Here is a 72,089-nt window from a genome sequence, read left to right on the forward strand (position 1 = left end):
TGAGACGCGACATACTAATCTAGCGTCACTTTTCACGCACACTTTGCGTAATATAACCTAATCATGCTTAGGTAATCAGAAAATTTAAAAGAGACTTGAGATGCGACATACTTATCTAGCGTTACTTTTCTCGCACACTTTAGGTAATATAACCTAACTATTCAGGGGTAATCGGAACGACGAGTTAAAGAAACTTGAGATGCGACATACTAATCTCGCATCACTTTTCACGAACTCTTTGCGCAATATAAGATAACCATAAGTGTAATCGGAACAACGCGTTAAAGAGACTTGAGACGCAACATTTTATGCTATTGTTTCTTTTCACGCACACTTTTATGAATATAACCTAACCATTCTTAGGTAATCGGAATGACGCGTTAAATAGACTTGAGACGCGACATACTAATCTATTGTCATTTTTCACCCACACTTTGTGTAATATGACCCAACCATGCTTAGGTAATTGGAACGACGCGTTAGAGAGACTTGTGAAGCGACATAAGTATGGTAATCGAAACGACGCGTTAAAGTGACTTGAAACGCGCCATACTAATCTAGCGTCACTTTTCACACACTTTGCATAATTTAACCTAACCATGCTTAGGTAATCGGAAGGACGCGTTAAAGAGACTTGTAACGCGACATACTTATCTAGCGTCACTTTTCATGCACACTTTGCATAATATAACCTAACCATGCTTAGGTAATCGGAACGACGCGTTATAGAGACTTGAGGCGCCACATATTAATCTATTGTTACTTTTCAAGGAAATTTTGCGTACTGTAATCTAACTATGCTTAGGTAATCGGAATGACGCGTTAGAGAGACTTGTGACGTGACATAAGCAAGGTAATCGAAACGACGCGTAAAAGAGACTTGAGACGCGTCATACTAATCTACCGTCACTTTTAACGCACAATTTTTCGTAATATAATCTAACCATGCTTAGGTAATCGAACGACGCGTTAAACAAACTTGAGACACGACATACTAATCTAGCGTCACTTTTCACGCACTCTTTGCGTAATATAACTTAACCATGCTTACGTAATCGGAACGACGCGTTAACTAGAAGTTATACGCGACATACTAATCAATTGTCATTTTTCACGCACACTTTGCGTAATATAACCTAACCATGCTTAGTTAATCGGAACGACGAGTCATAGAGACTTGAGACCCGACATATTAATCTATTACTACTTTTCACACAAACTTTGCGTACTATAACCTAACCAAGCTTAGGTAATCAGAACGACGCGTTAGAGAGACTTGTGACGCGAGATAAGCAAGATAATCGAAATGACGCGTTAAAAAGACTTCAGACACGACATACTAATCTAGCGTCACTTTTCACGCACACCTTGCATAATATAACCTAACAATGCTTAGGTAATCGGAATGACGCATTCAAGATACTTGAGACAAGACTTACTAATCTAGCATTACTTTTGTCGCACACTTTGCGTGATATAACCTAACCATTCTTGAATAATCGGAACGACGCGTTAAAGAGACTTGAGACGCGACATACTAATCTAGCGTCCCATTTACGCACTCTTTGTGTAATATTACCTAACCATGCTTAGGTAATCAAAACGACGTGCTAAAGAGACTTGAGACACAACATATTAATTTAGTGTTACTTTTCATGCACACTTTGCGTAATATAACCTAACCATGCTTGGGTAATCGGATCGACCCGTAATAGAGACTCCTGACGCGACATAAGAGGTTACTCAAAACAACGCGTTATCGAGACTTGAGACCCGACATACTAATCTAGCATCACTTTTCAAGCAATCTTTGCATAATATAACCTAACCATACTTAGGTAATCGGAACGACGCGTTAGATAGACTTAACACGCGACATACTAATCTAGTGTCACTTTTCACGCACACTTTGCGTAATATAACCTAACCATGCTTAAAAAATCAAAACGACGTGTTAGAGAGACTTGAGATGCGACATACTAATCTAACATCAGTTTTCACGCACACTTTGCGTAATATAACCTAACCATGCTTAGGTAATCGGAATGACGCGTTAAAGAGACTTGTGACGCGAGATAAGCATGGTAATTGAAACGACGCGTTAAAGAGACTTGAGACAAAACATACTTATCTAACTACTTTTTTTACGCACACTTAGCGTAATATAACCTAACCATGCTTAGGTAATCGGAACGACGCGTTAATGAAACTTGAGACTGGACATAATAATCTAGCGTCACTGAACGCACACTTTGCGCTATATAACCTAACCATGCTTAGGTAATCGGAACGATGCGTTAAGGAGACTTGAGACGCGACATACTAATCTATTAATCCTTTTCACGCACACTTTGCGTACTATAACCTAACTATACTTAGGTAATCGGAACGACGCACTAGAGAGACTTGTGACGCGACATAAGCATGGTAATCGAAACGACGCGTAAAAGAGACTTGAGATGGGACATACTAATCTAGCGTCACTTATAACGCGCACTATGCGTAATATAACCTAACCATGCTTAGGTAATCGTCAAGACGCGTTAATGACTATTGTTACTTTTCACTAACAGTTTGCGTACTATAACCTAACCATGCTTAGGTAATCTGAACGACACGTTAAATAGACTTGAGACGCGACATACTAATCTAGCGTCATTTTTCACAGACGCTTTGCGTAATATAACCTGACCATGCTTAGGTAATCGGAACAACGCGTTAAAGATAACTGAGATGCGACATACTAATCTAGCGTCACTTTTCACGCACACTTTGCGTAATATAACCTAACCGTGCTTAGGTAATCAAAACGACGCGTTAAATAGACCTGATACGCGACATACTAAGCTATTGTCACTTTTCACGCACACTTTGCATACTATAACCTAACCATGCTTAGGTGATCAGAACGACGCCTTAGAGAGACTTCTGACGCGACATAAGCATGGTAATCGAAACGACGTGTCAAAGAGACTTGAGAAGCGACATACTAATCTAGTTTCACTCTTTAACGCACACTTCGCGTAATATAACCTAACCATGCCTAGGTAATCGGAACGGTGTGTCAAAAAGACTTGAGATGCGATATACTAATCAAGCATCACTTTTCATGCTCACTTTGCATAATATAACCTAACCATGCTTAGGTAATCGGGACGACGCGGTAAAGAGACTTGTGACGCGACATACTACTAATCTAGCGTCACTTTTAACACACACTTTGCGTAATGTAACCTAACCATGCATAGGTAACCGAAACGACGCGACATGAACATGGTAATCGAAACGACGGGTTAAATAGACTTGAGACTCGACATACTAATCTAGCGTCACTTTTCAACCACACTTTGCGTAATATAACCTAACCATACTTATGTAATTGGGACGACACATTAAAAAGCCTTGAGACGCGACATACTAATCTAGCGTCACTTTTCATGCACACCTTGCGTAATATAACCTAACCATGCTTAGGTAATTAGAACGACGCGTTAAAGAGACTTGAGAAGCGACATACTAATTTGTAACTTTTCAAGCACATTTTGCATAATATAACCTAAACATGCTCAGGTAATCGGAACAAAGCGTTAGAGAGACTTGTGACGCGACATAAGCATGGTAATCGAAACGATGCGTTAAAGAGACTTGAGACGCGACATAGTAATCTAGCGTCACTTTTCACGCTCACCTTGCGTAATATAGCCTAACTATGCTTAGGTAATCGGAACGACGCGTTAGATAGGCTTAAGACGCGACATACTAATCTAGCGTCACTTATTATGCACACTTTGCATAATATAACCGAACCATGCATAGGTAATCGGAACAACGCATTAAAGAGAATTGAGATGTGGCATACTAATCTACCGTCGCTTTTCACGCACACTTTGCTTAATATAATCTAACCATGCTTAGGTAATCGGAACGATGGGTTAAATAGAATTGAGACATGACATAGTAATCTATCGTCACTTTTTACGAACACTTTGCGTAATATAACCTAACCATGCTTAGGTAATCGAAACGATGCGTTAAAGAGACTTGAGACGCGACATACTAATCTAGCGTCACTTTTCACGCTCACCTTGCGTAATATAGCCTAACAATGCCTAGGTAATCGTAACGGCGCGTTAGATAGACTTAAGACGCGACATTCAAATCTAGTATCACTTTCTATGCACACTTTGCATAATATAACCTAACCATGCTTAGGTAATCGGAACAACGCGTTAAAGAGAATTGAGATGCGGCATGCTTAACTAGCGTTGCTTTTCACGCACACTTTGCTTAATATAACCTAACTATGCTTAGATAATCGGAACGACGGGTTAAACATACTTGAGCCGTGACATACTATTTATTGTCACTTTTCAAGCACACTTTTCATAATATAACCTAATGCTTAGCTAATCGGAACGACGCGTTAAAGAGACTTGAGACGCGACATACTAATCTATTGTTACTTTTCACGTACACTTTGCGTCCTAACCATGCTTAGGTAATCGAAACGACTAGTTTGAGAGAATTGTGACGCGACATAAGCATGGTAATCGAAACAACGCATTAAAGAGACTTATGACGCGACATACTAATCTAGCATCACTTTTAAAGCAAACTTTGCATAATATAATCTAACCATGCTTAGGTAATCGGAACGACCCATTAAAGAGCCTTGAGACGCGACATACTAATCTAGCGTCACTTTTCACGCACACTTTGCGTAATATAACCTAATCATGCTTAGGTAATCAGAAAATTTTAACGAGACTTGAGATGCGACATACTTATCTGGCGTTACTTTTCTCGAACACTTTAGGTAATATAACCTAACTATTCAGGGGTAATCGGAACGACGAGTTAATGAAACTTGAGATGCGACATACTAATCTCGCATCACTTTTCACGAACTCTTTGCGCAATATAACATAACCGTAAGTGTAATCGAAACAACGCGTTAAAGAGACTTGAGACGCAACATTTTATGCTATTGTTTCTTTTCACGCACACTTTTATGAATATAACCTAACCATTCTTAGGTAATCGGAATGACGCGTTAAATAGACTTGAGACACGACATACTAATCTATTGTCATTTTTCACCCACACTTTGTGTAATATGACCCAACCATGCTTAGGTAATCGGAACGACGCGTTAGATAGACTTGTGAAGCGACATAAGTATGGTAATCGAAACGACGCCATACTAATCTAGCGTCACTTTTTACACACTTTGCATAATTTAACCTAACCATGCTTAGGTAATCGGAAGGACGCGTTAAAGAGACTTGTAACGTGACATACTTATCTAGCGTCACTTTTCATGCACACTTTGCATAATATAACCTAACCATGCTTAGGTAATCGGAACGACGCATTATAGAGACTTGAGGCGCGACATATTAATCTATTGTTACTTTTCAGGGAAATTTTGCGTACTGCAACCTAACTATGCTTAGGTAATCAGAATGACGCGTTAGAGAGACTTGTGACGTGACATAAGCAAGGTAATCGAAACGACGCGTAAAAGAGACTTGAGACGCGTCATACTAATCTACCGTCACTTTTAACGCACAATTTTTCGTAATATAATCTAACCATGCTTAGGTAATCGAACGACGCGTTAAACAAACTTGAGACACGACATACTAATCTAGCGTCACTTTTCACGTACGCTTTGCGTAATATAACTTAACCATGCATACGTAATCGGAACGACGCGTTAACTAGAAATGATACGCGACATAAAAATCTATTGTCATTTGTCACGCACACTTTGCGTAATATAACCTAACCATGCTTAGTTAATCGGAACGACGAGTTATAGAGACTTGAGACCCGACATATTAATCTATTACTACTTTCCACACAAAGTTTGCGTACTATAACCTAACCAAGCTTAGGTAATCACAACGACGCGTTAGAAAGACTTGTGACGCGAGATAAGCAAGATAATCGAAACCACGCGTTAAAAAGACTTCAGACACGACATATTAATCTAGCGTCACTTTTCACGCACACCTTGCATAATATAACCTAACAACGCTTAGGTAATCGGAATGATGCATTCAAGAGACTTGAGACGAGACTTACTAATCTAGCATTACTTTTCTCGCACACTTTGCGTAATATAACCTAACCGTTCTTGGGTAATCGGAACGACGCGTTAAAGAGACTTGAGACGCGACATACTAATCTAGCGTCACTTTTACGCACTCTTTGTGTAATATAACCTAACCATGCTTAGGTAATCAAAACGACGTGTTAAAGAGATTTGAGACACAACATATTAATTTAGTGTTACTTTTCACGCACACTTTGCGTAATATAACCTAACCATGCTTGGGTAATCAGATCGACCCGTTAGAGAGACTCCTGACCCGACATAAGAGGTTACTCAAAACAACGCGTTATCGAGACTTGAGACCCGACATACTAATCTAGCATCACCTTTCAAGCAATCTTTGCATAATATAACCTAACCATACTTAGGTAATCGGAACGACGCGTTAGATAGACTTAACACGCGACATACTAATCTATCGTCACTTTTCACGCACACATAGCGTAATATAACCTAACCATGCTTAGAAAATCAGAACGTCGTGTTAGAGAGACTTGAGATGCGACATACTAATCTAACATCAGTTTTCACGCACACTTTGCGTAATATAACCTAACCATGCTTAGGTAATCAGAACGACGTGTTAAAGAGACTTGTGACGCGAGATAAGCATGGTAATTGAAACGACGCGTTAAAGAGACTTGAGACGAAACATACTTATGTAACTACTTTTTTTACGCACACTTAGCGTAATATAGCCTAACCAGGCTTAGGTAATCGGAACGACGCACTAGAGAGACTTGTGACGCGACATAAGCATGGTAATCAAAATGACGCGTAAAAGAGACTTGAGACGGGAAATGCTAATCTAGCGTCACTTATAACGCGCACTTTGCGTAATATTACCTAACCATGCTTAGGTAATCGTCACGACGCGTTAATGAGGCTTGTGACGCGACATAATTATCTATTGTTACTTTTCATTAACACTTTGCGTACTATAACCTAACCATGCTTAGGTAATCTGAACGACACGTTAAATAGACTTGAGACGTGACATACTAATCTAGCGTCATTTTTCACGGACGCTTTGCGTAATATAACCTAACCATGCTTAGGTAATCGGAACAACGCGTTAAAGATAACTGAGATGCGACATACTAATCTTGCGTCACTTTTCATGCACACTTTGCGTAATATAACCAAACCATGCTTAGGTATTCAAAACGACGCGTTAAATAGACTTGATACGCGACATACTAAGCTATTGTCACTTTTCACGCACACTTTGCATACTATAACCTAACCATGCTTAGGTGATCAGAACGACGTGTTAGAGAGACTTCTGACGCGTAATAAGCATGGTAATCGAAACGACGCGTCAAAGACACTTGAGAAGCGACATACTAATCTAGTTTCACGATTTAACGCACACTTCGCGTAATATAACCTAACCATGCCTAGGTAATCGGAACGGTGTGTCAAAAAGACTTGATATGCGATAGACTAATCAAGCATCACTTTTCACGCTCACTTTGCATAATATAACCTAACCAAGCTTAGGTAATCGGGACGACGCGGTAAAGAGACTTGTGATGCGACATACTACTAATCTAGCGTCACTTTTAACACACACTTTGCGTAATGTAACCTAACCATGCTTAGGTAATCGAAACGACGCGTTAAAGAGACTTGTGACCCGACCTACATATCTAGCGTCACTTTTCACGCACACTTTGCAAAATATAACCTAACCATGCTGAGGTAATTTGAACGACGCGTTAAAGAGACTTGTAACACGACATACTAATATAGCGACATTTTTAACGCACACTTAGCGTAATATAACCTATCCATGCTTAGGTAATTGGAACGATGCGTTAAAGAGACTTAAGACGCGAAATTCTAATCTAGCGTCACTTTTAACGCACAATTTGCATAATATAACTGAACCATGCCGAGGTAATTGGAACGACGCATTAAAGAGACTTGAGACGCTGCATACTTATATAGCGTCACAGTTAACGCACACTTTGCGTAATATAACCTAACCATGCATAGGAAATTGGAATGACGCGTTAAAGAGACTTGTGACGTGACATACTTATATAGCGCCCCTTTTCATGCACACCTGGCGTAATATAACCTAAACATGCTTAGGTAATCGGAACAAAGCGTTAAAGAGACTTGAGACGCGACATACTTATATAGCGTCACTTTTAACGCACACTTTGCGTGATATAACCTAACCATGCATAGCTAATTGGAACGACGCGTTTATGAGATTTGTGACACGACATAATTACATAGCGTCCCTTTTCACGCACACTTTTTATAATATAACCTAACCATGCATAGGTAATCGGAATGACGCGTTAAATAGGCTTGAGACGCGACATATTAATTTAGCTTCACTTTTCACGCACTCTTGGCATAATACAACCTAACCATGCTTAGGTAATCCGAACGACGCATTAAAGAGTCTTGAAACGCGACATACTAACCTGGAGTCACTTTTCACGCACACCTTGTGTAATATAACCTAACCATGCTTAGGTAATTCGAAGTACGTGTTAAATAGACTTGAGATGCGACATACTAATCTATTGTCATTTTGCACGCACACTTTGTGTAATATAACCTATCCATGCTTAGGTAATCGGAATAATGCGTTAGAGAGACTTGTGACGCGACATAAGCATGAAAATCGAAACGACGCGTTAAAGAGACTTGAGACGCACCATACTAATCTATTGTTACTTTTCACGCACACTTTGCGTAATATAACCTAACCATGCTTAAGTAATCGGAACGACCCGTTTGAGAGACTTGTGACGCGACAAAAGCATGGTAATCGAAACGACGCGTTAAAGAGACTTGTGACGCGACCTACTTATCTAGCGTCACTTTTCATGCACACTTTGCAAAATATAACCTAACCATGCTGAGGTAATCTGAACGACGCGTTAAAGAGACTTGTAACACGACATACTAATAGAGCGACATTTTTAACGCACACTTGGCGTAATATAATCTAACCATGCTTAGGTAATTGGAACGACGCGTTAAAGAGACTTAAGACGCGAAATTCTAATCTAGCGTCACTTTTAACACACAATTTGCATAATATAACTGAACCATGCCGAGGTAATTATAACGACGCATTAAAGAGACTTGAGACGCGACATACTTATATAGCGTCACTTTTAACGCACACTTAGCGTAATATAACCTAACCATGCATAGGAAATTGGAATGACGCGTTAAAGAGACTTGTGATGTGACATACTTATATAGCGTCCCTTTTCATGCACACCTAGCGTAATATAACCTAACCATGCTTAGGTAATTGGAACAAAGCGTTAAAGAGACTTGAGAAGCGACATACTTATATAGCGTCACTTTTAACGCACACTTTGCGTTATATAACCTAACCATGCATAGCTAATTGGAACGATGCGTTTATGAGACTTGTGACACGACATAATTACATAGCGTCCCTTTTCACGCACACTTTTTATAATATAACCTAACCATGCATAGGTAATCGGAACGACGCGTTAAAGAGGCTTGAGACGCGACATATTAATTTAGCGTCACTTTTCACGCGAACTTGGCATAATACAACCTAACCATGCTTAGGTAATCCGAACGACGCATTAAAGAGTCTTGAAACGCGACATACTAATCTGGCGTCACTTTTCACGCACACCTTGCGTAATATAACCTAACCATGCTTAGGTAATTGGAAAGACGTGTTAAATAGACTTGAGATGCGACATACTAGTCTATTGTCATTTTGCACGCACACTTTGTGTAATATAACCTATCCATGCTTAGGTAATCGGAATAATGCGTTAGAGAGACTTGTGACGAGACATAAGCATGAAAATCGAAACGACGCGTCAAAGAGACTTGAGACGCACCATACTAATCTATTGTTACTTTTCACGCACACTTTGCGTAATATAACCTAACCATGCTTAAGTAATCGGAACGTCCCGTTAGAGAGACTTGTGACGCGACATAAGCATGGTAATCGAAACGACGCTTTAAAGAGACTTGAGACGAAACATACTAATCTAGCGTCATTTTTTACGCACACTTTGTGTAATTTAACCTAACCATGCTTAGGTAATTAGAACGACGCGTTAAATATACATGAGACGCGACATACTAATCTCGCTGCACTTTTCACGTACACTTTGCTGAATATAACCTAAGCATTCTTAGGTAATCGGAACGACGCGTTAAAGAGACTTGAGAAGCGACATACTAATTTGTAAATTTTCAAGTACATTTTGTGTAATATAACCCAAACATGCTCAGGTAATCGGAACAATGCATTAGAGAGACTTGTGACGTGACATAAGCATGGTAATCGAAACGACGCATTAAAGAGACTTATGACGCGACATACTAATCTAGCATCACTTTTAACGCAAACTTTGCATAATATAATCTAACCATGCTTAGGTAATCGGAACGACCCATTAAAGAGCCTTGAGACGCGACATACTAATCTACTGTTACTTTTCATGCACACCTTGCGGAATATAACCTAATCATGCTTAGGTAATAATAAAAACGCCTTAAAGAGACTTGAGACGCGATATACTAAGCTAGCGTTTCTTTTCTCGCACACTTTGCGTAATATAACCTAACTATTCAGGGGTAATCGGAACTACGCGTTAAAGAAACTTGAGACGCGACATACTAATCTAGCATCACTTTTCACGAACTCTTTGCGCAATATAACCTAGCCATAAGGGTAATCGGAACAACGGGTTAAAGAGACATGAGACGCGACATTTTATGCTATTGTTACTTTTCACGCACACTTTTATGAATATAACCTAACCATTCTTAGGTAATCGGAATGACGCGTTAAATAGACTTGATACGCGACATACTAATCAATTGTCATTTTTCACCCGCACTTTGCGTAATATGACCCAACCATGCTTAGGTAATCGGAACGACGCGTTAGAGAGACTTGTGAAGCGACATTAGCATGGTAATAGAAATGACGTGTTAAAGTGACTTGAAACGCGCCATACTAATCTAGCGTCACTTTTTACGCACACTTTGCATAATTTAACCTAACCATGCTTAGGTAATTGGAAGGACGCGTTAAAGAGACTTGTGACGCGACATACTTATCTAGCATCACTTTTCACACACAGTTTGCGTAATATAACCTAACCATGCTTAGGTAATCGGAACGACGTGTTAAAAAGACTTGAGATGCGACTTACTAATCTAGCATCACTTTTCACGCACGCTTTGCGTAATATAAACTAACCATGCTTAGGTAATCGGAACGACGCGTTAACTAGAATTGATACGCGACATACTAATCTATTGTAACTTTTCACGCCCACTTTGCGTAATATAACCTAACCATAGTTACGTAATCGGAATGACTCGTTATAGAGACTTGAGACGCAAAATATTTATCTATTGTTACTTTTCACGCAAACTTTACGTACTATAACCTAGCCGTGCTTAGGTAATCGGAACGACGTGTTAGAGATTTTCGACGCGACATAAGCAAGGTAATCGAAACGACGCATTAATGAGACTTGAGACGCGACATACTAATCTATCGTCACTTTTTACGCAAACTTGGCATAATATGACCTAACCATGCTTAGGTAATTGGAATGTCGCATTAAAGAGCCTTGAGACACGACATACTAATCCAACGTCACTTTTCACGCACACCTTGCATAATATAACCTAACCATGCTTTGGTAATCGGAATGACGCATTAAAGACACTTGAGACGGGACATACTAATATAGCGTTACTTTTCTCGCACACTTTGCGTAGTATAACCTAACCATTCTTGGGTAATCGGAACGACGCGTTATAGAAACTTGTGACGCGACATATTAATCTATTGTTGCTTAACACACAAACTTTGCGTACTATGACCAAACCATGCTTAGGTAATCGGAACGACGTGTTAGAGAGACTTGTGCACGACATATGCAAGGTAACCGAAATGACGCGTTAAAGAGACTTGAGACACGACATACTAATCTAGCGTCACTTTTAACGCAAACTTTGCATAATATAACATAACCTTTCTTAGGTAATCGGAACGACGCATTAAAGAGCCTTGAGATAGGACATATTAATCTAACGTCACTTTTCACGCACATCTTGCAAAATATAACCTAACCATGCTTAGGTAATCGGAACGACGCGTTAAAGAAACTTGAGACGGGACATACTAATCTAGCGTTACTTTTCTCGCACACTTTGCGTAATGTAACCTAACCATTATTGGGCAATCGGAACGACGCGTTAAAGAGACTTGAGACGCAACATACTAATCTAGCGTCACTTTTTACGCACTCTTTGCGTAATATAACATAACCATGCTTAGGTAATCGGAACGACCCGTTAGAGAGACTTGTGACGCGACATAAGCATGGTAATCGAAACGACCTATTAATGAGACTTAAAACGTGACATATTAATTTAGCATCACTTTTCAAGCAAACATTGCATAATTTAACCTAACCATACTTAGTTAATCGAAACGACGCGTTAGATAGACTTAAGACGCGATATACTAATCTATTGTCATTTTTCACGCATACTTTGCGTAATATAACCTACCCATGCTTAGAAAATCAAAACGACGCGTTAAAGAGACTTGAGACGCAACATACTAATCTAGCGTCACTTTTCACGCACACTTTGCGTAATATAACCTAACCATACTTAGGTAATCTGAACAACGCGTTAAAGAGACTTGTGACAAGAGATAAGCATGGTAATTGAAACGACGCGTTAAAGAGACTTGAGATGAAACATACTAATCTAGCTACACTTATTACGCACACTTTGTGTAATATAACCTAGCCATGATTAGATAATCAGAACGACACGCTAAAGAGACTTGCGACTGGACATACTAATCTAGCGTTAGTTTTCACGCACACTTTGCGTTATGTAACCTAACCATGCTTAGGTTATAAGAACAATGCATTAAAGAGACTTGAGACGCGACATACTAATCTAGCGTCACTTTTTACGCACTCTTTGCGTAATATAACCTACACATGCTTAGGTAATCGGAACGACGCGTTAAAGAGACTTGGGACGCGACATTTATTGTTACTTTTCACGTACATTTTGTGTAATATAACCTAACCATGCTTAGGTAATCGGAACGACGCGTTAGAGAGACTTGTGACGCGACATAAGCATGGTAATCGAAACGACGCATTAATGCGACTTATGACGTGACATATTAATTTAGCATCACTTATCATGCAAACATTGCATAATATAACCTAACCATACTTAGTCAATCGGAACGACGCGTTAGATAGACTTAAGACGCGAAATACTAATCTATTGTCATTTTTCACGCATATTTTGCGTAATATAACCTACCCATGCTTAGAAAATCGGAACGACGCGTTACAGAGACTTGAGACGCGACATACTAATCTAGCGTCACTTTTCACTCACACTTTGCGTAATATAACCTAACCATGCTTAGGTAATCGTAACAACGCGTTAAAGGAATTGTGACGTGAGATAAGCATGGTAATTGAAACGACGCGTTAAAGAGACTTGAGACAAAACATAATCATCTAGCTACACTTATTACGCACACTTTGTGTAATATAACCTAACCATGATTAGGTAATCAGAACAACGCGCTAAAGAGACTTGCGACTGGATATACTAATCTAGCGTTAGTTTTCACGCACACTTTGCGTTATGTAACCTAACCATGCTTAGGTTATCAGAACAATGCATTAAAGAGACTTGAGACGCGACATACTAATCTAGCGTCACTTTTTACGCACTCTTTGCGTAATATAATCTAACCATGCTTAGGTAATCGGAACGACGCGTTAAAGAGACTTGGGACGCGGCTTTTATTGTTACTTGTCACGTACATTTTGCGTAATATAGTCTAACCATGCTTAGGTAATCGGAACGACCCGTTAGAGAGACTTGTGACGCGACATAAGCATGGTAATCAAAACGACCTATTAATGAGACTTAAGACGTGACATATTAATTTAGCATCACTTTTCAAGCAAACATTGCATAATTTAACCTAACCATAGTTAGTTAATCGAAACGACGCGTTAGATAGACTTATGACGCGATATACTAATCTATTGTCATTTTTCAAGCATACTTTGCGTAATAAAACCTACCCATGCTTAGAAAATCGGAACGACGCGTTACAGAGACTTGAGACGCAACATACTAATCTAGCGTCACTTTTCACGCACACTTTGCGTAATATAACCTAACCATGCTTAGGTAATCGGAACAATGCGTTAAATAGACTTGATACACGACATACTAATCTATTGACACTTTTCACTCACACTTTGCGTAATATAACCTAACCATGCTTAGGTAATCGGAATGGTGCGTTAGAGAGACTTGTGACGCGACATAAGCATGGTAATCGAAACGACGCGTTAAGACTTGAGAGGCGACATACTAATCTAGTTTCACTCTTTAACCCACACTTCACGTAATATAACCTAACCATGCCTAGGTGATCTGAACAACGTGTTAAAGAGACTTGAGATGCGATATACTAATCTAGCATCACATTTCACGCACACTTTGCGTAATATATCCTAACCATGCTTAGGTAATCGGAACAACGCGTTAAAGAGACTTGTGACGCGACATACTACTAATCTAGCGTAACTTTTAACACACACTTGGCATAATGTAACCTAACCATGATTAGGTAATTGAAACGACGCGTAAAAGAGACTTGGGACGCGACATACTTATCTAGCGTCACTTTTCATGCACCCTTTGTGTAATATAACCTAACCATGCTTAGGTAATCGGAACGACGCGTTAAAGAGAATTGTCACACGACATACTAATTTAGGGACACTTTTAACGCACACCTGCGTAGTATAACCTAACCATGCTAAGATAATCGGAACGACGCGTTAAAGAGACTTGAGACGCGACATACTAATCTAGCGTCACTTTTAACGCACAATTTGAGTAACATAACCGAACCCTGCTTAGGTAATCGGAACGACGCGTCAAAGAGACTTGAGACGCGACATACTTATATAGCGTCACTTTTAACGCACACATTGCGTAAAATAACCTAACAATGCATAGGTAATTCGAACGACGCATTTATGAGACTTGTGACGCGACATACTTATACAGCATCCCTTTTCATGCACACCTAGCGTAATATAACCAAACCGTGCTTAGGTAATTGGAACGACGCGTTAAAGGGACTTGAGACGCGACATAATTATCTAGCCTTACTTTTAACGCACACTTTGTTAATATAACCTAACCTTGCAAAGGGAATCGGAACGACGCGTTAAAGAGACTTGTGACACGACATAACTATATAGCGTCCCTTTTCACGCACACTTTGCATAATATAACCTAACCATGCACATGGAATCGGAACGACGCGTTAAAGAGACTTGTGACGCGACATACTAATCTAGCCTTACTTTTAACGCACACTTTGCATAATATAACCTAACCATGCACAGGCAATCGGAACAACGCGTTAAAGAGACTTGTGACACGACATACTTATATAGCGTTACTTTTCACGCACACTTTGCGTAATATAACCTAACCATGCTTATGTAGTCGGAACAATACGTTAAAGATATTGGAGACGCGACATACTAATCTATTGATCCTTTCACGCACACTTTGCTTACTATAACCAAACAATGCTTAAGTAATCAGAACGACGCGTTAGAGTGACTTGTGACGCGACATAAGCAGGGTAATCAAAACGACGCGATAAAGAGACTTGAGATGCGACATACTAATCTAGTGTCACTTATAACGCGCACTTTGCATAATACAGCCTAACCATACTTAGGTAATCGGAACGACGCGTTAAAGAGACTTTTGACGCGACATACTTATATAGCGTCACTTTTCAGGCACACTTCATGTAATATAACATAACCATTGTAAGGTAATCAGATCGATGCGTTAAAGAGACTTGTGACGCGACATACTAATCTAGCGTCACTCTTTAACCCACACTTTGTGTAATATAACCAAACAATGCTTAGGTAATCGGAATGACGTGCTAAAGACACTTGAGACACGACATACTAATCTAGCATCACTTTTCACGTACACTTTGCGTAATATAACCTAACCATGCTTAGGTACAACGCGTTAAAGAGACTTATGATGCGACCTACTACTAATCTAGCGTCACTTTTAACGCACACTTTGGGTTATATAATCTAACCATGCATAGGTAATCAGAACGACGCGTTAAAGAGACTTGTGACGCGACATAATATTCATGCATCACTTTTAACACACACTTTGCCTAATATAACCTAACCATGCTTACTTAATAGGAACGACGCGTTAAAGAGACTTGTGACGCCACATACTTAAATAGCGTCACTTTTCATGCACACTTTGCGTAATTAAAGAGTCTTGCGACGCGACATACTTATATGACGTCACTTTTCATGCACACTTTGCGTAATATGACCAAACCATTGTAAGGTAATCAGAACCACGCGTTAAAGAGACTTGTAACGCGACATATTAATCTAGCGTCACTTTTGATGCACGCTTAGAGTAATATAACATAACCATGCTTAGATAATCGGAACGAAGCCTTAAAGAGACTTTTGATGCGACATACTTATATAGCGTCACTTTTCATGCACACTTTACGTAAAATAACCTAACCATTGTTAGGTTTTCAGAATGACGAGTCAAAGAGACTTGTGACGTGAAATACTAATCAAGTGTCACTTTTAACGCACCCTTTGCGTAATATAACATAACCATTCTTAGGTAATAGGAACGATGCGTCAAAGAGACTTGAGACGCGACATACTAATCCAGCGACACTTTTAAAACACACTTTGCGTTATATAACCTAACCATGCTTAGGTAATTGGAACGACGCGTTAAAGAGACTTGAGACGTGACATAATAATCTAGCGTCACATATGACGCACGCTTTGCGTAATATAATCTCACCATGCTTAGGTAATCAAAATGACATGTTAAAAACACTTGTGATGCGACATACTTATATAGCGTCACTTTTCACGCATACTTTACGTAATATAACCTAACCATTGTTAGGTCAGAACAACGCGTTAAAAAGACTTGTGACGCGACATACTAATCTAGCGTCTCTTTTAACTTACACTTCGCGTCATATAACCTAACCACGCTTAGGTAATCGTAACGACGCGTTAAAGAGACTTGAGACGCGCCATACTACTAATCTAGCATCACTTTTCACTGACACTTTGCGTAATATAAGCATGGTTAGGTCTTGAGACGCGACATACTAGTCTCTTTAACGCGTCATTACGAATAGCTAAGCTTGGTTAGGTCATGTTACGCAAAGTGTGAGTAAAAAGTGACGCTAAGTTAGCATGTCGTGTTTCTATAGTCTCTTTAATTCGTCGTTCTGATTACCATGCTTATTTCGTTTCACAAGTCTCTTTAATGCATCGTTCCGATTACCTAAGCATGGTTAGGTTATATTAGCATACCGCGTCACAAGTCTCTTTAACGCGTCGTTCCGATTACCTAAGCATGGTTAGGTTATATTACAGAAAGTGTGCATGAAAAGTGACGCTAGATTAGTATGTCGCATCTCAAGTCTCTTTAACGCGTCGTTCTGATTACCTAAGCATAGTTAGGTTTTATTAAGCAAATTGTGCGTGACAACTGACGATAGATTAGTATGTCGCATCTCAAGTCTCTTTAACGCTTCGTTACAATTATCTAACCATAGTTAGGTTATATTACACAAATTGTGCGTGAAAAGTGACGCTAGATTAGTATGTCGCCTCTCAAGTCTCTTTAACGCGTCGTTCCGATTATCTAAGCATGGTTATGTTATATTACGCAAAGATTAGTATGGCATGTTTTAAGTCTCTTTAACACGTCGCTTTGATTACCATCCTTATGTCGTGTCACAAGTCTCTCTAAAGTGTCGTTCCGATTACCTAAGCATGGTTAGGTTATATTACGGAAAGTGTGCTTGAAAAGTGACCCTGGATTAGTATGTTGCGTCATAATTCTCTCTAACGTGTCGTTCCAATTAGCTAAGCATGGTTTGGTTATATTAAACAAATAGTGCTTCAAAAGTGACACTAGGTTAGTAAGTCGCATCTCAAGTCTCTTTAACGCGTCGTTCCGATTACCTAAGAATGGTTAGGTTATATTACGCAAAGTGTGCATTAAAAGTGCCGCTAAATTAGTATGTTGCGTCACAAGTCTCTTTAACGTGTCGCTCCTATTACCTAACATGGTTAGGTTATATTATGCAAATTGTGCGTGAAAAGTGACGCTAGATTAGTATGTCGCGTCTCAAGACTCTTTAACGCGTCGTTCTGATTACCCAAGCATGGTTAGGTTATTTTAAGCAAAGTGTGCGTGAAAATTGATGATAAATTAGTATGTCGCGTCTTAAGTCTCTTTAACGCGTCATTCCAATAACCTAAGCATGGTTAGGTTATATTACGCAAAGTGTGCATGAAAAGTGACGCTAGATTAGTATGTCGCGTCTCAAGTCTATTTAACGCGTTGTTCCGATTACCTAAGCGTGGTTAGGTTATATTACGCAAAGTGTGCGTGAAAAGTGACGCTATATTAGTATGTCGCGTCTCAAGTCTTTTTAACGCGTCGTTCTGATTATCTAAACATGGTTAGAATATATTACGCAAAGTGTGCGTCAAAGGCGGCGCTAGATTAGTATGACGCGTCTCAAGTCTCTTACATCCGTCGTTTCGATTACCATGCTTATGTCGCGTCAAAAGTATCTCGAACGCATCGTGCCAATTACCTAAGCATGGTTAGGTTATATTACGCAATGTGTGCGTGAAAAGTGAAGCTAGATTAGTATGTCGCGTCACAAGTCACTCTAACGCGTCGTTTCGATTACCTAAGCATGGTTAGGTTATATTACGCAAAGTTCTCGTAAAAAAGTGACGCTAGATTAATATGTCGTGTTTCCTGTCTCTTTAAAGCGTCTTTCCAATTACCTATTTATGGTTAGGTTATATTAAGCAAAGTGTGCGTGAAAAGTTGCGCTAGATTAATATGTCGCGTCTCAAGTCTCTTTAACACGTCGTTTCGATTAGCATGCTTATGTCGCGTCACAAGTGTCTCTAACGCGTCGTTCTTATTATCTAAGCATGGTTTGGTTATATTACGCAAAGTGTGCACGAAAACTGACAATGGATTAGTATGTTGCGTCTCAAGTCTCTTTAACTCGTCGTTCCTAATACCTAAGTATGGTTAGGTTATATTACGCAAAGTGTGCGTGAAAATTGACGCTAGATTAGTATGTCGCGTCACATGTCTCTTTAACGTGTCGTTCCGACTACATAAGCATAGTTAGGTTATATTACCCAAAGTGTGTGTGAAAAGTGACGCTAGATCAGTATGTCGTGTCTCAAGTCTCTTTAACGCGTTGTTCCGATTATCTAAGGATAGTTAGGTTATATTACGCAAAGTGTGCGTGAAAACTAACGCTAGATAAGTATGTCGCTTCTCAAGTCTCTTTAACGCTTCGTTCCGATTTTTTAAGCATGGTTAAGTTATATTACGCAAAATGTGCCTGAAATGTGATGCTAGATTAGTATGTCGCCTCTAAAGTCTCATTCACGCGTTGTTTCGATTATCTAATCATGGTCATGTTATATTACGCAAAGTGTGCGTATAAAGTGACGTTAGATTAGTATGGCGCCTTTTAAGTATCTTTAACGCTTCGTTTCGGTTACCATTCTTGTGTCGCGCCACAAGCCTCTCTAATGCGTCGTTCCAATTACCTACGCATGGTTAGGTTATATTACGCAAAGTGTGCATGAAAAGTGATGCTAGATTAGTATGTCATGTCTCCAATCTCTTAAACGCGTCGTTCTGATAACCTAAGGATGGTTAGGTTTTATTAAGCAAATTGTAAGTGAAAACTGACGCTAGATAAGTATGCCGCGTCTCAAATCCCTTTGACGCGTCGTTCCGATTACCTAAGAATGGTTTGGATATATTACATAGAGTGTGCGTGAAAAGTGACGCTAGATTAGTATCTTGCCTCTGAAGTCTCTTTAATGCATCGTTCCGATTATCTAAGCATGGCTATGTTATGTTACGCAAAGTGTGCGTAAAAAGTGACGCTAGATTAGTAAGGCGCTTGTTAAGTTTCTTTAACGCTTCGTTTTGATTACCATCCTTATGTCGTGTCACATGTCTCTCTAACGTGTCGTTCTAATTACCTAAGCATGGTTAGGTTATATTACACAAATAGTGCGTGAAAAGTGACACTAGGTTAGTAAGTCGCGTCGTTTTGATTACCATCCTTATGTTGCGTCCCAAGTCTCTTTAACGCGTCGCTCCTATTACCTAAGAATGATTAGGTTATATTACGCAAATTGTACGTGAAAAGTGACGCTAGATTAGTATGTCGCATCCCAAGTCTCTTTAACATGTCGTTCTGATTTCCCATGCATGGTTAGTTTATTTTACACAAAGTGAGCGTGAAAATTGACAATAGATTAGTATGTCGCCTGTCAAGTCTCTTTAACGCGTTGTTCTGATTACCTAAGCATGGATAGGTTATATTACACAAAGTGTGCGTCAAAAGTGACATAAGATTAGTACGGCGTGTCTCAAGTCTCTTTAATGCGTCGTTTCGATTACCATACTTATGTCGCGTCAAAAGTCTCTCTAACACATCGTTCCAATTACCTAATCATGGTTAGGTTATATTACACAAAGTGTGCGTGAAAAGTGATGCTAGATTAGTATGTCGCGTCTCAAGTCTCTTTAACGCGTCGTTCTGATTACCTAAGCATGGATAGGTTATATTACGCAAAGCGTGCGTCAAAAGTGACGTAAGCTTAGTATGGCGCGTCTCAAGTCTCTTTAATGCAACGTTTCGATTACCATACTTATGTCGCGTCAAAAGCCTCTCTAACGCGTCGTTCCAATTACCTAAGCATGGTTAGGTCATTTTACGCAATGTGTGCGTGAAAAGTGACTCTAGATTAGTAAGTCGCGTAAGAAATCTCTCTAATGCGTCGTTCTGATTACCTAAGCATGGTTAGATTATATTACCCAAAGTATTCGTGAAAAGTGACGCTAGATTTGTATGTCGCGTCTCCAGCCTCTTTAAAGCGTCTTTCCAATTACCTATGTATGGTTAGGTTATATTAAGCAAAGTGTGCGTGAAAAGTGACGCTAGATTACTATGTCGCGTCTCAAGTCTCTTTAACCCGTTGTTTCGACTGGCATGCTTATGTCGCGTCACAAGTATCTCTAATGCGTCGTTCTTATTACCTATGCATGGTTTGGTTATATTACGCAAAGTGTGCGTGAAAAGTGACAATAGATTAGTATGTTGGGTCTGAAGTCTCTTTAGGGCGTCGTTCCGATTACCTAAGCATGGTTAGGTTATATTATGCAAAGTATGCGTGAAAAGTGACGCTAGATTAGTATGTTGCGCCCCAAGTCGCATTAACGCGTAGTTCCGATTACCTAAGCTTTATTAGGTTATATTACCCAAATTGTGCGTGAAAAATGACGCTAGATTAGTAAGTTGAGTCAGAAGTCTCTCTAATGCGTCGTTCCGATTATCTAAGTATGGTTAGCTTATATTACGGAAAGTGTGCGTGAAAAGTGACGCTAGATTAGTATGTCGTGTCTCAAGTCTCTTTAACGCGTCGTTTCGATTAACTAAGTATGGTTAGGTTAAATTACGCATAGTGTACTTGAGAAGTGACGCTAGATTAGTATGTCCCGTCTCAAGTCTCTTTAACGCGTCGTATTGATTACCTAAGCATGGTTGAGTTATATTACGCAAAGTGTGCGTAAAAAGTGACGCTAGATTAGTATGGTCGTCTCAAGTCTCTTTAACGGGTCGTTTCGATTACCATGCTTATGTCGCGTCACAAGTCTCTCTAACGCGTCGTTCCGATTACCTAACCATGGTTAGGTTATATTACGCAAAAAGTGCGTGAAAAATGACGTATACTAGTATGTCACATCACAAGTTTCTCTAACACGTCATTCTGATTACCTAAGCATGGTTTGGTTATATTATTATTTAAAGTGTGCCTGAAAAGTGACGCTAGATTAGTATGTCGCGTCTCATGTCTTTTTAACGCGTCGTTCTGATTATCTAATGATGGTTAGGTTATATTACGCAAAGTGTGTGTGAAAACTGATGCTAGATACGTATGTCGCGTCTCAAGTCTCTTTAAGTCTTCGTTCTAATTTCCTAAGCATGGTTAGGTTATATTACGCAAAGTGTGCGTGAAAAGTGACGCTAGATTAATATGTCGCCTCTCAAGTCTCTTTAATGCGTCGTTCTGATTATCTATGCATGGTTATATTATATTACGCAAAGTGTGCGTAAAAAGTGACGCTAGATTAGTATGGCGCGTCTTAAGTCTCTTAAACACATTTTTTGGATTACCATCCTTGTGTCCCGTCAGAAGTCTCTCTAACGTGTCGTTCCGATTACCTAAGCATGGTTAGGTTATATTACACAAAGTGTGCATAAAAAGTGACACGAGATTAATATGGCGCATCTCAAGTCTTTTTGACGCTTCGTTCCAATTACCTAAGGATGGTTAGGTTTTATTAAGCAAAGTGTGCTTGAAAACTGACGCTGGATTAGTAGGTTGTGTCTCAAGTCTATTTAACGCGTCGTTTGGATTACCTAAGCATGGTTAGGTTATATTACGCAAAGTGTGTGTGAAAAGTGACGCTAGATTAGTATGTGTCGCCTCTCAAGTCTTTTTAACGGGTCATTACGATTATCTAAGCATGTTTATGTTATATTATGCAAAGTGTGCATAAAAAGTGAAGCTAGATTAGTAAGGCGCGTCTTAAGTCTCTTTGATGCGTCGTTTTGATTACCATCGTTATGATGTATCACAAGTCTCTCTAACGCGTCGTTCCGATTACCTAAGTGTTACGGATGGGCTAGGACATCAAAATCTTGAAGATGCTTATTTTGATGGGCTTGATGAAGAGGGCAGAATGCATATCCAAGATTCATTGAGTTTATCCCTAGGACCAATTACAAGGTCACGGGCCAAGAAGCTTCAAGAGACCTTAAATGGTTATATACAAGGCTGGGCTAATCTTCAAACTTATTCAAATGAAGATTCTGAAGAATGGGCTTTGTATAACATACTTAAAGCCCATATTCAAGACTAGGGTTTATTATTTCGAATTTTACTTATTTACAAGTATGCCATTGGTGGCTGGGACATTATAAATACTTTGTTTTAGGGTTTTACAATCATATTATGATATATTGATATTTGTTTCATAGAAACCTTGTTTTATTCTTGTATTCATATTGAATGCTTTTCACTTATCAAAGATCTGATCAATCTTTGTGGCGTGCTAGTAATTAGGATTTAAAAGACTTAATCTTTTAGGTTCTATTTACACTTGATCTTTGTAATCGGATCTAGAGTGATCCTAGGGTTTTGAATCAGATAGGTATTGGGTTTTTAGGTTAGTGATTATACGGGTTCTTGGGCATTGCATTAAGGGTTCGTATAGCCTATCGCTGAAGGTTCGTATCATTTGGTATCAGAGCTTTGGCTCTTGAAAATCAGGTTGGTTATCCATTTATTTCATGTGTTTGATTTACTGTTCTTGTTCTTAAATTTGTTGTTTAAAGAAAAAAAACAAAAAAAAAACAAAAAAATAAGAGAGAAGGAATCTGAAATTCTGTTCTTGAAATTTCATATAAAAAAAAGTACAAAAAAAAGAGAGAAAAGGAATCTGAAATCTTGAAGAAGTTATAAGGTCTTTTTTTTGGTTTTGATATTTGTGAGTTTAATTGCAAAAATTAATGTGTGCAAGTGAAGTGGTGGAATTCAATAGCATTAAAGGGGTTATTAATTGGAAAATCAGTTCTGATTTTTTTTTTCTAATATAAAGGGGCTTGTATTGAGTTTAAGGCTGTTTTAAGTGATTTATTTGAGAAATTCGAATTTGAAGGATTCACACCATATAAGATCTTTTCAAATCAGATTAAAGTTTTCTAGGCTTTCTTTGATTACTTTCCAAATTCCTTTTCTTTACCTTTTTTTTTCTTGTTTCCTAGACATATTCTTGCATCTAGATATTTCTTTTATTTGTCTTTTGATTCCATTTGAGTTTCTTTTCGTTCAATTATGTTTTCTTTGATCTGGATACACATTTGCTGTTTTCTTTATATATATTGCGTTTTTTTGCTTTTTAAGTATTTAAAACTTGATTATTAGTATTTCATAAGGTTTGGTTGGAAAGTTATAGTTGAACTGATTCATATAAGAATACTTGATATAAAGCTTGAGTGGTGTGAGTTAAGCCTTGTGAGATCATTATTTTTGTGTGTTAAACACGAGTGAATAACCCCATCTTTTGAGTGCAAACACGTGAGGGAGTGTGTGAGGAATCTGTTTGCTCTTAACTTTTTTTTTGTTTTGCTATTCTGCCATCTTTCTTTTTCAGAGTCACTATGTCAAGTGGATCAACGGGTGACCGAGTTGGTGATGATACAACTAGGTTACCTCATGAAGGTATTCCTTTAGCACAATTTCAAGAAAATGAAAGAGTACAAAGGAGTATGGCTAATCTGGTTGAAAGATTAGAAAGAATGGAGCTTAATAATCAGACTTTGCAAGAGCAACTTGCTGCAATTGCTGGGGCAATAGGTGCAAATCGACAAGAAGTGAGGGAAAATGCTCCAAATTTGGGTGTAAATGCAATAAATGGGAGAGCTAATGTACCTAATGTGGGAGTGAACATGGGAGTTCATAATAATGGGCATCATCAACATGTTGATTATGACGATTATGATGAGTTTGATCGGCATGAACCAAACTTAGGTAAAGGATTTGTTGCTGGTCCTGGTGCGAGGAGAAACCCTAATATTGGTAGAGGCAATCCAGGTGGTCATTATGGTGGCAATCGGCATAATAATCACGATGATGTGGACAAAAACCTAGGTAGCATCAAATTTCAAATTCCTAATTTTGCCGGTAAGACTAACCCTGAAGCCTATTTGGAGTGGGAGAAAAGGGTAGATCTCATTTTTGATTGCCATAATTTTTCTAATGAGAAGCAAATGAAGTTAGTGGATAGTCATTTTACTGAATGTGCCATTATGTGGTATGAACAAATGGTAATAGCTCGGCGTAGAAGTGGAGAAAATGCTATTAATAGTTGGGTAGCTCTTAAGGATGTGATGAAAAGAAGATTTGTACCTTTATATTATCAAAGAGAGCTGTACCAAAAACATCAGTACTTAAGACAAGGTACAAAGAATATTGAGGATTACTTTAACGAAATGGAGATGTTAATGGTTAGGCTAGATTTACATGAGGAAATGGAAGCAACCATATCTCGTTTTCTTAGAGGAATGAATAAGGAGATTGCTGACCGGGTTGAATTAAACCATTAGAGAGAGATTGAAGAGATGGTGCATCTCGCCATCAAGATTGAGAAGCAATTAAAACCAAACTGGACAGACAAGTCTAATTGGACATCAAATGCAAATTCCAATTCGAATTGGGGTGCTACTTCAAATTCAAAACTTAATTGGGGTGGATCTTCAAAGGGCGGAAAATGTGATTCTAACAGATCTGTTTTGCAGGATTCTAAGCAAAAAGGAGTGGCAGATCCAAAGAGTTCATTCAAATCTGAGACACCTATGGTAAGAAACCGAGATATAAAATGTTTCAAGTGACTAGGTAATGGTCATATCGTTTCAAAATGTCCAAATCAAAGAGCAATTGTGCTCAAAGATCACGGTGATATTGAGACTGAAAGTGACGAAAGTGATAATGAAGAGATTCCATCACTAGAAAATTGTAGTGATGATGGTATTGAAGAACCAATTCGAGGCGATTTGCTGGTTGCTAGACGTACACTTAGTGTACAAATGAAGGATGGAAATGACTTAGAGCAGCAAAGGGACAACATTTTTCACACAAGATGCCATGTACAAGGTAAGATTTTCAACCTTATTATTGATAGTGGTAGCTGTACTAATGTTGCTAGTATTGCTATGGTTCGAAAGTTAAATTTGAATGTCATACCTCATCCTAGACCATATAGATTGCTTTGGCTTAATAATTGTGGTGAGATTAAAGTGTCTAAACAGGTTATCGTACCATTCACAATTGGTAGATAGTCTAATGAGGTGCTATGTGATGTAGTACCAATACATGCTGGACATATCTTATTAGGTAGACCATGGCAATTTGATAGAAAATCTACACATGATGGTTTTCTTAATAGATATAGTTTTACAAAGGATGGAAGAAAAGTTACATTAACACCTCTTTCTCCTAAGGATGTGAATGATGATCAGTGCAAAATTGAGAGAGAAAGAGCTGAAACTGAAAAAAGAAATGTATTGAAGAATCACTAAAGAGTGATAAAAAATGGTATTCAATCAAGTGAGAAATCAAAACACAACAGGGGTAGTTTTTTAGCTAGAGAAGGCGAAATTAGTCATGCATTGCATTCTAATAGGGTAGTGTTTGTGGTTACTTACAAGGATATATATTTTTAACACTTCTGATCTTGATCTTGCCTTGCCAAGAGAATTTTGTGATTTGTTGCAGGAATTTGATGAAGTTTTTCCCGATGATATGCCAAGTGGTTTACCACCTGAAAGATGCATTGAGCATCAAATTGATTTTGTACCCGGGGCTGCCATACCAAATAGACCAGCCTATAGAAGTAACCCTGAAGAGACAAAGGAACTTCAAAGGCAAGTGGATGATTTAATGGAAAAAGGGTATGTTAAAGAGAGCTTAAGTCCATGTGCGGTTTGTTAGTAGTATGTGCCCTAGGGCCATTTGATCGTGTATATTTGTAGAATTAATCCCAATGGCAAAGATATATATGTTCTATTTGAACTAAGTGTCTCATCAACTAAGTGTTCATTTATTACGTATTGTCCTTATCACATTGTGATAAAATCTATTCTTAAGGTGTTAAGAATATGAGTGACAGATTCTATTATACAAGTGATCTAAATAACCGTTCACGATCGATGGGGTCCTATGAATAAGGGCATCGCATTATCCCGGAAAGATCTTCACCTCTGTTTATTCTCCTGATTAGTAAATAGTTACTAATTATAGGAAGTAGTGAGTCTCATACTACTTGATGGGGATCAGAATAAACATGTGGACACTCAAGGTGTTGAGTGAGTCGAACAAGTGACGATAGATGACTTATACATGGTAATTCATTAAAGTCAATTTAATGTCATCTAGTTCATAATTGTACATATGTCCTTTGACTTGCGGTGACACTATCTTGTATATTGGTGATTAGAGTTTGATACTCCTTAACTCTAGATCTTTCATGAGCTAGAGCCGCGGGATGTGTTGGCTCTAGTTAGTTGTATATGGAGATAGGGGTTTAACCTAAAAAAGATTCATCACTCTGGATGAACGGAGATAAGATTCTATGCTATCTCAAATTGTTCTTGATGGATGATAAAACCTGCGCAGGTGTATATGACTTACATAGAAAATTGTTTCTAGTGGAAGTCATATTTATCAAGAATTAGAACTGGGAGATGAGGTCATATAATCAAGACATACAGTGTTTAACTTAACCGTGACACTAGTCGAGATTGGAATCTTAGATGAAGGGAATTTTGAGTGTACGGTAATTATGAACATTGGTTCAAAAAGAATGCATCGAAACATTCATCTCTATTTGGGGGTCTTGATATGTTGCTAGACGTCACTCTCGATCTACGAGAATTAATAATTAAATGGGATTTAATTATTTAATATAAGAAAGGCGTTTCTTATGTCTCTCGTTGCCATATAGATGTGAACCTAGTTAGTCACACACAATAGAGTGTGCAACCGATTGAGTTTACGAAAGATCGATTTCATATAGATACTAGCATATCTCGGAAATTAATCTAAGATGAAAAACAAGTACAAATTAGGGACTAATTTGTAAGAGTTATAAATTAGTAGGAACCTAATTGTACTATGCCCAAGTTAATTAGGGACTAATTTATAAGAGTTATAAATTAGTAGGAACCTAATTATATTTTAACCAAGTTTTATGATTAGAAGGCTTAAGTAATTAATTAGTGTAATTAATGATACTTAAAGCACTAATCATAAGTTAATGGAATGATGATGTCATGGTGATGATGAGATAAGCTTATGTCATATATGGGATGTCATATGATGACATCACCTATATGATGTCACCTATGTGATGTCACCACATGAAAGATGTCATGTGGTGGCAACACCTTTGCTTGGTGTGTGACACCTAGCATGCAAGGTGTTGCATTCTTAAGACATGCTCTAACCTATAAATAGAGCATGTCCTTGCTCATTTCAACACAACACACAACACACATCTCACTACAAAGTTGTAGAGAGAGAAAGTACTTGAAGGAGTTCAAGTATTCATCAATCACGGGAAAAACTTGGCGACGTTTTTCATATATCCGAGCAAGGTAGTGATCGTGGCGAGAGTTTGAGCTTAGGGCTGCTCGGCTAGAGGAACTCTTACGGATTACTTCAAGGCGAGGATTCAATCGGACGCATACTCGTGTGGACGAGCTTGAGGTCATCGTACTTTCGGGAGTACAAGAATCGGTGGAGAATCGACATAGGTATTCCTCATATGATTCCTAGATGCGTGCTTTAATTACTAAATGATACGACGATCCATTTGTTATTGATATGATCAACTTTAGGATCCGAATTGTTGGAATTTCGATTTTGAATTGAAATATACGATCCGGACCCGCGCCTCCCGCTGCGCCAACACGGTTCATGTGATTCTGGTTCCAAAAAAATATGGCACCTGGAGAATGTGTGTGGATTGTCGTGCAATTAATAAGATAACGGTAAAGTATCGTCATCCTATCCCTAGGTTAGATGATATGCTTGATGAATTTCATGGTGCATGTGTTTTTACTAAGATTGATTTACGATCTAGATATTATCAAATTCGCATGAAAAATGGGGATGAGTGGAAGACTGCCTTTAAGACCAAGTATGGGATGTATGAGTGACTAGTTATGCCATTTGGGCTTACAAATGAACCTAGTACATTTATGAGATTGATGAACCATGTCTTGCGTGAATTTCTTGGTAAATTTGTGGTTGTATATTTTGATGATATTTTAGTTTACTCCAGGTCTGATTCTGATCATATAATCCATGTTAGGGCTGTTTTAGAAGTTCTTCGAAAAGAAAAGTTGTTCGCCAATCGGAAGAAGTGTAGTTTTTGTTTAGATCGAGTCAATTTTCTTGGATTTATTGTTAGTTCTAATGGTTTGGAGGTTGATACTAAAAAGGTGAAAGCTATTCATGAATGGCCAAAACTAACTAATGTGAGTCAATTAAGGAGTTTTCATGGATTGGCTAGCTTTTACAGGCGTTCCATTAAAGATTTTAGTACTTTAGATGCACCTTTGAATGAATTAGTCAAGAAAAATGTTGCTTTTAATTGGGATGATGCCAAAGAACATGCTTTTAATTTACTTAAAGAAAAATTGTGTAGTGCACCTTTGTTAGTTTTGCCTAATTTTGATAAAATCTTTGAGATTGAATATGATGCAAGTGGCGTTGGAATTGGGGCTGTATTGATGCAAGAGGGGCGTCCAATTTGCTTCTTTAGTAAGAAACTAAATGGGGCAGCCTTGAATTACTGAACATATGACAAGGAGTTGTTTGCCTTAGTACGCGCACTTCAGACATGGCAGCACTACTTGTGGCCTAAGGAGTTCGTTATTCACACTGATCATGAATCCTTGAAACATCTAAAAGGGCAAGATAATTTGAATCGAAGACATGCTAAATGGATGGAGTTTTTCGATACCTTTCCTTATGTCATCAAGTACAAGAAAGGTAAACAAAATGTGGTTGCTGATGCACTTTCAAGATGGTATGAACTTCTTAATACTCTTGATTCTAAATTGTTAGGTTTTGAGTATATTAAGGATTTGTACAAAGATGATATTGATTTTCACAATGTGTATGGAACCTGTATTAATGGGAATGCATTTGATGATTTTTATGTTTTTGAAGGGTTTTTGTTTAAAAAGAACAGGTTGTGTGTACCTAATTGTTCTTTCCTTTTGTTGTTGATAAACGAGGCACATAGTGGTGGACTGATGGGTCACTTTGGGGTTAGTAAGACTTATGCTATTATTTGTGATAATTTCTTTTGGCCTGGCATGAAACGAGATGTTCATAAAGTGTGTAGTAAATGTATTGTTTGCATGCAAGCTAAGTCCAAACTGAAACCTCATGGATTATATGCACCTTTACCCATACCTGATATGCCTTGGACATAGTTGTCTATGGACTTTGTACTTGGTTTGCCAGGAACTAGGAAGGGTAAGGATAGTATTTTTGTTGTGGTTTATCGTTTTAGCAAGATGGCACACTTTATACCATGCCATAAAACTGATGATGCTTGTCATATTGCTGATTTGTTCTTTCAGGAAGTTGTGCGTTTACATGGAATACCTAGGACAATTGTCAGTGATAGGGATACAAAATTTCTTAGTCATTTTTAGCGTGTTGTGTGGGCCAAATTGGGTACTAAATTACTATTTTCTACTACTTGCCATCCACAAACAGATGGGAAAACTGAGGTGGTTAATGGAACCATGGTGCAATTGCTTCGCTCTTTAATTTCTAAGAATTTAAAATCTTGGGAGGATTTATTACCATATGTCGAATTTGCATATAACAGGGCTGGTCATAGCACTACACACACTTCACCTTTTGAAATTGTGTATGGTTTTAATCCGTTGTCACCAATTGATTTAATTTCTTTGCTTATGACTAACCTTGTTAGTGCTGATGGTGTTTCTAAGGCTGATTTTGTTCAACAGATGCACAAACAGGTGAAAGAAAGAATTGAGAAGCAAAATGAAAACATGGCTAGGCGAATTAATAAAGGACAAAGGCGCATTATTTTCCAACCTGGTGATTGGGTTTGGTTCATTTTCGAAAGGAAAGGTTTCCAAACCAACAAAAGTCAAAATTGAGTCCAAGGGGAGATGGTCCATTTCAAGTGCTGGAAAGAATCAATGACAATACCTACAAGATTGATTTCAAGGGTGAGTATAATGTTAGTGGTACATTCAATGTTGCTGACTTAACTCCTTTTGATGTAGGCGATGAGCTTGATTCAAGGACAAATCATCGAAAAGAAGGAGGGAATGTTACGGATGGGCTAGGACTTCAAAAACTTGAAGATGCTAATTTTGATAGGCTTGATGAAGAGGGCATAATGCATATCCAAGATTCGTTGAGTTTATCCCTAGGACCAATTACAAGGTCACGGGCCAAGAAGCTTGAAGAGACCTTAAATGGTTATATACAAGGGTGGGCTAATCTTCAAACTTATTCAAATGAAGATTCTGAAGAATGGGCTTTGTATAACATACTTAAAGCCCATATTCAAGACTAGGGTTTATTATTTCGAATTTTACTTATTTACAAGTATGTAATTGGTGGCTGGGACATTATAAATACTTTGTTTTAGGGTTTTACAATCAGATTGTGATATATTGATATTTGTTTCATAGAAACCCTTGTTTTATTCTTGTATTCATATTGAATGCTTTTCACTTATCAAAGATCTGATCAATCTTTGTGGCGTGCTAGTAATTAGGATTTAAAAGACTTAATCTTTTAGGTTCTATTTACACTTGATCTTTGTAATCGGATCTAGAGTGATCCTAGGGTTTTGAATCAGATAGGTATTGGGTTTTTAGTTTAGTGATTATACGGGTTCTTGGGCATTTCATTGAGGGTTCGCATAGCCTATCGCTGAAGGTTTCTATCACTAAGCATGGTTAGGTTATATTACAGAAAGTGTGCGTGAAAAGTGACGCTAGATTAGTATGTTGCGTCACAAGTCTCTCTAACGTGTCGTTCCAATTACCTAAGCATGGTTAGGTTATATTACGCAAATAGTGCGTGAAAAGTGACACTAGGTTAGTAAGTCACATCTCAAGTCTCTTTAACGCGTCGTTCCGATTACCTAAGCATGGTTAGGTTATAATACGCAAAGTGTGCGTTAAAGGTGCCGCTAGATTAGTATGTCGCGTCAGAAGTCTCGTGTCTCAAGTCTGTTTAATGCGTCGTTCTGATTATACCCAAGCATGGTTAGGTTATTTTAGGCAAAGTGTGCGTGAAAAGTGACGCTAGATTAGTGTGTCGCGTCTCAAGTCTCTTTAACGCTTTGTTCTGATAACCTAAGCATGGTTAGGTTATATTACGCAAAGTGTGCGAGAAAAGTGATGCTAGATTAGTATGTCAACTCTCAAGTCTCTTTAACTCGTCGTTCCAATTACCTAAGCATGGTTAGGTTATATTACGCAAAGTGTGCGGGAAAAGTAACGCTAGATTAGTTAGTCGCGTCTCAAGTCTCTTTAACGCGTCGTTCTGATTACCTAAGAATGGTTAGGTTATATTACGCAAAGTATGCGTAAAAGTGACGCTAGATGAGTATGGCGCGTCTCAAGTCTCTTTAACGCGTCGTTTCGATTACCATGCTTATGTCGCGTCAAAAATTCTCTCTAACGCGTTGTTCCAATTACCTAAGCATGGTTCGGTTATATTACGGAATGTGTGATTGATAAGTGACGGTAGATTAGTATGTCGCGTCAGAAGTCTCTCTAACGCGTCGTTCCGATTACCTAAGCATGGTTAGGTTGTATTACGCAAAGTATTCGTGAAAAGTGACACTGGATTAGTATGTCGCGTCTCCAGTATCTTTAAAGCGTCTTTCCAATTACCTATGTATGGTTAGGTTATATTAAGCAAAGTGTGCGTGAAAAGTGACGCTAGATTACTATGTTATGTCTCACGTCTCTTTATCCCGTCGTTTCAATTAGTATGCATATGTCGCGTCACCAGTGTCTCTAACGCGTCGTTCTTATTACCTAAGAATGGTTAGGTTATACTACGCAAAGTGTGCGTATAAAGTGACAATAGATTAGTATGTTGTGTATCAAGTCTCTTTAACGCGTCGTTTCGATTACCTAAGCATGGTTAGGTTATTTTACGCTAAGTGTGCGTTAAAAGTGCCGCTAGATTACTATGTCGTTCAACAAGTCTCTATTATGCGTCGTTCCGATTACCTAAGTATTGTTAGGTTAGATTATGCAAATTGTGCGTGAAAAGTGAGGCTAGATGAGTATGTCGCGTCTCAAGTCTCTTTAACACGTCGTTCTGATTACCCAAGCATGGTTAGGTTATTTTACGCAAAGTGTGCGTGAAAAGTGACCCTAGATTAGTATGTCGCGTCTCAAGTCTCTACAACGTGTCGTTCCGGTAACCTAATCATGGTTAGGTTATATTACGCAAAGTGTGCGTGAAAAGTGATGCTAGATTAGTATGTGCGTCTAAAGTCTCGTTACGCATTGTTCTGATTACCTATGCATGGTTAGATTATATTACGCAAAGTGTGCTTGAAAAGTGACGATAGATTAGTATCTCGGGTCTCAAGTCTCTTTAACGCATCGTTTCGATTACCATGCTTATGTCGCGTTAAAACTCTCTCTAACGAGGCATTCAAATTAACTAAGCATGGTTAGGTTATATTACGCAATGTGTAATTGAAAAGTGACGCTAGTTTAGTATGTCGCAGTCTCTCTAACGCGTCGTTCCGATTACCTAGGCATGGTTTGGTTATATTACGAAAAGTATTTCTGAAATGCAACGCTAGATTAGTATGCCGCGTCTCCAGTCTCTTTAAAGCGTATTTCCAATTACCTATATGTATGAGGTTATATTAAGCAAAGTGTGCGTGAAAAGTGACTTTAAATTAGCATGTCATGTCTCCAATCTCTTTAACGCGTCATTCTGATTACCTAAGGATGGTTAGTTTTTATAAAGCAAAGTGTGCGTGAAAACTGACGCTAGATTAGTTTGTCGCGTCTCAATCTCTCTATCGCGTTGTTCCGATAACCTAAGCAAGGTTAGGATATACTACGCAAAGTGTGCCTGAAAAGTGATGCTAGATTAGTATGTCGCGTCTCAAGTCTCGTAATGCGTCGTACCGATTACCTATGCATGTTTAGGTTATATTACACAAATTGTGCGTGAAAAGTGACGCTACATTAGTATGTCGCGTCTCAAGTCTCTTTAACGCGTTGCTCTGATTACCTAAGCATGGTTAGGTTATATTACGCAAAGTGTGCGTAAAAAGTGACGCTAGATTAGTATGGCGCGTCTCAAGTCTCTTTAACACATCGATTTGATTACCATACTTATGTCGCGTCAAAAGACTCTTAAACGAGTCGTTCAAATTAACTAAGCATGGTTAGGTTATATTACGCAATGTGTGATTGAAAAGTGACGCTAGTTTAGTATGTCGCGTCAGAAGTCTCTCTAACGCGTCGTTCCAATTACCTAAGCATGGTTAGGTTATATTACACAAAGTATTCGTGAAAAGTGACGCTAGATTAATATGTCGCGTCTCTAGTATCTTTAAAGCGTCTTTCCAATTACCTATGTATAGTTATATTATATTAAGTAAAGTGTGCGTGAAAAGTGACGCTAAATTAGCATGTCATCTCTCCAGTCTCTTTAATGCGTCGTTCTGATTAGCTAAGGATGGTTAGGTTTTATTAAGCAAAGTGTGCGTGAAAACTGACGCTAGATGAGTTTGTCGCGTCTCAATCTCTTTAACGAGTTGTTCCGATTACCTAACCATGATTAGGTGATATTAAGCAAAGTGTGCGTGAAAAAAGACAATTGATTAATTTGTCGCGTCTCCATTCTCTTTAACGAGTTGTTTCAATCGCATAAGCATGGATATGTCATGTTACGCAAAGTGTGCGTGAAAAGTGACGCTAGATTAATATGTCGCGTCTCAAGTCTCTATAACGCGTCGTTCCGATTACTTAAGCATGGTTAGTTTATATTCAACAAAGTGTGCGTGAAAAGTGACGCTAGATTAGTATGTCACGTCGCAAGTCTCTTTAACGCGTCATTCTGATTACCTAAGCATGGCTAGGTTATATTACGCAAAGTGTGCTTGAAAAGTGACGCCAGATTAGTTTGTCGCGTCTTAATCTCTTTATAGCATTGTTCCGAGCATGATTAGGTTATACTACGCAAAGTGTGCGTGAAAAAAGACAATTGATTTGTTTGTCGCGTCTCCATTTTCTTTAATGCGTTGTTCCGATCACCTAAGCATGCTTAGCTTATGTTACGCAAAGTGTGCTTGAATAGTGACGCTAGAGTAGTATGTCGAGTCTCAAGTCTCTATTACGGGTCGTTTCGATACATATCCATGGTTAGGTTATATTGCGCAGAGTGTGCGTGAAAAGTGATGCTAGATTAGTATGTCGCATCTCAAATCTCTTTAACGCGTCGTTCTGATTACCTAAACATGGTTAGGTTAGATTACGCAAAGTGTGCGTAAAAAGATACTCTAAATTAGTATGTCGCATCTCAATTCTCTTTAACGCGTTGTTCCGATTACCTAAGCATTCTTAGGTTATATTACGCATAGTGTGCGTGAAAAATTACAATAGTGTATCGCATCTCAAGTCTATTTAACGCGTCGTTCTGATTACCTAAGAATGGTTAGGTTATATTACGCAAAGTATGATTGAAAAGTGACGCTAGATTAGCATGTCGTGTCTCAAGCTCTTTGATGCGTCTTTCTGATAACCGAAGCATGGTTAATTTACATTAAGCAAATTGTGTGTTAAAAGTGAAGCTAGTTTAGTATGTCGCGTCTCAATTCTCTTTAACACGTTGTTCCGATTACCTAAGTTTGGTTAGGTTATTTTACCCGAAGTGTGCGTGAAAAAGGACGCTAGATTAGTATGTCGTGTCTCAAGTCTCTGTGAGGCGTCGTTCTAATTACCAAAGCATGGTTAGGTTATATTACACAAATTGTGTGTGAAAAAGGACGCTAGATTAGTATGTCGTGTCTCAATTCTCTCTAACGCGTTGTCCGATTTCCTAAGCATGGTTAGGTTATATTACACAAAGTGTGCGTGAAAAGTAACAATAGATTAGTATGTGGGGTCTCAAGTCGATTTAACGCATCGTTCCGATTACCTAAGAATGGTCAGGTTATATTATGCAAAGTGTGCGTGAAAAGTGTCGCTAGATTAGTATGTCGTGTTTCAAGTCTCTGTAACGTGTCGTTCCAATTCTCAAAGCATGGCTAGGTTATATTACGCAAAGTGTGCGTGAAAAGTGACGCTAGATTAGTATGTCGAGTCTTAAGTCTCTCTAACGCGTCGTTCTATTTCCTAAGCATGGTTAGGTTATATTACGCAAAGTGTGCATGAAAGAGACGCGTGATTAGTATGGCGTGTCTCAAGTCTCTTTAACGCGTTGTGTCGATTACCATGCTTATGTCGCGTCACAAGTCTCTCTAACGCGTCGTTCCTATTACCTAAGCATGGCTAGGTTATATTACGCATAGTGTGCTTGAAAAGTGACGCTAGATTAGTATGTCACATCTCAAGTCTCTTTAACGCGTCATTCCGATTACCTAAGCATGGCTAGGTTATATTACGCAAAGTGTGCTTGAAAAGTGACGCTAGATTAGTTTGTCGCGTCTCAATCGCTTAAAAGCATTGTTCCGATTACCTAAGCATGGTTAGGTTATAATAAGCAAAGTGTGCGTGAAAAATGACAATTGATTATTTTGTCGCGTCTCCATTCTCTCTAACGCATTGTTCCGATCACCTAAGCATGGATAGGTTATGTTACGCAAAGTGTGCGTGAAAAGTGACGCTAGAGTAGTATGTGCGTCTCAAGTCTCTATAACGGGTCGTTTCGATTACATAAGCATGGTTAGGTTATATTACGCAAAGTGTGCGTGAAAAGTGACGCTACATTAGTATGTCGCATGTAAAGTCTCTTTAACGCGTCGTTCCGATTACCTAAACATGGTTAGGTTAGATTACGCAAAGTGTGTGTGAAAAGTGACGCTAGATTAGTATGTCGCCTCTCAAGTCTCTTTAACGCGTCGTTCGATTTCCTAAGCATGGTTAGGTTATATTACACAAAGTGTGTGCGAAAACTAACAATAGAAAAGTATGTCGCGTCTCAAGTCGATTTAACGCGTCGGTCCATTACCTAAAAATGCTTAGGTTATATTATGCAAGGTGTGCATGAAAATTGTGGCTAGATTAGTATGTCGTGTTTTAAGTCTCTTCTTTAACGCGTCGTTCCGATTACCTAAGCATGGCTAGGTTATATTACGCAAAATGTGCGTGAAAAGTGACACTAGATTAGTATGTCGCGACTCAAGGCTCTCTAACGCGTCGTTCGATTTCCTAAGCATGGTTAGGTTATATTACGCAAAGTGTGCGTAAAAGAGATGCTAGATTAGTATGGCGCGTCTCAAGTCTCTTTAACGCGTTGTTTCGATTACCATGCTTATGTCGCGTCACAAGTCTCTCTAACGCGTCGTTCAGATTACATAAGCATGGTTAGGTTATATTACGCATAGTGTGCGTGAAAAATGACAATGGATATTAGTATGTTGCGTCTCATGTCTATTTAACACGTCATTCCTATTACCTAAGCATGGTTAGGTTATATTACGCAAAGTGTGCGCAAAAAGTGATGCTAGATTAGTATTGCATGTCTCAAGTCTATTTAACGCGTCGTTTCGATTACCATGCTTATGTCGCGTCTCAAGTCTATTTAACGCGTCGTTCCGATTACGTAGGCATAGTTAGGTTATATTACGCAAAGTGTGCGTGAAAAGTGACGCTAGATTAGTATGTCGCGTTTCAAGTCTCTTTAACGCGCCGTTTCGATTACCTAAACATGGTTAGGTTATATTATGTTAGGTGTGTGTGAAAGGTGAGGCTGGATTACTATGTCATGTCTCAAGGCTATTTAACGCGTCGTTCTGATTACCTAAGCATGGTTAGATTATATTACGCAATGTGTGTGTCAAAAGTTACGCTAGATTAGTATGTCGTGTTTCAAGTCTCTTTAACGCGTCGTTTCTACTACCATGCTTATGTCGCGTCACAAGTCTCTCTAAAGCGTCGTTCTGATTACATATGCATGGTTAGGCTATATTACGCAAAGTGTGTGTGAAAAGTAACAATAGATTAGTAAGTCGCGTCTCAAGTCGATTTAACGCATCGTTCCGATTACATAAGCATAGTTAAGCTATATTACGCAAAGTGTGCGTGAAAAGTGACGCTAGATTAGTATGTCGCGTCTCAAGTCTCTTTAACGTGTCATTACGATTACGTAAGCATGGTTAGGTTATACTATGCAAACTGTTCTTGAAAAGTGACGCTAGATTAGTTTGTCGCGTCGCAATCTTTTTAACGCATTGTTCTGATTACCTAAGCATGGTTAGGTTATAATAAGCAAAGTGTGCGTGAAAAAATACAATTGATTAGTTTGTCACGTCTCAATTCTCTTTAACGCGTTGTTCCGATCACCTAAGCATGGTTATGTTATGTTACGCAATGTGTGCGTGAAAAGTGACGCTAGATTAATATGTCACGTCTCAAATTTCTTTAACGCGTCGTTCCGATTAACTAAGCATGGTTAGGTTATATTACGCAAAGTGTGCGTGAAAAGTGACGCTAGATTAGTATGTCGTGGCTCAAGTCTCTTTATCGCTTCGTTCCGATTACTTAAGCCACTACTAGAAATTCGCTGATTCGTGACGAATTTTAGCAATGGATTTCAAATCCGTTGCTAAAATTAATATTACCGATGGATTTAGCGACGCATTAAAAATCCGTCGCTAATTCCTAATAAAAATTGGCGGGAATCATCCCGCCAAATTTAGCGACGGAAATTCCGTCGCTAAAATTGGCGGGATGAATTCCGCCAATGAAAAAATTGGCGGGAATCATCCCGCCAAATTGGCGGGAAATTCCGTCGCTAAAAGTTCTATTTTTTTTAAAAAAAATTAGTTAATAGAAAAAAAAATTATTATTAATTAAAAAATATTATTAATAAAAGTATTTGAATTAAAAATATTAATGTAAAAAATAATTATATTAAAATGTAGGGGTAAAGTGTAAAAACAATAATTTGTTATTTTTATTTAAAATAATTATAAAAAAGTTATTAAAAATATTAAGTATAAAAAATAATTAGTATGAGAAAAATATATTTTATATCGTGGAAGTAAATTGTGAGAGCAAATATTTGTTACTTTTAGTTATATTTAAATATAATATACATACATATATAACAAGAACATGAGCTGGTTAAGATGGAGTTACGCGTGGGGGAACTCCAAAGTTAATGAGCTTTGGATGGAGCAATGGAAGGATGGGTGACCTACTGGGAAGTTGGGAAATTTGCGGGTGGATGACAGTGTGTGGTCTATCGCGGGTGGTTGGGTGACAGTGTGTGGTCTATCGCGGGTGGTTGGGTTCGGTGGGCTACCGATTAAATAATATTATATTTTATGATTTTAACTTTTTTTAATTTTTAAAATAGCGACGGATTAAAATCCGTCGCTAAAATCCGTCGCTAATTTTTTAATAATCCGTCGGTAAACTTTTTCTTCTGTCGCTAAAAAATTTTGCGACCAGAAATCCACCGACGGACAATGTCCGTCGGTAATCCGTCGGCAAACACATTTCCCGACGGATTTTGGCTGTTTAGCGACGGAAATTTCCGTCGCTAAACAGCGAATTTCTAGTAGTGAGCATGGTGGGTCATATTACGCAAAGTGTGCGTGAAAAGTGACGCTAGATTAGTATATCGCGTCTCAAGTCTCTTTAACGCGTCGTTCCGATTACCTTAGCATGGTTAGTGATAACGTAGTACATTTAGTAAGGGCGAAGCAACCTTGCCAAGAACGAACATCGCTAAGTCAAGCATTTTACCGATATCCGACCATCTCCTATATCATAGACCACGGGACCTGGGGGGTCACTGGATCGATGAACATTCAATCATCATCCCAGACGCGTGCTTCTGACGAGGTCGGATCGAAGATCCTGTCCGAGCTTCCGGACTGGAGACATGAAAGCCCGGTGTAGACAACCCGAGCTTCGAGATACACTCAAGCTCCGGAACTGGAAGCATGTGAGTTCGGTTTAGGCAATCCGTGATTCAAGCTTTGTCCGAGCTCTGAGATCTAGCCAACGAGCAAACTCACGTGTACCAGATATTGGGACCACATAAGATCCTCTGACAGGTGCGTGAGGAATGTTCCCTCCACCTGACACACATAACAAACTGCGCCCAAAACGGGGGATATGCTCCACGTAGGCATAACTGAATTTGGGGACCACGTGAAGGAGAGTCTGCCAGCAAGGCAATGTTTGCTCTTAAACCCTAACTATAAAACGGGGTTTAAAGGAAAATCCTAGGTAACTTCTTTTATTTTCTGAAAAACCTTTCTCTTTTCTCTTCTTCTTCTTCCTCTCACAGAAATCTTACTTGAGCGTCGGAGAGAACGTCTGGTGACCCCCACCGGAAGTTCCATCTGACCTCTGTTTGCTGGTGTTTGCAGGCCTTAGCAGATCAGATTCATTTGGTGATTTATCACTTGGCGCCGTTTGTGACCCCCACAGTCTGGTGTTGTTATTTTCTATTTATTTCTCTGTGCTCTTGCGTGAAAATGGTGGACAAAGAAAAACAAATCAGTGATGGAGTTCTGTTGAAACATCTGGAGGAGACACGGTCACGTCAACTTCAAAGTTAGCTGGGGTAGAAGGGCAGACTGTAGTTTCCGATGGAAGGCCACCTTTGGGTCCAAATTCAAACCCACCGGTGGACACTCACGGCGGTGACGATCGTGCGTCCGGGAGCCAACCACCCGTGGTTCCTTTGTATGGGATGAGAGACTTTCCTATCAGCCACCCTGGGAGTTGGAATGCACAACCACCTGGAGTTCAGACTTTGAATCCCCTGATACATCAAGGTTTCTTGAGGAACACGCTAACTCCTACCCAGCTCAGTTTCTCGACTGAGGCAACGCCATTCGTCACCACCACCGCGTGGACCAGTGGGTCAGGGGTGGTTCACCCAGGAATGATGCAAGTACAGGAGTACATGGAATATTTGCATCAGCAAATGTTGCAAGCTCAACAGACCCAGCAGGTGTTCATGGCTCAGATGAACAAAGGGTGTAGCTTCAGGACACCGCCAATCATGACTCCTCTAGGTTTTCCTCCTGGCAAAACTCATCCCCGCAGAGACCCTCCAAGCAGAGGCATCCCGAGAGATGAAGGTCAGGACGACCTCCCACCACCCAGGGAAGACTTTCCTGAGAGGGGTGTTCCGAGAGATGAAGGTCGGGATGACCCTCCACCTCCCAGAACTGAATTCTGTGACGGTCAACCTCTGAGAGATCAAGGTCGGACGACCCACCACGACCAAGACCTAGAGCCCAAACAGAGTACCAGGCGCCGAGAGGCGAAGATCGACGTGATGGTAATTTGCCGAGAGATGAAGGTCGGCACGACCGCCCTTTTCCGAGAGATGAAGGTCGGAATGATCCTCCTTCTCCTCGAAGGGAGGGGGTGCAAGATGAGAATCTTCCACCAGGGACACAGCGCAGAAACGCTGGCTTGGGGAGGGGAGACCCAGACCCCGGGGCAGATCCTCTGCGGACCGCAAGAGCGGGAGCTCCACCGGTCAGGAGACATGAGGCGGAGAGTGTTCATAGCTTGGGGGCAGCCTCGCAACATCAGAAAACACTGTGTGATGAGGTCACTCGCCTACTTCAGGCCGAGCTGGATAAACAAAGAGGGCGCAAAGGGGAGTCACGACCTTTCACAACTTGTGGCATTACTAGCCCACTTTCAAAGGCCATCTGGGACGACCCATTTCCAGATAAGTTTAAATATCCACCCATTGAGAGATATAATGGTAAAACTGATTCGATGACACACTTGAGTTGTTTCCAGGTAGCGATGGGGGTAAAAGTGTCTCGGATGCCACAGTGTGTAAAGTGTTCCCCTCGACATTGAGAGATGCTGCGCAGAAATGGTACCAAAACCTCAAGGAGGGCTCAATCAACAGTTTTAGAGAGCTCGCCATTGCTTTTAAAACCCACTATGCACCAAGCATAGAACGAAAGAAGAGATCCAGTGACCTAAAGAAATGTTTTCAAAGGCAGGGAGAGAGCTTGAAAGCTTATGTTGCTCAGTTCAATGCAGAAGCTAAATGATAGAAGATTTGAATGACGATACTGCCATCGACGCCATGAAAGACAACACTAGCATGCAAGTTTTCCGAGATAGCCTGATCACCGACCCGGTCGATACTTACACCGAGTCGATGAACAGGGCTTGAAACTATATCAACCTCGATGAGGAGATACAAGGGAAAGTTTATGGGATGGTCAGTTCGGAATCCAGTAAACCGCAAAGTACTCCAGGATCTAGCCGTAGTCAAGATCGGTACCGACCTCTGAATGAGACCTCGGGATACAAGGGAAGCAAGCCAACCAACAATCAAAACAGTTTGCCTAGTACTGGGCCGGGGACAAAGCCAAGTTTTAGTATTGGTGGAGGAACGGAGGGCTATGTGGATCGAGCTGGAGTAGCTAGACAGTATGTGCCACTTAACACTCCGCGAGAGCAGATCCTGGCGTGGATTAAGCATAACAATGAGGAAATACGTTATCCTCCGAGACTTTTGAAAGACGGGGATCGTTCTAAGTTTTGAAAATTTCATGATGGCTATGGCCATGAGACGGAGGAATATTGACGTCTGCGGAGTGAAATAGACAAGTTAGTTTGCCAGGGGCGATTACAACAATTTGTAGTCGTCAAAGAGGGTCAAGACCGAGGAAGTATACGGGTTAACTCGGTCAGATCCGAGCCAAGTGATGAGTGATTAACACTATCTTAGGGGGGACTCTGGAATCTGAATATAGTCGGAAACAGCTAAAGAAGAAGCAAAAGATGGTCATGTCGGTGTCTACGGGCTCGCCCTGGCTGAGTATTGTTTTTGGGCCAGAAGATGTAAGGGGGGTAGAGTTTACCCACGAGGACGCTCTAATTATATCAGCCATAGTTGGATAAAAGTGGGTGAAACGATTGCTTGTTGATGATGGAAGCTCGGTTAATTTGCCGACTTTGCCAGTATTTTTGGCACTCGGTGGATCTAGGACCGACCTCAAACCAGTGAATATATCCCTCTCTTGGGATTGGGAGGAGCCCCGGTTTTCCCCGAAGGAATAATGGAGCTGGACTTGGAACTTGGCGTCAAAATACCACAGGAGGATGGAACAGACGGTGTCTTGGCGGAGCCAACACGGAAGGTACGATCACTTTTCATGATAGTTGACATGCCTTTAGCTTACAATGGTATTCTCGGTAGACCTATGTTGTATAGTACAGGTGCTGTCACTAGTATCCGTTATTTAATGATGAAAATCCCAGTAGAAAACAAGGTCATAATTGTTAGAGGGAACAAGACCCTGTCTGGTCAATGTTACATGGAAACCATGGGTAGCACAGTAGAAACGATGAACATTGATACACCATAGCTGCTGCTTAGGGAGAAAAAGGCTCAGAAACCCCGGGAATATCTAGAAACTATCAAGCTAGCCAAGGGCTCGGACATGAGTGTCAAGTTGGGAACTAATTAGCAAGAGGAGCACCGGGAAGCTATCATTGCTAGGATAAAACAGTACGTGGAAGAGTTTACCAACAAACTTGAGGATATCGGAGGAGTCGATCCAAAGATTATTTCGATTATTTCGCACAAGCTGAATGTCGATGCAAAGTGCAAACCCGTCAAACAAAAGAAAATAACTTTCTTGCTGGAGAAACAAATTGCTATCGGAGATGAAGTGGAGAAGCTTCTGAAAGCCGGGTTCATCAGGAAAGTGGATTACCCAGAATGGCTAGCTAATGTGGTGTTGATCAAGAAGTCCAATGGTAGATGGAGGCTTTGTATAGATTTCACCGATCTAAACAACGTCTGCCCGAAAGACAGTTTTCCTCTGCTGAACATCGACCAGCTAGTAGATGCTACATGTGGTTTCGCGGTCTATGCTTTCTTAGACGCTTCTCAGGGATATCACCGAATCCCGATGAACATGGATGATGAGGAAAAAACAGCATTCACAATAGATCTGGGAACGTATTGCTACAAGAAAATGGCTTTTGGTCTGAAAAATGCTGGAGCAACATATCAGAGGCTTATGAATCATGTTTTCAAAGATCAACTGGGCAAGAATGTCGAGGTATACGTAGATGACATAGTAGTGAAATCCAGGAGAATCGACGATCATGCGGGAGACTTGGCGGAGACATTCGAAAAGCTGAAAAAGTTCAATTTGAAGCTAAACCCGGAGAAATGTGTATTTGCAGTGCGGTCAGGAGAGTTTCTTGGTCACCTCATTTCAAAAAAAGGAATTGAGGCGAACCCGGAGAAAATTTGAGGTAGTAATAAACATGAAAGCTTCCACCTCGGTGAAGGAAGTGCAAAAGCTGAACGGTAAAGTCACGGCACTGGGACGATTTATTAGTTGCTCGGCCAAGCGATGCTTGCCATTTTTCAAAATTTTGAAAAATACAAAGAATTTCAAGTGGACGGACGAGTACAATGCTGCTTTTGAGGAGCTGAAGGTTTACCTCAGCACTCCCCCGGTGCTAGGTAGAACCGAGCCAGGAGAAATCTTGTATTTATACCTCTCGGTGAATGATGAGACAGCAGTGGCAGTTCTGGTCAAGGAAGATAAGGGTCTACAAACCTCGGTTTACTATCTCAGCATAGTTCTGAAGGGCCGGAGACTAGATATTTGAAGATTGACAAGTTTGCATTGGCATTGAAAGTGGCAGCAGAGAAGCTGAGAAGGTACTTCCAAGCTCACATCATAGTAGTACGGACAAACCAACCTCTAAGGAAGGCTTTGCAGAGGCCGGAAATGTCGGGACGACTGGTTAGCTGGTCGGTTCAGTTGGGAGGTTACGACATCCGGTACGAGCCAAGACCTGCTCGAAAAGCGCAAGTGTTGGCTGATTTCATAGCCGAAACCACAACCAGCGATCAACTTGAGGAAGCGGATGAGCAACTTCTAAATTGGGTCCTGGAAGTCGATGGAGCATCAAACCTAGAAGGATTTGGAGCAGGGGTGGTACTAAAAGGGCCTTAGGGAGTTACACTTCGGAGCTCGATAAAATTTGATTTCCCTGCATCTAACAACGCAGCGGAATACGAGGCTCTGTTGATTGGCTTGAGAATGGTGAATATGGTCAAAGCCGAGCACGTGACGATAAGAAGTGATTCTCAGTTAGTAGTTTGCCAAATCCTGGGTACTTTTGAAGCTCGGGATCCGGAAATGAGAAGATATGTCGACAGAGTCAAGTTCATTCTAGACAAGATTTATGAGCTAGGCGGAAAGTGGGTGATAGAGAAAGTTCCTCGACTAGAAAATCAAGAAGTTTATATCCTGGCCAAAGCCGCACCAGTAGAGGAGAGGATACCCGGGGTCCACTTTTCGGTTCAGAAGCAGTCTAGCATAAACAACCATGAAACCATTTTCCTCACTCAGCCTCTTGAGCATTGGATGCAGGGCATAGCTCACTACCTGATGGATGGAACATTGCCAGAAGACAGGGATAAAGTGTAAAAAATCTTGCGCCAGGCTCCTTATTATGCCTTCTTCGATGGAGTTATGTACAAGAAGTCATTCACTCACCCATGGTCGAGATGTTTGACATCAGATTGAGAGAAATACACGAAGGTATCTGTGGAGCTCACTAACTCCTCGCATGTTAGCTAAGAAAGCAGTCCTGCAAGGGTATTACTGGCCTCTGATGGTCAGGCAAGCTGAGGAGATCGTGAAGAAATGTGAAAACTGCCAGAGGCGTCAGAATACCCGACATGCTCCAACTACAGAGCAGTGTCCTATCACAAGTCCATGGCCTTTTGCAACATGGGGGATTGACATCCTGGGACCTTTCACAGCAACTACCGGGGAGAAAAAGTTCTTGATAGTGGCAGTAGATCACTTTACGAAATGGATCGAAGTAGAGGCAGTAAGCACCATCACTGAAGCTCGAATTCGTGATTTCTTCAGGAGGCAAATTGTTTTCAAATTCAGGATACCTAGAGCTTTGATAACTGACAACGGGAATCAGTTCAATTGCCGAGCTTTCAAAGAATTTTGTAGTGATTTGCACATCGACATGCGTTTCACATAAGTTCATCCGCAGAGCAATGGGATGACCGAGGTGACCAACCAGACAATGCTGAAAGGGCTTAAAGCTAGGCTGGGGCAGTACGACAAACAATGGATAGAAGAGCTACCTAAGGTTATCTGGGCTTAGCGAACAACTCCGAGGGCAGGAACAAGAGATACCCCGTTTTCTCTGACCTACGGATACGAGGAAATGATACCGGTAGAGATTGGGATGCCGACCATGAGAGTCCAGTTTTTTGACGAGGCTACAAATGAAGAAGAACAGAAGCTATGCTTAGATCTGTTAGAAGAACGACGAGAACATGCAACACTGAGAATCGAAGCATACAAGCAAAGAATGGCTAAGTACCACAACAAGAGAGTGAAACCGCCAAGTTTCCAAGTCGGTGATTTGGTCCTGAGACGGGCAGACATCGCTAAGGGGAACGTGGGGGTTGGAAAACTAGAGACAAACTGGGAAGGCCCATAACGAGTTCTCGAGGTCGGCAGGGCACGAGTTTACAAATAGCACACATGTCGAGCAGGGTGCTCCCGAGAACTTGGAATTCCCAGGTTCTTCGGAAATATTATCAATAGTTTACTTGTTATCTTAAGGTGCCGTAGGGGTTTTTTTCACTTATGTTTGGGTTAGGCCTTTGTAAAACTCAAACATAAGTTTTTCCCCTCATGAATAAAAAAGATTAAAAAGAATTCTTGTGCTTTTCCTTAAAAAACCCGAGCAATCTACTCGGTAAATTATCCACGGGCTATGTGCCACCAGCGGGATATGTGCCATCCACGGGGTATGTGCCATCTACGGGCTATGCGCAATCCATTGGTTACGAGATATACTCGAGCTATGACCCCCCGGGCTATAAAAAACTAAGGGCTAGAAACTTAGTACAACACGGTTAATCCTATCTCGGGAAACAAGAAATCAATACCAACAATTTTAGTTCAAAACTAAGCCAAGTTATCTATGAGTAAAAACAGGAAACTATCATACTTGGTCAAATTTTTTACAAAATTATGAATCACGGCGGAGAAATTCAAAGAAACACCAAGAATTCACAAACAATCAAGGAAAACCTGTATATAAAACCAAGTGCTAGAATTCAAAATTTACAAAAAATTAAGGAAAGGAAAAATTATCCGAAAATTACAAAACCAGAAAATATGGCTATCAAAATCTAATTCTGATCCTGATTTTGGTCTCCGGCCAAGTAGTCTTCTATATCAGCTGGAACGTCGTAGTCCTCGGGTAACTCCTTTGCTCGTCGGGCCAGTTCTTCAATGTCCAAACTAAAATCGGACACGTCCACATTAGCTCCGAAGCGAGTTTTAACATATTCTCCGACTTGGACCTCACTGACATAGAGCATCCGACGGAAGTCCTCATACAGGTATTCCTCACGACCCGTGACCTCGGCAACTTTGCCGTCGGCATCTTCAGCTCGCTTAGTGGCCTCCGTCAGCTTCTTCTTTTGGTCTGCCACGATATCCCGGAGCCCATTGGCGGCCAGCTCGTTCCGGCGGGTCAGCTCGGCAAGCTACTTCGCAAAATCCTCTTTCTCCGCGGACTTTTCAGTCTCCGGCCGCCCAATTTCTCCCCTTAACTTTTCCAGCACCCCTAAGTCCTCCGACCTACGATCCTCGGAGTCCTTGAGCTGACTTTCCAACCTAGCCACCAAAGCTTCCCCATCGGAAGCCCTTTTCTCGGCCTCAGGAACTCGCTTCTCAGCATCTCGAACCTTAGTCTTCTCAGACAGAAGAAGGTTCTTGGCCAGCAGAAGGTCGACCCCAGTTTTGTTGGCATTTTGGTCTGCCATGTAAGACATCTAGAAAACAAATAATAAAACTTTCCAAGTGAGAAACAAAAAAAACACAAAAAACAAATAAACAAGTATGAGTTACCTGAAGACAAAGAGAGGAGACCACCGCCAAAAGGATCTCGGCCTTATGGATCTTGTAATGATCTCGGTCAGCAAGCAAGGTGGTCACCCAGGCAACGTCCCCAGCAATCGGCAGCTTGTTTAGAGTGGCCCGGATACCTTGGTTATGCCGGCTTACCCATTCGGCGAAGCTAGCCCGGGTTATTGTCTGGGGTCCAGGAGCCGTGGAACTGGAGCCCGAAGAAATAGCCGGAAGATCTGACATCTGCACCCCGGGAGCCCGAGATCCCTGGCCCACCACTTCGCGAACAGCTCCCTAGGGGCCCCCCTCAACACGCCTCAGACCATCCATGGTCTCGGTAGAATCTAAGTTGACAAAGGGGATATTCCCCACTGGCTCAGCGGTTGGAAGGACCTCCACCCTGTCCGGTAACTGAACTCGAAGAGGTATAGCATCTATGCCAGTCTCAAGCACCACACTCTCGGCCACTGGAGGCAGGGGTACAGCAGAAACACCAGCAGCAGCTTTAGGAGGAGGTGGAGGTGCCGGAGTGGCACTTTGGCCACCGGCCTCTTACGCTTTTTCCCGGCCAATCTGACAGGGTCTAGGCTGTTCACTGCAACAAAGCAATGACACAATAAGTTAACATAACGACAGCAGGAACAAGAATAAAAAAAAACAACAACAACAAATAACAAGCGAGCTACATCCAGATCTACCAAGTAAAGACTGAGAAAAATAGAAACAAAAGTGACAAACCAGCGCCAGCGGGCACTGAAGCCTTCAAGTAATCAAAAGGGATCTTAGGACACAGTTTGTCAGCCTGTGCCTTTTCCCCAGGCGGAGCATCAAGCCGGAGTGTCACAATATCCTTGATCTCCAAAGGACCCGGGATGTGAAACCATCTTTCAGGTTTGAAACACTTCGCCTCCCACGAAGTAACCATCCTGCGGAAGGCAGTAGGATGGGAGATTTGGAAGTAATCCTCCTTGAAATCTCTAAGAGAATCGATCACCCCGAAGATCAGCCCTCCCTGTACTTCCTTCCTCTAACCTCGGTATCGCATATAAGCAAACTGATTCCGGTCTTTCAGAGACATGAGGTATAGACAGCAGAACACCTCATGCTAGGCACCACCCCGGTTTTCTGACAAAGTTTCAAAAAGCAGGAATAATGGCGTATCCCGTTAGGATGAATTTGGGACAGTCGCACCTCGAAGTAATCACTCAGTTGTTTGTAATCCTCGCTAATAGGAAATCTGATCCCGGATTGAATATGCTCCAAGGTGAGCATGATAGTATTCTCGGGTGGCACGTCGTTCAGTCTTTTCCCCTCCGGAATCACCGAGAGCTCGTATTCTTCGGGGATGTCAAAAGCTCTCCGCACAGCCTCCAGGAAACCCACCGTGCATCGGGAGGTTTTGATGTCCCGGTCGTAAGCTTTATCGCCGACATCGGCAGTGGTTTTCTTTCCTTTCCCCTTCTTAGAAGGTTGGGGCCTCGAAGTGTCCATTTCTTCCGCTTCCGAAGTAACAGCTCAGTTCGAGCGGATTATGTGGAACTCGGTCGATACCTCGTCCATCACCTTATCATCATCGTCATAACCCCTCCCTTCTTCGCGTTCTGACGATTCACCCGACATGCCTAAGAAAACTGAAACAAGCACGGATGAGATGAGTTCCTCTAGAAAAACAAGATAAACTTGCGAAAAATTGAAATCATGGATTAAAAGGGAATTCCTAGGGGGTGAAGTCATCAGAACATGAAGAACACTGTAATGAATTTCCAGATTTCTAGAAATCCATTTTCCCCAAACTAAGAACACAAGACAGAACATACCACAAAGCACAAAATAAGAGCAAAATTTCTGGAAATCAATTATGCAATCCATGAACATAGCAAACAAGCCCAACCAAAACTGCACACAATGAGAAACAATTTTTGGAAAAATTGCTTAAAATATACATTGAACAAAACAAGAAAAATACAGTATCTAAGGAGCATAGCATCATCAACAAGGCATAGCAAAATTTCAGAAACAAACAGTGATTTCTGGAATAAACACGCAAAGAATGCAAAACTCATAATAAACACCGATAAGAAGAAGATTAAACCAGAAGATTAAGAACTCTTACTTGTAAAAAAACGCAGAAAGTCCTTGAGAAAAGCGAAGAAGATGACTTGGAACACGAAGCAAGAACAGCGCTGAAACTTAAAAGTCTCAGAAATCAGAACTAGAAATTCCTTCCAACAGCAAGATGCAACAAAAACTCAGAGAAGACGAAGAAACTCAGAGAAGACGAAGAAATTCAGAGAAGATGAAGAAATCAGAGAGAGAGAAAAGTTTTACAAGTTTTTATAAAATGAAATTTATAACGAAAAAGAGAGGGAAATTGAAAAGACACGCCTTCAATTTTCTCTCTCTTCCCACTCAAAACGTCTCCTAGAAAAGCGCTCAAGAAATAACTGTTGGACACATGGACTTAGCGTGTGCAAGAAGTAACCGCCACCTAGGACAACAGCTCCAATAGCTATCAAACAGAACATCTCGACAGGCACGTCCTTTCACAACGCCACATCCCACCCATAAAGCAGCTCACCCTCCCATCTGACAAACGGCTCGGTGTCAGAAATATTTCAAAATTGGACAATACCACCAACACTCACGTGATCTGAAAACCCGGAAGGTACGGAAAGTATCACCTACTCGGACATAAATATCCGATACACTGGGGGGGACTAGTGATAACGTACTACATTTAGTGGGGGCGAAGCAACCTCGCCAATAACGAACATCGCTAAGTCAAGCATTTTACCGACCTGGTGTCGACATCTGACCATCTCCTAGATCATAGACCATGCGACCCGGGGGGTCACCGGATCGATGAACATTCAAGCATCATCCGAGACGCGTGCTTCTGACGAGGTCGGATCGAAGATCCTGTCCGAGCTTCCTGACTGGAGACATGAAAGCCCGGTGTAGACAACCCGAGCTTCGAGACATACTCAAGCTCCGGATCTGGAAGCATTTGAGTTTGGTTCAGGCAATCCGGTCTTCAAGCTTTGTTGTAGCTCCGATATCTAGCCAACGAGCACACTCACGTCTACCAGATATTGGGACCACAGAAGATCCTCTAACAGGTGCGTGAGGAATGTTCCCTCCACCTGACTGTTGGTGCAGCGGGACGCGAGGGTCCGGATCGTATATTTCAGCTTAAAATTGAAATTTTAACAATCCGAATCCTAAAGTTGATCATATCAACAACAAATGGATCGTTGTATCATTTAGTAATTAAAGCACGCATCTAAGAATCGAAAGAAGAATACCTATGTCGATTCTCCAACGATTCTTGTAGTCCCAAAAGTACGGCGACCTCAAGCTCGTCCACACGAATATGCGTCCGATTGAATTCTTGCCTTGAAGTAATCTGCAAGAGTTCCTCTTGCCGAGCAGCCTTAATCTCAAACTCTCGCCGCGATTACGTCCTTGCTCGGATGTATGAAAAACGTCGCCAAGGTTTTCCCGTGATTGATGACTACTTGAACTCCTTCAAGTGCTTTCTCTCTCTACAACTTTGTAGTGAGATGTGTGTTGTGTGTAGTTGAAATGAGCAAAGCTAAGCTCTATTTATAAGGTAGAACTTTGCTTAAGAATGCAACACCTTCCATGCTAGGTGTCATACACCAAGCAAAGGTGTTGCCACCACATGACACCTTTCATGTGGTGACATCATATAGGTGACATTATATAGGTGATGTCATCATATGACATCACATATAAACTTATTTCCTTATCTCATTACATCACCATGACATCATCATTCCATTATCTTATGATTAGTGCTTTAAGTATCCTTAATTACACTAATTAATTATTTAAGCATTCTAATCATAAAACTTGGTTAAAATATAATTGGGTTCCTACTAATTTATAACTCTTATAAATTAGTCCCTAATTAACTTGGACATAGTACAATTAGGTTCCTACTAATTTATAACTCTTACAAATTAGTCCCTAATTTGTACTTGTTTTTTCATCTTAGATTAATTTCCGAGATATGCTAGTATCTATATGAAATCGATCTTTCGTAAACTCAATCAATTGCACACTCTATTGTGTGTGACTAACAAGGTTCACAACTATATGGTAACGAGAGACATAAGAAACGCCTTTCTTATATTAAATAATTAAATCCCATTTAATTATTAATTCTCGTAGATCGAGAGTGATGTCTAGCAACATATCACGACCCCGAAATAGAGATGAATGTTTCGATGCATTCTTTATGAACCAATGTTCATAATTACCGTACACTCAAAATTCCCTTCATCTAAGATTCCAATCTCGACTAGTGTCACGGTTAAGTCAAACACTGTTTGTCTTGATTATATGACCTCATCTCTCCATTCTAATTCTTGATAAATATGACTTCCACTAGAAACAACTTTCTATATAAGTCATATACACCTGCGCAGGTTTTATCATCCATCAAGAACAATTCGAGATAGCATAGAATCTTGTCTCTATTCATCTAGAGTGATGGATCTTTTCTAGGTTAAACCCTTATCTCCATATACAACTAATTAGAGCCAACACATCCGGCGGCCCTTACTCATGAATGATCTAGGGTTAAAGAGTATCAAACTCTAATCACCTATATACAGAATAATGTCACCGCAAGTCAAAGGACATATGTACAATTATGAACTAGATGACATTAAATTGACTTTAATGAATTACCATGTATAAGTCATCTAGCATCACTTGTTCGACTTTCTCAACACCTTGAGCGTCCACATGTTTATTCTGATCCCCATCAGGTAGTATGAGACTCACTAATTCCTATAATTAGTAACTCTTTACTAATAAGGAGAATAAATAGGGGTGACAATCTTTCCGGGATAATGCGATGCCCTTATTCGCAGGACCCCATCAATCATGAACGGTTATTTAGATTACTTGTATAATAGAATCTATCACTCATATTCTTCACACCTTAAGAATAGATTCTATCACAATGTGATAAGGACAATACGTACAACATGAACACTTAGTTGATGAGACACTTAGTTCAAATAGAACATATATATCTTTGCCATTGGGATTAATTCTACAAATATACATGATCAAATGGCCCTAGGGAACATACTACTAACAATCTCCCACTTGCACTAATGCCATTGGCAACTATATCTAAGCCCCATCTTCTGAAGATGTAAATCTTAATGACTCTATGTCTTGGGCTTTGTCAGTGGGTCAACCATGTTACTGGCTGATGCTATCTTTTAGAGAAACAATTTCTCTTTTTCTAACACTTTCTTTAGATAATATGATAATGCCTTTACTTATGTTCGGATAATTTGTGAGACTCGGTTTCTTTTGCTAGGGCAGTAGCACCATTGTGGTCGCAGAAAAGAGGAACTATCGACTTTAATGGAAGAAAACCGTACTTAGTTCAGTTACGAACTAATTTATCCAAACACCTTCTATTACGACATCTCATGTCATAATATACTCGGCTTCTATAATGGAATATGGAGTTGATTCTTGCTTAGAACACTTCTCGCTAACTACTACTTTATTATAGATAAAGATGAATCCGGATATAGACTCTCTATTATCCAAATCTGATTATTAATCATAATCTGTAAAATGGTCTACTTAAAAATCTCGTTCTCCATTTGTTAATACCATATCTTTAGTTCTTCAAACGTTCTTAAAGATATCGTTAACAACCATCCAATGTTCTCAACGTGGATTGAAGGATGCGTTAAATAGACTTATGACATTGGTAATCGGAAGGATGCGTAAAATAACCTAACCATGCATTGGTAATTGGAAGGATGCGTTAAATAGACTTGTGACACGAAATACTTATATAGCTTCCCTTTTCATGCACACCTAGCGTAATATAACCTAACCATGCTTAGGTAATCGGAACGACGAGTTAAAGAGACTTGAGATGCGACATACTTATATAGAGTCACTTTTAACGCACATTTTGCATAATAACCTAACCATGCATAAGTAATTGGAACGACGCGTTAATGAGACTTGTGACACGACATAACTATATAGCGTCCCTTTTCACGCACACTTTTCATAATATAACCTAACCATGCATAGGTAATTGGAACGACGCGTTAAAGAGACTTGTGAAGCGACATACTAATCTAGCCTCACTTTTAACGCACACTTTGCATAATATTACCAAACCATGCATAGGTAATAAGAACGACGCGTTAAAGAGACTTGTGACGCGATATATTTATATAGCGTCACTTTTCACGCACACTTTGCGTAATATAACCTAACCATGCTTAGGTAATCGGAACGAAGCGTTAAAGAGATATAAGACGCGACATATTAATCTATTGATCCTTTCACGCACACTTTGCGTACTATAACCTAACCATGCTTAGGTAATCAGAACGACGCGATAGAGTGACTTGTGACGCGACATAAGCATGGTAATCAAAACGACGCGTTAAAGAGACTTGAGACGTGACATACTAATCTAGTGTCACTTATACAGCGCAGTTTCCATAATACAACCTAACCATACTTAGGTAATCGGAACGACGCGTTAAAGAGACTTGTGATGCGACATACATATATAGCATCACTTTTCAGGCACACTTTACGTAATATAGCGTAACCATTGTTAGGTAATCAGAACGATGCGTTAAAGAGACTTGTGACGCGACATACTAATCTAGCATCACTCTTTAAACCGCACGTTGTGTAATATAACCTAACCATGGTTAGGTAATCGGAACGACGTGGTAAAGAGACTTGAGAAGCAACATACTAATCTAGCATCACTTTTCACGCACACTTTGTGTAATATAACTTAACCATTTTTAGGTAATTCGAACGACGCGTTAAAGAGACTTGTCACGCGACCTACTACTAATCTAGCGTCACTTTTAATGCACACTTTGCGTTATATAATACAATTATGCATAGGTAATCGGAACGCCGCGTTAAAGAGCCTTGTGACGGGACATAATAATCTAGCGTCAATTTTAACTCACACTTTGCGTAATATAACCTAACCATGCTAAGGTAATCAGAAAGACGCGTTAAAGAGACTTGTGACGCAACATACTTATATATAGCGTCACGTTTCACGCACACTTCCCGTAATATAACCTAACCATTGTTAGGTAATCAGAAAGACATGTTAAAGAGACTTGTGACACGACATACTAATCTAGTGTCACTTTTAACGCACACTTTGCGTAATATAACCTAACCATGCTTAGGTAATCGAAACGACGCGTTAAAGAGACTTGTGACACGAAATACTTATCTACCGTCACTTTTTACGCACACTTTCTGTAATATAACCTTACCATGCTTAGGTAATCGGAACGACGCGTTAAAGAGACTTGTATCTAGCATCACTATTAACTCACACTTAGCGTAATGTAACCTAACCATGCTTAGGTAATCACAACGACGCGTTAAAGAGACTTGAGACGCGACATACTAATCTAGCGTCACTTTTAACGCACACTTTGCGTAATATAACCGAACCATGCTTAGGTAATAGTAACGACGCGTTAAAGAGACTTAAGACGCGACATACTTATATAACGTCACTTTGAACGCACTATTTTCGTAATATAACCTAACCATGCATAGGTAATTAGAACGACGCGTTAAAAAGACTTGTGACATGACATACTTATATAGCGTCCCTTTTCACACACACTTTGCATAATATAACCGAACCATGCATAGGTAATCGGAACGACGCGTTAAAGAGACTTGTGACGCAACATACTAATCTAGCGTCACTTTTAACGCGCACTTTGCATAATATAACCAAAATGCTTTGGTAATCGGAACGACGGTTAAAGAGACTTGTGATTTGACATACTTATATGTTAGTAGTATGTGCCCTAGGGCCATTTTGTATTTATACTTGTATAAACAAATCCCATTGGCAATGATATATATGTTTTATTTGAACTAAGTGTCTCATCAACTAAGTGTTTATTTATTGCATATTGTCCTTATCACATTGTGATAGAATCTATTCTTAAGGTGTTGAGAATATGAGTGACAGATTCTATTATACAAGTGATCTAAATAACCGTTCACGATCGATGGGGTCCTACAAATAAGGGCATCTCATTATCCCGAAAAGATCGTCACCTCTGTTTATTCTCCTGATTAGTAAAGAGTTACTAATTATAGGAAGTAGTGAGTCTCATACTACTTGATGGGGATCAGAATAAACATATGGAAACTCAAAGGGTTTGAGTGAGTCGAACAAGTGACGCTAGATGACTTATACATGGTATTTCATCAAAGTCAATTTAATGTCATCTATTTCATAATTGTACATATGTCCTTTGACTTGCGGTGACACTATCTTGTGTATAGGTGATTAGAGTTTGATACTCCTTATCCCTAGATCTTTCATGAGCTAGGGTCGCGGGATGTGTTTGCTCTAGTTAGTTGTATATGGAGATAGGGGTTTAAACAAGAGAGGATTTATGTAATACCCCAAAATATTTAATTATTTAATTGGACCACGTGTCCATTTTGGATTTGCCAGAGTGGCAAAAATCGGAAAGTTTTCCGATAAATAAGTTTTAATAGGTTGGTTTTGGAAAATTAATTATGAGAAAATTAAGGTTATATTTTAATTGTAAAGACATAATTGGAATTGAAAAGAAAAATGTCAAGAAAAGCCCAAAATAAAGTGCAGGGACCAAAGTGGTAATTTAGCCACTTTGTGTCGAAAATGGAACTTTTGGATTTTGACGGGAAAGTATTAATATCGGGTTTCGTATTATTTACTGGATATAAATAATACGTATATGTTATAATAAAAGGATTTATCGATTTAGTTATGGACTAAATCGTACAAAACAAAAGTTTAAACGATAAATGGTAAGAAACAAAAAGGACAAGGACTAAAATGGCACTTTAGCCAAATTATATAAGAAAGAAAGATATGAATCAGAGAGGGAGCAGAAAGATCGAGAGAAATGGAGGAAAATATTGACGATACCGTCGTTTCGCCGCCGTTTCGTCGTTCGACGTCCGATTCGAGTGATTTTCGCGGCGATTTCTTCAGAATTGAACCCTCTATCAACCCTAAGCATCAAATCAAGGTAATAGGTCGGTTTTTAGCTTGAAAATGATGAGTTTATGGCTGTTTTGGTGAGATTACGTTTTAGGATTGAATTTGACGTTTTTGGATCGTTTATAACGTTTAAGTAAAAACCAAGATATGGGTTTTGTGTGTTATAATGAAGTAAGCATGTCGGGATGGACGAATAGCCCCGAAAAACGACTTTCCGGGGGGCTGTCAAGGGTGTGCGTTCGCACACTCCTTGAATTTTAGGGTGTGCGTTCGCACACTCACTGTGTGCGTTCGCACACTACCCTAAACTTGGCAGATTCAAAATCCCAACGGTCAGTTTATAGATTTGCCTCTTAGGAATGCGTCTGCCAAATTTCATGTCGATCCAACGATTCAATTGGGAGAGATTGTCATTTTACTAAACAGTTTCAGTGTGCAGGCAGCACCTGCGCATTGTCCTGAAAACTCCTTGAAACTTCATTGAAATGAAACTAAACCCTAAAACTTAAAAGTATTATACGTATAGGAATACGAGATTAACGTCTAATCATTAAACGTTAATTATTTATCAGACGTGTCAGCGAGCAGAGAGGTCAGTAGACGTGGGATAGCGAGGGCATATCATTTCATCGACCACATTATTGATTGGATTGCGGTCACTGTGAGTTGCACTTTACTTTCGTGTATTATATATATAAAGTCATTTTATATAGATATGTATAATGTTTTTACGCATCGCATGTTAGATGATTTGATTAAATATTATATGTTTCTATCAAATGTATATACGAGAACTAGTATGCGATCCGAAGAAACTAGCTACCTATTGGGTGTCAATAGGCTGTGTGATCACCAGTATTGAGTCAGTCTAGTGTGTTTGCATTTGAGAAATGATTGGATATGTATGATATGATATGAATTCGATACGAGAGTGAAATCGGCTACGGTGTAGCCTGGAAGTCCCCGTATCTAGTGGGCTGGGCCCATCAGTGAGTTGGACTCACAACTTGAGATTTATGATTGGGTTGAACGATATATGATTATTTGAGAGATGTGTCGCATGCTAGGATATTAGTTTCGTACGGATCAAATACATGTTTATATGTTTTATATTATTGTTTTCTTGAGATGCGATGCTATGTTTTTATAATAACATCGTTAGTAAATGCAAACTCACTCAGTATTTTCCCAAATACTGACCCCTCACCTTTGATGTATTTCAGGTACTTAGTGTGTGGACTTAGCTAGAGGCTAATTTTGAAGTCCAGAAGTCAGCTGTATATGTATAGTTTCTGACTTCTGTGAATGCTGCAGTAGTGGTCCCGTGTGACAGAGTCGTAGCCTAGACAGCAATACATTTTGATTGTACATATTACTTGCTGTCATGTTTATATGTTTTGGTAGGCTACATGTTTTATATGTTTGTTCACGGCACCAGATGCCGGTGATATGTTGGATACACTAACTGATGGATATGGTACCGCGAGGCCAGTTCGTACAGAGTACGGTAACTAGAGCCCGCGAGGTTTCTGAACAGTTAGTGTAAATGTTTGTGTATACATGTTATGTATACTTGCTTCTGTTGCTTTATGTTATTTGTTTATTATTTGCGAAAAATTAATAGTGATTTAAGGCTTGCTACGGGTTCCGGAGCTACCACTCCCGTTCCCTAGCGCCGGTTGCGGCTCAATATTTTGGGTCGTGACAATTTATCACTCCGGATGAACGGAGAAAAGATTTTATGCTATCTCAAATTGTTGTTGATGGATGATAAAACCAGCGCGGGTGTATATGACTTACTTAGAAAGTTGTTTCTAGTGGAAGTCATATTTATCAAGAATAACAACTGAGATAAGGTCATATGATTAAGACAAACAGTGTTTGACTTAACCGTGACACTAGTCGAGATCAGAATCTTAGATGAAGGGAATTTTGAGTGTACGGTAATTATAAACATTGGTTCATAAAGAATGCATCGAAACATTCATATCTATTTGGGGGTCGTGATATGTTGCTAGACGTCACTCATGATCTACGAGAATTAATAATTAATGGGATTTAATTATTTAATATAAGAAAGGCGTTTCTTATGACTCTCGTTGCCATATAGATGTGAACCGAGTTAGTCACACACAATAGGGTGTGCAACCGATTAAGTTTACGAGAGATCAATTTCATATAGATACTAGCATATCTCGGAAATTAATCTAAGATTAAAAACAAGTATAAATTAGGGACTAATTTGTAAGAGTTATAAATTAGTAGGCACCTAATTGTATTTTATCCAAGTTAATGTGATGATGTCATGTGATGATGTCACGATGATGTCATATGATGATGTCACGCGATGATGTCATGTGATGATGTCATGTATGTCTCTGTATGACACCTAGCATCCGACGTGTCAGAAGGTGGCAACACCTATGCTTGATGTGTGACACCTAGCATGTGATGTGTCAGATGGTGGCAACACCTATGCTTGGTGTGTGACACCTAGCATGTGAGGTGTCGAATGGTGGCAACACCTTTACTTGGTGTGTGACACCTAGCATGTGAGGTGTTGCATTCTTAAGCAAAGCTCTACCCTATAAATAGAGGTTGCCTTTGCTCATTCTACATACAACACACTTAAGAGAGCATATTTGAAGGAGTTCAAATAGTCGTCAATCACAGAAAATCTTGGAGAAAGTCTTTCATACATCCCAGCAAAGACGTAATCGAGACGAGAGTTTGAGCTTAGGGTTGCTCGGCAAGAAGAACTCTTGCAGATTACTTCAAGGCGAGGATTCAATCGGACGCATACTCGTGTGGACGAGCTTGAGGTCGTCGTACTATCGGGACTACAAGAATCGTTGGAGAATCGACATAGGTATTCTTCTTACGATTTCTAGATGCGTGGTTTCATTACTAGATGATACGACGATCCATTTTTTATAGATATGATCAATTTCTGGATCCGAATTGTTGGAATTCCAATTTTGAATTGAAATATATGATTCGAACCCTCACGTCTCGCTGCACCAACAGTGGTATCGGAGCCACCGTATCATCAAGTATTAAAGCTTTACGATTGAATGCATGTATTGATAATTATGGACTTAGGAATGATTATTGGGCAAGTAATTTATAATTCTGAGGGCTTAGGTTTTGTTTGCAAAAACGAGCAAACGCTATAGTGACATTAGTTACATTTGATTATATTCTGTCTAGGAGATTGGTACTTAAGTGGTCCGCTCGTGACTCTCCAATCTGTCCTGGGAATTTTTCTAATGTGATTATTTAACACAATACGTGACTCGCTTGTGCATTATGTTGTCGTCAACAAAACATGCGGAACAAGTAATAGTTTACTCATTCTTTTGTGGCTAAAGAATGAGACCTAGGAAGTCCATGATCATACATGTGTGATTGCATGATTCATTTTAGCTTTAATATGTATGAGATGCATGCTAAAATGTGTTGTGTGCTTAGTGAGACCGGAATAACTTAAAACCCTAAGAAATCTTCCTAAAAGTAGAAAGATTATGTTTATATTGATTAATCATTAGATTGATTTATCAATGGCTCTCCATTGGAGCAATAAACTAACACGCTTTGAGTTATCATCTTGTCGGCTATGGATAAATAGGGGTGAGATGATATCGTCAAGAGATGTTGTCGAGTTTATTGTTAAGCATGCGATGTTGCGGGTGTAGTCGATATAATATACGGCGAGAAAGGCAATTAGGCGTACCTGAGTCGTATATTATTCAAATCGATACATCTTAGTTGATTTAATGGGTTAAACTTAACTAATGTGGAAACCCAAGAATAGCATTAAGTACTTGAGGGTGAAAGCATTAGGAGCCGGAAATAATTGAACCTCATATGAGATATGATGAACAAGTAGTTGTTCAATTATATATCATTTTGATCCCAAGAATAGCATTAAGTACTTGAGGGAAAGATAAATGAGGATAAGAATTCAATCACCCGCTTGAAATTTTTTCCAACAAAGCTTTACGTTTCCTATTTTGGAAGTGTAGTTTCAGATTTTTAGCGATTCAAGCCAAACGTTTACAAACGTTACGAAAATAAACCAAGCTTTTCACCTTTTTAGCGATTTAAGCCAAACGTTTACAAACTTTACAAAATAAATCCAAACGTTTCACCTTTTGAGTGATTTAAGCCAAACGTTTACAAACGTTGCGAAATAAATCCAAGAGTTTTACCTTTTTAGCAATTTAAGCCAAACGTTTACAAACGTTAAGAAATAAATCCAAACGTTTCCCCTTTTTAAAAATTTAAGCCAAACGTTTACAAACATTACGAAACAAATCCAAGTGTTTCACCTTTTTAGCAATTTAAGCTAAACGTTACGAAACAAATCCAAACGTTTCACCTTTTTAGCGATGTAAGCTAAACGTTTACAAACGTTACGAAACAAAACCAAACGTTTAGAACGTTTCGAAACAAATTCAAACGTTTCCCATTTTTAGCGATTTAAGCCAAACGTTTACAAACGTTATGAAAGAAAACCAAGGGTTTCACCTTTTTAGCAATTTAAGCAAAACGTTTACAAACATTACCAAACAAATCCAAGTGTTTTACATTTTTAGCAATTTAAGCCAAACGTTTACAAACGTGACGAAACAAATCCAAGCGATTCACCTTTTTAGCATTTTAAGCCAAACATTTACAAACATTAAGAACCAAATCCAAACGTTTCACCTTTTTATTGATTTAAGCCAAACGTTTGCAAATGTTACGAAAGAAATCCAAACGTTTCATCTTTTAAGCGATTTAAGCCAAACATTTACAAAGGTTATGAAATAAATCCAAATGTTTTACCTTTTTAGAGATTTAAGCCAAACGTTTACAAATGTTTCGAAACAAATTCAAGTGTTTCACCTTTTTAGCAATTTAAGCAAAACGTTTACAAACGTTACGAAACAAATCCAAGCGTTTCACCTTTTTTGCAATTTAAGCCAAACATTTACAAACGTTACGAAACATATCAAAACGTTTCACCTTTTTAGCGATTTAAGGTAAACATTTACAAACGTTACAAAATAAATCCAAACGTTTCACCTTTTTAGCGATTTAAGCCAAACGTTTACAAACGCCAGTAAACAAATTCAAACTTTTCACCTTTTTAGCAATTCAAGCCAAACGTTTACAAACTTTACAAAATAAAACATGACGTTTCACCTTTTTTGCGATTTATGCCAAACGTTTACAAACATTACGAAACAAAACCAAACGTTTAAACTTTCTGAAACAAATTCAAAGGTTCAACATTTTTAGCGATTTATGCCAAATGTTTACAAACGTTACGAAACAAAACTGAGTGTTTCCCCTTTTTAGAAATTTAAGCCAAACGTTTACAAACATTACCAAACAAATCCAAGCGTTTCACTTTTTTAACGATTTAAGCAAAACGTTTACAAACGTTACGAAACAAATCCAAACGTTTCACCTTTATCACAATTTAAGCGAAACGTTTACAAACGTTACGAAACAAATCCAAACATTTCGTACACTAATCGATTGTCACTTTTCACGCACTCTTTGCGTAATTTAACCTAACCATGGTTAGTTAATAGGAACGACGCGTTAGAGAGACTTCAAACACGACAAACTATCCTAGCATTACTTTTCACGCGTACTTTACGTAATATAACCTAACCATGCGTAGGAAATCGGAACGACGCGTTAGAGAGACTTGTGACGCGACATAAGCATGGTAATAGAAATGACGCCGTATTAATCTAGCGTCACTTTTCACGCACATTTTGCGTAATATAACCTAACCATGCCTAGGTAATCGGAACGACGCGTTAAATAAACTTGAGACGCAACATACTAATCAATTGTCACTTTTCACGCACACTTTGCGTAATATAATCTAACCATGCTTAGGTAATCAGAACGATGCAATAAGAGACTTGAGCCACGACATACTAATATATTATAACCTAACCATGCTCACTTTGGTAATCGGAACGACGCGTTAGAGAGACTTGTGAAGCGAGATAAGCATGGTAATCAAAAAGATGCGTTAAAAAGACTTAAGACGCGACATACTAATCTAGCGTCACTTTTCACTCAAACTTTGCATAACCTAACCTAACCTAACCATACTTAGGTAATCGGAACAACTCATAAAAGAGCCTTGAGACACGACATACTAATCTAGCGTCACTTTTCCCACACACTTTGCGTAATATAACCTATAAATAGACTTGCGATGCGACATTCTAATCAATTGTAATTTTTCACTCACACTCTGCGTAATATAAGCTAACCATGCTTAGGCAATTGAAACGATGCGTTAAAAACACTTAAGACGCGACACATTAATCTAGCGTCAGTTTTCACACACACTTTGTGAAATATAACCTAACCATGCCTAGGTAATCGGAACAACGAGTTAAAGAGACTTGTGATGCAACATACTAATCTATTGTTACTTTTCACGCACACTTTGCATACTATAACCTAACCATGCTTTGCTAATCGAACGACGCGTTAGAGACCTGTGACGCGACATAAGCATTGTAATCGAAGCGATGCGTTAAAGAGACTTGAGATGCGATCTACTTATCTAGCGTCACTTTTCATGCTAACTTTGCGTAATATAACCTAACCATGTTTAGGTACTCGGAAAAAATCGTTAATGAGAATTGAGACGCGACAAATTAATCTAGCGTCTCTATTCAAGAAGACTTTGCGTAATATAACCTTACCATGCTTAGGTAATTGGAACGATGTGATAAAGAGACTTGAGACGCGACAAACTAATCTAGCGTCACTTTTCACGCACACTCCGCGTAATATAGCCCAACCATGGTTAGGTAATCGGAACGACGCGTTAGAGAGACTTATGACGCGAGATAACCATGGTAATCGAAACGAAGCGTTAAAGAGACTTGATACAAGCCACACTAATCTTGCATCACTTTTCATGCACACTGTGAATAATATAACCTAACGATGCATAGGAAATGAGAACCACACGTTAAACAGACTTGAGATGCGACATACTAATCTAGCGTCACTTTTCACGCACATTGTGCATAATATAACCTAACCATGCTTAGGTAATCAGAACGACAAATTAAACAGACTTGAGATGCGACATACTAATCAAGCGTCACTTTTCACGCACGCTTTGCGTAATATAACCTAACGATGCATAGGAAATCTGAACACCACGTTAGAGAGACTTAAGACGCGACATACTAATCTATTGTCATTTCTCATGCACACTTTGCGCAATATAACCTAACCATGCTTAAGTAATTGGAAGACGCGTTAAATAGACTTGAGACACGATATACTAATTGTCATTTTTCACGCACATTTTGCGTAATATAACCTAACTATGCTTAGGTAATCAGAACGACGCGTTAGAAAACTTATGACGCGACATAAGCATGGTAATCGATACGACGCGTTAAAGAGACTTGAGACGCGCCATACTAATCTAGCATCACTTTTTACGCACACTTTGCGTAATATAACCTAGCCATTAGGGTGATAGGAACAACGCGTTAAAGAGACTTGAGACGCGACATACTAATCTAGAATCACTTTTCACGCACACTTTGCCTAATATAACCTAACCATGCTTAGGTAATCGGGACGACGCGTTAACTAGACTTGAGACGCGACATACTAATCTAGCTTCACTTTTCACGCACACTTTGCGTAATATAACCTAATCATGCTTAGGTAATTGTAACAACGCGTTAAATAGACTTGAGACGCGATACACTAATCAATTGTCATTTTTCACGCACACTTTGCGTAATATAACCTAACCATGCTTAGGTAATTAGAACGACGCGTTATAGGGACTTCTGACGAGACATATGCATGGTAATTGATACGACCCGTTCTTGAGACGCGCCATATTAATCTAGCGTCACTTTTTACGCACACTTTGTGTAATATAACCTAACCATGCTTAGGTAACCGGAACGAAGCGTTATAGAGACGTGAGACGCTGCATACTAATCTAACGTCACTTTTCACGCACACTTTTCGTAATATAACCTAACCATACTTAGGTAATCAAAACGACACGTTAGAGAGACTTGTGACGCGACATAAGCATTGTAATCGAAACGACAAGTTAAATAGACTTGTGACGAAACATACTAATCTAGGCTCACTTTTTTCGCACACTTTGCGTAGTATAATCTAACCATTCTTAGGTAATCGGAACAACACGTTAAAGAGACTTGAGACGCGACATACTAAACTAGCGTTACTTTTCACGCACACTTTGCCTAATATAACCTAACCATTCTTAGGTAATCGGAACTACGCGTTAAACAGACTTGAGACGCGACATACTAATCCAGCGTCACTTTTCACGCACGCTTTGCGTTATATAATCTTACCATGCTTAGATAATCGGAACGACGCATTAAAGAGCCTTGAGACGCGACATACTAATCTAGCGTCACTTTTCACACACACCTTGCGTAATATGACCTAACCATGCTTAGCTATTCAGAACGATGGGTTAAAGAGACTTGAGACTTGTCATACTAACCTAGCGGCACTTTTCACGCACTATTAGCGTAATATAACCTAACCATGTTTAGGTAATCAGAATGACGCGTTAAAAAGAACGCGACATACTTATCTAGCGTCATTTTTCATGCACACTTTTCAAAAAATAAACTAACCATGCTTAGGTAATCAGAACGACGCGTTAAACAGACTTGAGACGCAACATACTAATCTAGCGTCACTTTTCACGCACGCTTTGCGTAATATAACCTAACCATGCTTAGGTAATCGGAACAACGTGTCAAAGAGAATTGAGACGTGACATACTAATCCAGCGTCACTTTTCACGCACCCTTTGCGTAATATAATCTTACCATGCTTAGGTAATCGGAACAACGCGTTAAAGAAAATTGAGACGCGACATACTAATCTTGCATCACTTTTCAAGCACCCTTTGCGTAATAAAACATAACAATGCTTAGGTAATCAAAACGACGCGATTAAGGGACTTGTGACGCGACATAAGCATGGTAATCGAAACGACGCGTGAAAGAGACCGGAGACATGGCATACTAATCTAGCGTCACTTTTCACGCACACTTTGCGTAATGTAACCTAACCATGCTTCGGTAATCGGAACGACGCGTTAAAGAGACTTGAGACGCGACGTACTAATCTACCATCATTTTTCACGCACAATTTGCGTAATATAACCTAACCATGCTTAGATAATCGTAACAACGCGTTAAAGAGACTTGAGACGTGACATACTAATCTATTGTCACTTTTCACGCACACTTTGTGTAATATAACCTATCCATGCTTAGGTAATCGGAACGACGTGTTAGATAGACTTGTAGTGTAACATAAGCATGGTAATCGAAATTACGCGTTAAAGAGGCTTGAGATGCGACATACCAATCTAGCGTCACTTTTTACGGATACTTTGTGTAACATAACCTAACCATGCTTAGGTAATCGTAACAACGCGTTAAAGAGACTTGTGACGCGACATACTAATCTAGCGTCACCTTTTACACACACTTTGCGTAATATCACTTAGCCATGCTTAAGTAATCGCAACAACGCTTTAAAGAGACTTGTGACACGACATAATAATCTAGCAACACTTTTAACGCGCACTTGGTGTAATATAACATATCCATGCTTACGAAATTGGAACGACACGTTGAAGAGACTTGAGGCGCGACATACTAATCTAGCATCATTTTTCACGCACACTCTGCGTAATATAACCTAACCATGCTTCTGTAATCACAACGATGCGTTAGAGAGACTTATGACACGACATAAGCATGATAATCGAAACGACGCCTTAAAGAGACTTGAGACGAGACATACTAATCTATTGTCGCTTTTCACACACACTCTGCGTAATATAACCTAAGCATGCTTATGTCATCGGAAAGACGCATTAAAGAGCGTTGAGACGCGACATACTAATCTAGCGTCACTGTTCACGCACACTTTGTGTAATATAACCTAACCATGCTTAGGTAATCGGAACGGGGCGTTAAAGAGACTTGAGAAGCGACATACTAATATTAGCGTCACTTTTCAGGCACACTTTGCGTAATATAACCTAACCATGCTTAGGTAATCGGAACACACATCTAAGAGACTTGAGATGCGACATACTAATCTATTGTACTTTTCTTGCACACTATGCGTAATATAACCTAACCATGCTTAGTTAATCGGAACGACGCATTAAAAAGACATGAGACGCCATATTAATCTAACGTCACTTTTCACGCACACTTTGCGTAATACAGGCTAACCATGCTTAGGTAATCGGAACGACGCATTAAAGAGACTTGAGAAACGACATACTAATCTAGCGTCACTTTTCACGCACACTTTGCGTAACATAACCTAACCATGCTTAGGTAATCGGTACAGCGCGTTAAAGTGAATTGAGACGCGACATACTAATCTAGCATCACTTTCCACGCAGACTCTGCGTAATATAACCTAACCATGCTTAGATAATTGGAACGATGCGTGTGGCGCGACATACTAATTTATTGTTAGTTTTCACGCACTGTTTGCCTAAGATAACCTAACCATGCTTAGGTAATCAGAACAACGCGTTAAAGAGAATTGAGACGCGACGTACTTATTTATCGTAGCTTTTCATGCACACTTTGCGTAATATAACCTAACCATACTTAGGTAATCGGAACGACGCGTTAAATAGACTTGGGACGCGACATACTAATGTATTGTTACTTTTAACGCACACTTTCCGTAAAGTAACCTAACCATCCTTAGGTAATCGGTACAACGCGTTAAAGAGAATTGAGACGCGACATACTAATCTAGCGTCACTGTCCACGCATACTTTGCGTATTATAACCTAAACATGGTTAGGTAATCAGAACGACGCGTAAAATAGACGTTTGACGCGACATATTAATTTATTGTTACTTTTCACGCATAGTTTGCGTAATATAACCTAACCATGCTTACATAATAGAAACGACGCGTTGAAGACACTTGAGATTCGACATACTAATCCAGCGTCATTTTCACGCACACGTTGCGTAATATAACCAAACCATGCTTAGGTAATCGGGAGGACGCGTTAAAGAGCCTTGAGATGCGACATACTAATATAGCGTCACTTTTCAAGCACACCTTGCGTATTATAACCTAACCATGCTTAGATAATCCGAACGACACTATAGAGTAACTTGAGATGCGATATACTAATCAAACGTCACTTTTCACACACACTTTGCATAACATAACCTAACCATGCTTAGGTAATCGGAACGACATGTTAAAGAGACTTGAGACGCGTAGTACTTATCTAGCGTCACTTCTTACGCACACTTTGCGTAACTAACTATGCTTAGGAAATCGAAACGACGTGTTAGAGAGACTTGAGATACGATATATTAATCTAGCTTCACTTTTCACGCACACTCTGTGTAATATAACTTAGCAAGGCTTAGGTAATCGTAATGAAGCGTTAAAGAGAATTGTGACGCGAGTTAAGCATGGTAATAGAAACAACGCGTTAAAGAGACTTGAGATGCGATATACGAATCTAGCGTCACTTTTCACGAACACTAAGCGTAATATAACCTAACCATGCTTACGTAATCGAAACGACGCGTTGAAGAGTCTTGGGACGCGAGATAAGCATGGTAATCGAAACGACACGTTAAAGAGACTATAGACGCAACATACTAATCTAATGTCACTTTTCACGCACAGTTTGTAAAAAATAACCTAACCATGCTTAGGTAATCGGAACGACGCGTTAAAGAGACCTGAGATGCGGCATATTAATCTAGCGTCACTTTTCACGCACAATTTGCATAATATAACCTAACCATGCTTAGGTAATCGGAACGACGCGTTAAATAGAATTGAGATGCATCTATTGTAATTTTTCACGCACACATTGCGTAATAATAACCTAACCATGCTTAGGTAATCGAAACGATGCGTTAGAGAGACTAGTGACGCGACATAAACATGGTTATCAGAACGATGCGTAAAAGTGACTTGAGACACGACATACTAATCTAGCGTCACATTTCACGCACACTTTGTGTAATATATTCTAACCATGCTTAGTTAATCGGAACAACGCGTTAAAGAGAAATGAGACGCGACATACTAATCTAGCGTCACTTTTCATACAAACATTGCGTATTATAACCTAAACATGATTAGGTTATCGCAAGGCCGCGTATAATCAAATTGAGACGAGGCATACTAATTTATTGTTACTTTTCACGCACACTTTGCGTAATATAACCTAACCATGCTTAGATAATCGGAACAACGCGTTAGAGAGACTTGTGACGCGACAAAAGCATGGTAATTGAAACGACGCGTTAAAGAGACTTGAGACACGACATACTGATCTAGCGTCACTATCCACGCACATGTTGCGTATTATAACCTAACCATGCTTAGGTAATCGCAATGACGCGTTAAAGAGACTTGAGAAACGACATACTAATCTAGCGTCACTATTCAAACACACTTTGCGTAATATAACCCAACCATGCTTAATTAATCAATACGATGTGTTAAAGAGACTTGAGACACGACATACTAATGTAGCGTAACTTTTCACGCACACTTTGCGTAATATAATCTAACCATGCTTAGGTAATCAAAACAACGCGTTAAAGAGAATTGAGACACGACATATTAATCTAGCGCAACATTTCACGCACACTTTGTGTAATATAACATAACCATGCTTAGGTAATCGGAACGACGCGTTAAATAGACTTCACACATGACATACTAATATATTGTTAGTTTTCACGCACACTTTGCGTAAACTAACCTAACCATCCTTAGGTATTCGGCACAACACGTTAAAGAGAATTGAGACGCGAAATACTAATCTAGCGTCACTTTCAACGCACACTTTACGTAATATAACCTAACCATGCTTAGGTAATCGGAACGACGCGTTAAATAGACGCGAGACGCGACATACTAATTTATTGTTATTTTTCACGCACATTTTGCGTAATATATAGCCGAACCATTGTTAGGTAATCGGAATGACACGTTACAGAGACTTGTGACGCGATATAAGCATGGTAATCGAAAAGACGCGTTAAAGAGACTTGAGATGCGACATACTAATATAGCGTCACTTACGCACACTTTGCGTAATATAACCTAACAATTCTTGGGTAATCTGAACAACGTGTTAAAGAGACTGGAGACGCGACATACTAATCTAGCGTCACTTTTCACGCACTCTTTGCGTAATATAACATAACCATGCTTAGGTAATCGGAACGACGCGTTAAATAGACGTGCGACTCAACATAATAATTAATTATTACTTTTGATACACACTTTGCGTAATATAACCTAACGATGCTTAGTAAATTGGAACGACGCGTTAGAGAGACTTGTGATGCGACACAAGCATGGTAATCGAAATGACGCATTAAAGAGACTTGAAATGCGACATACTAATCTAGCGTCACTTTTCACGCACACTTTGCGTAATATAACCTAACCATGCTTAGGTAATCGGAACGATGCGTTAATTAGACTTGAGACGCGACATACAAATCAATTGTAATTTTTCACGCACACGTTGCGTAATATAACCTAACCATGCTTAGGTAATCGGAACGACGCGTTAGAGAGACTTGTCACGCGACATAGGCATGGTAATCGAAACGACGCATTATATAGACTTGAGACGCGTAATTCTTATCAAGCGTCGCTTTTCACGTACACTTTGCGTAATATAACCTAACTATTCTTAGTTAATCGGAACAACGCGTTAAAGAGGATTGAGACGTGACATACTAATCAGGCGCCACTTTTCACGCATACTTTGCGTCATATGACCAAACCATGGTTAGGTAATTGTAACGAATCGTTAAATTGACTTGAGACACGACATACTAATTTATTTTTATTTTTCACGCACACTTTGCATAATATAACTCGACCATGCTTAGGTTATCGGAAAGACGCGTTAGAGAGACTTGTGACACGACATAAGCATTGTAATCGGAACGACGCGTTAAATAGACTTGAGATATGACATACTAATCGAGCGTCACTTTTCATGCACACTTTGCATAATATACCCAAACCATGCTTAGGTAATCAGAACGACTCGTTAAACAGCCTTGAGACGCGACATACTAATCTAGCATCACATTTCACTCACACCTATAACCTAACCATGCTTAGGTTATCCGAACGACGAGTTAAAGTGACCTGAGACGCGACATACTAATCTAGCGTCACTTTTCACGCATACCTTGCGTAATATAACCTAACCATGCTTAGGTAATCCGAACGACGCATTAAAGAGACTTGAGACGCGACGGACTAATCAAGCGTCACTTTTCCCGCACACTTTGCGTAATATAACCTAACCATTCTTAAGTAATCGAAACGACATGTTAAAGAGACATGAGACACGACATACTAATCTAGCTTCATTTTTCATGCACTCGTTGCATAATATAACCTAACCATGCTTAGATAATCGGAACGACTCATTAAAGATACTTTAGATGCTACATACTAATATATTGTTACTTTTCACGCACACTTTGCGTAGTATAACTTAACCATGCTTAGGTAATCGTAACGACTCATTAGAGAGACTTAGGATGCATCAGAAGCATGGTAATCGAAACGACGCGTTAAAGAGATTTGAAACGCGACATACTATTCTAGCGTCACTTTTCACGCACACTTTGCGTAATATAACCTAACCATGCTTAGGTAATCGGAACAACGCTCAAATAGACTTGAGACGCGACATACTAATCTATTGTCATTATTCACGCACATGTTGCTTAATATAAACAAACCATTCTTTCA

General features: G+C 39.6%; 1 pseudogene; it reads left to right on the top strand.

Moving 5' to 3' along the window:
• Positions 1-23,113: 23,113 nt before the first annotated feature.
• Positions 23,114-31,564, top strand: LOC126667288 (uncharacterized; annotated as a pseudogene).
• The last annotated feature ends 40,525 nt before the right edge of the window (positions 31,565-72,089 follow it).

This window comes from Mercurialis annua, linkage group LG1-X (genome assembly GCF_937616625.2).
Source record: "Mercurialis annua linkage group LG1-X, ddMerAnnu1.2, whole genome shotgun sequence".
NCBI classification, from domain to species: Eukaryota; Viridiplantae; Streptophyta; class Magnoliopsida; order Malpighiales; family Euphorbiaceae; genus Mercurialis; species Mercurialis annua.